At 31.9% G+C, this 72,089-nt stretch overlaps 1 pseudogene; it reads left to right on the top strand.

Moving 5' to 3' along the window:
* Window positions 1-30,491: 30,491 nt before the first annotated feature.
* Window positions 30,492-63,130, top strand: LOC100921235 (annotated as a pseudogene).
* The last annotated feature ends 8,959 nt before the right edge of the window (window positions 63,131-72,089 follow it).

The raw sequence follows: 72,089 nt of genomic DNA, 5'->3' as shown, positions 1-72,089 counted from the left end.
TTTAAGTCCCACTTCCTATTAGTTATAGAATTTTAAGAATACAATGAACCTCAGCAGTCACCTAATCTAACTCACACACCAAAGAATTTAGCATTGTAATATATGCACCAAATAATATTAAATCTCTTCTTACAGAAGATCTCCAAGGAGGGGGAACCCATCAGATTTCAAATTAGTCTTCTTCTTTTAGACAGAAGTAATTATTTGAAATGTTTTTTTTTTTTTCCCTGATATCAAGCCTATATTTAATTCTATGCAACTTTCACCCATTTTTTTTTCTGGCCTTACATTCTGGAGTCAAACAAACCAACCCTAATCCCTCTTCCACATGACAGCATTCAAGCATATACTTCCTTTGAGTCTTTTTTTTTTTTTTTTCTCCAAGATATACATGCCCAGCTACTTCAATCTACCCTTATATGCCATATACATAAGGATTCTGATCACTATCTTCTGGGTACTCTTCAGATTATGCAAGATTTTTGTAAACCATGGTGCCCAGAAGTGAACAAACTCCTCAGGGTGAAGTGCAATGAGTAATTGTGCAAAGTGCAATGTGCAATGGGATCATCACCACTCTAATTCTAGGACTGTACTTCTCTTAATGCAGTTCAAGATTCCATTCACTTTTGAAGTTGTCATATCATAATACTGACTTCCATTGATCTTGTAGTCCACTAAAATACACAGATCTCATTTAGAACAACTGGTATTTGTAGATTCCTATCCGATCTCACGTAGGTGAAGCTCACATATTTTGTACTTGAGGGAAAGACTTTACATTGATCCCTGTTGACCTTAATCTTATTAGATACAAGCCACTGCCCTTGCCTGTCAAGATTCTTTTGGGACCTTGACTCAATCATCCCGTATGCTAGCACTTCCTCTCAGTTTTGTCAGTGGATGATTTTGTAAGCCTTTCAACACTGCCTTTACTAAAGTCATTGATAAAGATGCAAAACAACACAGAGGTTAGGGATAGAATTTGGAAATTTGGAGTTTGGCTAACTAGTTCTCTACCTACTTTTATAGATATCATCTATATTATGAAAGAAAAAATAGAGAAATTATATGCAAAGAATTTGGATACCACCTCTTGCCATGTTGGTTTTGAGCAATTAAAAACTATTCTTTGACGTATACTAGCTGTGTGCATGAGGGCAAGTCATTTACTTTTTCAAGGCTCTAGGAAACCTACTAAGACTATGCATTGAAGAGGAAAAATCAATATGCATTGGTAGGGAGAATTTCCTTACCAAAAGTTCAATGCATAAATAAGCATAAAAAATCACAAATCTGGATATTATTGTGTGTGTGTATATATATATACATATATATGTATATGTGTATTTATATATGCATATTACTTGTATGTAATACATGTGATTTTTAAATTTTTGATTATATATACATACAAATATATGTATTAATATAAGCACACATAAAATATAAACACATGTATATGTTGTTTGTATAGATTTACACAAGTATATGTGGAAATATATATGTTTACACTAAGATTATACTTGATGTTATTAAAACATTATATTATTAATAATGTAAAATTATACCTTATATTATATAGCATACTTTACTATCATAACCATTGTATTTGATTTTGACTACAGTTTCCTCCAAATGTTGACTTTTTTAAAAATTCATATCATCATAACACCCAAAAGTCCACCCCAACCTCTGTCTTTTGTCTCCAACACATGAGACCCTTGAACACTATCCCAGTTTTGCAAAACTCTGAGAGCATAGCATAGCACCTTTTCAAAATCATAGCTCATGAATCTCATAATTGTATATCTTTTATCATCTATGTACATAGGAGTATGCTCTCCTACAAGTTTTCACATCTCAGTGAGGGAGATGCAACATGTAAAAATATAAAAACAAGAAACAAAACAAAACAACAACAAAGAAATATTGTGAGGGAATATAAACAATGACTTACATTTGCTGGAAATATTTGTGTACACAGCACACACATACTTTTAGTTCACCTCTAAAGTTACAGAGCCACCAGTGCCTTGGGTTGATGCAAGAGGGCAAGCTCCTTATTTTCATTAAGCTTGGTTCTTTTGAGGCATAGTTCTCTACTGAACACATCTACAGTTGTATATCTCTGGAATTGTCTTTTTGGATGTCTCTGAAAGCTTTCTTTTTCCTACTATGTACATGAGTACAGCTGATAGGTAGCCTGAAATTGGCAAGAGGACAGATCAGTCAGCCCTTTTAGCCATAATTCCAGGTTATAATTGCCCAGGACTATAACAGTTCCAGAGTTTGGCAAAAGCTGGTTCAATTTGATTCAGGAGTACCAAATGTTAAGTTACAAATTGCAAATCAGGGATTGATTTATTATTTTGCTGATTGTATAGACATAAGCAAGTTATGGAGAAACCATTAATGAAGATTTCCCTCACAAGTACACCGGTATATTTTTCCCCATAGAACTAGTTGTTAAATCTTTACTAACAAACAACTTCATATAGACTTGATAGTTTAGACCTGAGAACTGGTCTAAAGAAGGTGGACAAGTCATTTAGCCAGAGAGTAGAATAACAGATGGACTAACTGATGATATCCAAGAAGAAGGAAAAAAAAAACAGATAGAGGAAAGATTCTGGCATGTTGCATGTAGAAACATTCAAAGCAATATATGGTCAAGAATCAGAGAATGAAAAAGCATAGATGAATTTTAATTTGTATCAGTACAATGCATTACGAATCCATTAATATGTTGAAGGTAATATTGTTACATTAGATGGTAGATTCTCTAGTCATAGTTCTATGATACTATTCTTAAGGTACATTCTAGGTTAAACAAGATATTTAAGAATGGCCAGAAAGTCTAACCTCTATGAAAGACATCACATGGGAAAATGTATTATAGATTAAAAAAAAATAACCTTGAAGAAACTTTTGGAACACAGTCCACTAATACTTCAGAAATTGTACATATAAGCCTCAGCCTGAAAGTCAGGACACCTAACTTGCAGGGTTCTATATATGTTTCTAATTTGTTCTACAACTTTAAGCAAATTGCTTCACTGTTCTGGAATTCATTTTTTTTCTTCATCTGTAAAATGAGACAACTGGGCCAATTGATCTCTGAAGCCCTCTTTCAATTTTGTCACTCTATGATTCATAGGGATATATAATGGGACACTAGACCTCTGCCCCCCTGCCTGTTTCATGAAAAAGATATTCCATTCCTTGATTCTGGATATTATTTCTGACTGTTCAGAAATAATGCTCTCTCTCTAACATGCAAACTTCTGATCTCCCTGGCTTCCTTTAAGTCCCAATTAAAATCTTACCTCCTACAGGGAGCCTTTACCAACCCTCTTAATTCTAGTGCCTCCTCTCTGTTATTCCCCCCCCCCCATTTATTCTGTACATAGCTTGGTATGTTTCTTGTCTCTTTGATTTAATGGAATCTGATTGAGAGCAATTACTTTTTCTTTCCCAATTATTAATTGATTTAATTGAATCAATTGAATATTGAGGGACAATGAAGAAATAAGCCTGTTGTTTGCTATAGTCATTTAAAAGGTATTAAAAGTCTGGGTGAATATGTGTATACACAGGCAATCACAAATACATATACATACAAATATCCATAGTTTGTATGTTGTTGTTGTTATTGTTTTGTTTTAAATATCAGCTTTTATCTTGTGATTTTCCTTTTTCCCCCTAAAAGGTAAGCACAGAGAAAACTCTTGTTAATTGAATGTTTCTTGTATCTAGATTTTTGTTAATTGAGGTTTTACTCTACTACTTTCTCACTGGTTGGATAAAACCCAAGCAGCCCAGGAAGCATGCATTTTTCATACGCATAGGGATATTTATATTAATTTAAAGCATGTTCTATCAATTGAAATTTAATTTAATTCAGATGTAGCTTGCACTATTTGGAAAAAAAAAGAGCAAATTAATACTATAAATAAAATTGCAAGGGGAATATTTGACCTACTTAGGCTCATAGGCTCCAAAAGAGCAAACTTTAAAAGTACAGTGATAACAGTTTTGCATATAAAATGATTGATATGCTAATTACAAATCATTCTTATCTATTCACTAATATAACTTTTTTATTCATTAATGAAGGATATGAATGTGGCAACATCTTTTTTTAAAATCTTGATTCAAGTTACTACATATTCTTGAAGCAATTTACACTGAATTTTTTTTAAATACTTTATCAGTTTTCCTCAAATTATTTCAAATCAGCAAAATTTTATTATACTCTCCTTCCTTATCACTATTAGTCAGTCACTAATACCTACTAAATGCTAAGTACTGTTCTTTTTATTGAGCATTATAAAAAGACACAAACAAACAAAACCAATATAAGATACTACTTATTTTCCAGGAACTCACAATTTAATGGAGGAGACAACATGTTAACAAGGTTATAAAAACAAACTAAATACGAGGTAAATTTGAGACAGTTAAGTGAGGAAGGGCACTGAGATTAATGGGAATTAGGAAAGACTTCCTGTAAATGTTGAGGTTTTAGTGTGATTTCATGGAAGCCAAGAGACAAAGATGAGGGAAGAGACAATTCTAGGAATGGGAAATAGCAAGTGAAAATGTTGGAAGTGAGGAGATGATGTGTCTTCTGTGAGGAACTGTCATGGAAAAGGCAGATTATAAAGAATTTTCAATAACAGGATTTTATATTTGATCCTAGAAGTGATAGATAATGGAATTTTTTAAGTAGAAGGGTAATATGATTAAATCTACACTTTATAAACCTAACAATTTGAAAGTTGAGTAGAATATGAGCTGAAGTGGGGAGAGACTTGTGACAGAGACCAACCAGTAGGTTATTACAATAGTCCAACTAAGAAATAAGGAGAGTTTATACTACTCTGATGGCAGTGTCAGAAGATAAAGAGGATCTTATTTGTAGTACATTATGAATGGAAAATCAACATTCCTTGGCAACAGATTAGATAAGAGGAATAAGAAAGAAATACTTAAATTGTGATTCTGTATAATTAGAGTATGTTGGTACTTTCTACATCAAAGAAAAATTATACAGAAGAAATGGTTTAGGGGAAAAGTTAATTAGTTCAGCTTTGAACATGCTAAGTTTAAGTTTATTGGACATCAAAGTTGAGATGTCCACTTGGTGGTTAGAAATGAGAGAATTGGAGTTCATGAGAGAGGGCATCTATATAGAAATGATAATTGAATCCTTGGGTCACAATAAGATTTCCAAGTGAAATTGCATAGTGGATAAAAAAAAAAAAAGGCCAAATCAAAATCTTCTGGGATATTCACCTTTAGCAAATATGAACCAGATGAAGATCTAGCAAAGGAAACTTTAAAGTGCTCACATGGTTTGAAGGAGAACCAAAAGAGAGTAATCTCATAAAAACACAGAGGCAAGTGTCAAGAAAATGATTAAGCATGTTAAAAGCTTCAGAGAGGTCAAAAGGAGTGAGCACTAAAAAATGCCACTCAATTTGACAATTAAGAGATAATAATTTCTTTTGAATGATGACGTCAGAAGCCAGAATTTAGAGAATTAGGAGAACAAAAGAAAAGAAAGAGAAGGCATCTTTTGAAGATGTATTTATATAGAAGTTTAGATACAAAATAGAGTAGAGAAATGAATAAAACTAGAGAAGATCCATGGGTTAACTGAGGGTTTTTACTCCAATTTTCAGAGGAATATCCTATTAGTATTCTTATTTATATAGTAAATTTACATAGTAAAACACTATGGTAACAGGACTGGTCTTACAAAAAAGCCTTGTGAGGGAGGTAAAATAAACATTCTTTTTGGACAGATAAGGGATTTGAGACCCCAAAAAGAAAGGTCAAGCTGAAAGTTAGTGACACAATTGGTTTAAGAATATAGGTCAAGACTTGTTTATAGTCCCAAGTTCAGTAAAAATTTGATCCCAAACTTAAGTCTAAGCCTTATAACTCAAATTCAGTGTTTTTTCCCTCTATATAATGCAGTTATTCATATTATTGTCTCTACAGAACTCCATTGTCTTATAGGTTTTAAACATTTTGCTGATAATTAGAACCCAAGCTTAAAGGGAGAGATGAAAGTCAAGATTCTGCTCCTTGTCAATAGTGGAGGGAGATTCATGATGTAATATGAGGCTTGAAGCACTAGATAAAATTTTTACTGGAAATCATTTGTAGATTTTTATCATTTGTTATTATTAGCTGTCATTATGAAGGGCTGATTATTAGTTGGCCAGTAAATAAGCATTTTTTTAAGTATCTGCTGTGCAAGCATTATGAAATGCAAAAGGGGATTTAAAGAAGAAAAGGTAAAATAATTCCTGCTCCCCTAAAGAAATTACAATTCAGTGGAGGAGACAACATGCAAAAAAAAAAAAAAAAAAAAAAAAAAAAAAAAAAAAAAAAAAAAAGGAACAAAATGTTACATATATAATAAGTAGAAAATAATGAAGAAAAAGAAGGTACTAGACTTATCAGGGATTGAAAAAAAGGCTTCCAGTGGAAGGTGAGGGTTTAACAGGTACAGAAAGGAAGCCAAGGGAGCCAGGAGGCAAAGATGAGAAGAGGAAACATTCCAGGCATGAAGAACAACCAGAGAAAATTCCTAAAGCTGAGAGATGAAGTGCCTTATTTGGGGGAAGAACAAGGAAACCATACATCCTATATGTAATTATGGAATATACCTAGATTTGAAGGAATATTTTGTCATTTGATCATTCTTTACCTTTTAATCCCCCCACCTCACCATAATGTATTGTGTTTTAAAAGCTCTGAAATCTAGGCCTTTGGCCACATGGAGACTACTTTCCAGAAAAAAAAAAAAAAAAAGTAAAAAATGCTTATTTGAATCTTCCAGGAATAACATTGACTTATTGTATGAAGTAAATAACAATCTATTTCACTTTTAACCCTCTCACATAACCTCTCCTTTAGTTACTCATAATTGTGGTTAGAAGAGGTTATTTTCCCCTGACAAAAATGGGCCATTTTTTTTCCTGTTTTGCAAAATCTGGAACACAGATCATTATAGTGCTTTTGGCAGCTAATTTGAACATCAGCGACTCAACTTTGAGAAGAAGCTTTTTCTGCCCTAAAGAATCTCCACATTTTCAGACTCCAGTAATTGAAAAATCCCCAAACACTCACTCACAGAGGAGATACACATTACTGTAGGAACAGTCTACAAATTGTAAAGTATTCAATTTACATCCCTAGCACCTCAGGGCAGTTGTGAAGAATTTATATCTATGAGAACCTTTGAACTAACAAAAGATAACATTTCACAGTAAAGTCTACTTGCATAAAAGTTTTTAAATCCTCTCTTTCTTTCTGTCTCTCTGTCTCTTTCTGTGTCTCTGTGTGTCTCTCTGTCTCTGTGTGTTTCTCTGTCTCTCTCTCTCTGTCTCTCTGTCTCTGTCTCTCTGTCTCTCTCTCTCGTCCACAGTAACTCTTCTCATTTTTGGGTATCACAGGAAAGGATCCTTATTCACTGGGATGCTTTCTCTGTAACATAAGAGAGAGTTATACAATTAGAAGATGAAAAAAAAAAAAAGAGAGAAAAATAAAATGTGGGAACATTTCATCCATCAAAAATGATACCTGAATTTATGAGATAATTATTCTTAATTCAGTGTCAAGTTACTTGTATAAGTCATTGTTTTAAAATTGTAAAATTGTCATCATCTTTTATCTTTATGGTTATATAGCTAAATTGAGAAGTAAAGATGAACATGTCTGGGGTTCTTATCCAAGCAAATATATATTTTTCAAATGATAAATAAATAGAATTCTTGAAAATATTTAGAAGTGTTTTTAATTAAACATTGTTATATGTAATATCCATCAAACCAAAATCTCAAAAGATTCTGATTAACAAATAAAAACTGTTCGCCTTGTTAATTATAATGTTACCCAATATCCCTTCCCCCAAGAACTTGAAATCAATCTTTTAATTTAAAAAATCTGCTTCTACAGTATTCTGTTTCTCATATCTTCCTCGTCTTGTAAATGAAGCTGTAAGAAATTAGCAACAGATTATACAGGCTTTATATTTTCTGGTTCGGAAATGATCTTTCTCTTCCTCTTCCTTCATCCTTTGATCAAAGATGATTTCTTGTATAGTAATTGCTATTCTGATGACAGCCCTACCTCTTACTGATTTTTATGTTTGGACTGAAAATAGAGAAAGCAAAGGATAACATTTTTTAAAAGCCTTTCCAAACTCTTTGGTTATCATTTTCTATTTAATACTAACTATTATGTGGTAATCCTAATGAAAGTTTTAGAATTGAATCATTAGTTAACATTTTTTTTTCTCTCTGATAGAGGTGGTAGCATATACATGTATAAGAAAATTGATAAATGCTTCTGCTAACTAATAACAAAGGAATCAACAGTCTTATAAAACTGGTTTATTCAGCCCAGAAAATTAGGCAATCCATCATGACCGATTTGTTCACATTTCCCCCTGCAAATAAGTGAGATGAAAACTTTAAAACCAATAAGATAATGCACTTAACAAATTCAGCTGAGAGAGATGGAAAACTAAGATGCCACTGGCATCAGTTAAGGAAAATCTGTCGTGTTTCCAATTATTTCAGGAGATTTTTGTATTTCAATTTGCAGCCAGCCTGCCTGCATATAAATCCCCTCCCCCATTTTTCCCAACCAAATCATCTGATCTTAAATCAGAACAAGCTCATCATATCACACTATGAAAGGCCAAGAGGGGATAAATGACACCAGATGTTATATGAGTTTTCTTTTAGGCTTTCATTTCAGCCTTACTGCATTCCCCATGCTGCTTTTTACTTGTCAGAAACTAAAATGTGCTTTGATAGATAACAACCCTATTTTCTTCACTGACTGGGCTTAGAGAATACCATTAAGTATTGATATTGAGGGTGCTTAACTAGGGAATGCAATCACAGTATCCCCAAAATTAGAAGCCTGGAGTAGCATTTTTTTGTGCCAAGATCTTAAAAGACAGTAAAATGGTTATTTCTTTTATCCTGAAGAAAACCACAGAGATAAAGTGATAGAAGACAGACAGAAGGATATCATCAAGTTGTCCCCCAAAAATGACAAGAGCAAAAACTTATAGTTCTAGATCCTTTGGTAAACTCTGGCACCATCAAAAGAATACAAATATCCCTGGAAAAGGGTTTAGGAATTTGTCTTTGAAATGAAATTCCCATTTCAGTACCAGTCTCCCAAAGTCAAATCAAAACCCACAAATACTCTTTTATCTTGGAGTTAAACATTTATTTAGTTTCTTGCTAAATTAACAGGGTTATATTGAAAGGCTGGAAAACAGTAAAACTGGAGAAAGTTCACATGAATTCAATAATCTCAGCAAATTAGAGATATTCTAGTCCTGGGTACTGAATTGCCAAAAGAGAGAGAAAGGAAAAAAATCATCAGGTAAAGTACCTGAGGAAAGTTTTTGAGGATATATGGGATTTTGAGATTATAGAGATTACATTAATTAGGTGAAAATTAAAGAGGATTCTGAAATCTAGGAAATGAACTTTTTTTTCAACTTTTGAGTTTGATACATATGTAGGAATATAGTTTAAGTGATGTCACACAGCAATAAATATCATCATTTGCCAGTGATGTAGACTGGGAGATTTAGTTCATTTGACTCACTTTTAAATACCATGAAGAATAGCAGATGTTTTAACAAATGTCTCACCTCCTGAGTGTCAATCAAATAATCATCCAGAGTTCTATATACTTCATCAGTATGGCTCCACTGAATATACCCACATCCATCATTGGGGGAAATCCCTTAAATTCCTCCAAATAAAATTCCATGGCCTAAATTTTCATCAAGTTCACTGGAGGAACACCTTGAACTCATCATAGATTCACCTGAACAAACATATCCAAAGAAAATCAAAGAACAGGCAGCCATTTATACTAAATATTAGTCACTCTCCATGTACCAGATGCCATCAAATAAATAAGTTATTTCCAAACAATCTGAACTCTTTCAGTATTGTTTCATCCAAAAACACTTAACATTTTAGAAAGTGTCTTTGTTACTTAGTCCAAATGTTATTTATTATCAAATTATTTTAACATCTACATCTCCATGATAGATGGAAAATACATGGAAAGAGAATTAATTTCTCTGATTTTGCTCCTGGTTCTGAATGATTTCCCCATTGTTGGAATAAATTATATTCTCCTGGCTCTATATTTCACTCAGTCATAAACCAGCTGCATAGACCCAGAAGGAATCAAAACTGAGAGTTCTAGAAACTAATGCAAATGACTTCCCCTCCCCCCAGGAACACAAAAACCCCAGCTCTAATACTTCCATATTACATTGAGATACCAGTTCTTCTTATTCTCATGCCAGTTCTATGGTCACTAAACTTACAATTATATAGAACATACAAATAAATTCCTTAAAGTTTCACAATAGGCTTTTCCATAGGCTAATTCTTGATTTTCTTTCCTGACATTTTTTTTTTTTTTTGGTCTGTTTCAATATGAGTTGCTAAATACAGCTGATGAGAATGGGTGGTTTAGCTAATACAGCGTAATAAAATAATTGAGATGTTCAAATGTAAAAAAGGGGATTGTAGGAACTTTAGATCGAAGTAAAATTGATCACTAAATCCCAGTTTGTCTGAACTATTTCTAAATTGCATTCCCTATGCTTAGTTATTGATTATAATATTAAATACTCATTATGATTTGATGCACTGCATACTCCTTATAGAGATTTATTGTGCAAAGCTCCTTTAAACATAGTTTGATTCTATGCATGTAGAATGTAGTGAAGAATTGATGCAGTATCCAGTTAAAGCATATGCCACTTATAAAGAGGTCACTTACCTGAGAAGCTTAGCTATTCCGAATCTCCTAAATAGATTTCACAAAGCCAATGTATGATAATACACATTTTTATAAAATGCCCTTCAGTTTTTGTTCAGAGGCAATTCATTTTCGTGCCATTGAAAAGTATAAAACGTCATCTAACTAATACAGTAGATTAAATATGAGCATAGTACTAGCCTAACAATTGAAGAAAAAAGAGGACAAAGGCTTCCTGACAAAATAATAATGAAATTGTCAAATGTATATCAATTGATACTTGCATAGTGTTGTACAGCACATTTTTACTATTTGTAAGGAAAAGTCTTGGCTTTGGAGCAAAAGGACTATCTACACCTGGGTTCAAATCTCATTTCTTTAGTTTACTATTCAAATTACATTGGGCAGACCACATCATCTCTTTGTGTCTCTATTTCCTCATCTGAAAAGAATGGGGGAATGGAGGAGAGAATAATTAGTCTCTCTAATCATTTCCCACTATAAATCTATGATCTTTTGATCTTATATATCAACCTGATAATAATGCCACTAAGCAGTCTTGGATTGCTATCACCATTTTACAGGTGATACAGAAAACAAATTTAAGTGAGGTTTAGCTGCCCTAATATCCGTAGCTGAAGGAAGTAAGCCTAAAACTAAGGTCTGGTGTTTGATGTTTGTTCCCCTATGCCATGATATCTTTGGACCTCTGATGTCCTGATATTAAAGGAAGAAAAACAAAAACTACAAAAAAGAAACAAATGAACTCTAAAAATACACTCATCTTGATCCTTCAATGACTAAACTTTACACACTAGAATAACCCTGAAGGAATGACTGTAATGTACCTCTGGACAATAATTGAAATTCATAATTATCATTACACTTTCATCAAGAAAAAAAGTGTAATTATATTTTATATGTTCTGTTTAAGGAGTTAAAAAGTTATATTTTAGAAAAAATTCTATGCAAAGGATTTTCTTTTTAGGTTTTGGTAAGCTTCAACTTTCTATGAAATTTGTGATTTGGAGACCCTTTCTCCTTGAAAATGCAAGATAAATGTAGTGCTTGTTTCATTGAACTAGATAATTCAGGGGAAATCTGTATTCAGGCCTGTGTTACCTGATCCTTATTCTCCACTCTACTTTTCTTGTAGGAATAGTCATGAATTCAATTACAATATTTCCTCAAATTCAGCATTTTGCCAAAGCTTTGAATTTGCATACAATCAAAGATTTAGTAAACTGAGGATTAGGATTTTCCTTCATTCATGCACATCATAAAGAATAAAACTGGGATTTGAAATTAAATCCTAGGACTCCAAATCCAATATGCCTTCCTTTGTTGCAATGGATGAAGAAATCACTGATTTAAGATGAACAGTACCTCAGAGGTCATCTTCATTTTAAAGCTGAGGAAACACAGTCCAGAAGAAATGAAATGAATTAGTGAAAGTTACAGTTATGGGTTAGACACAGGTGAAATTTGAACTCAGATCCTTGAACTAGTGCTCTTACTATGGTGTAATGCTGCCTTTCATAGGTGATTCTGAATTGAAATATGAAATCCATGCTTAGCAGGTATTTTCATATATATGTGTTGTTACTATTGTTGTTTTTGTGTCATTTAAGTCACATTTGATTCCTTATTATATCATATGAGGTTTATTTGGCAGAAATGATAGAGAGGCTTCTCATTCCTTCTCCAGCCCATTTTACAGATGAAGAAACAGAGATAAATAGGAATAAGTGGCTTCTCTAGAGTCACTCAGCTCAAGTGTCTGAAGCAAGATTTGAACTCATAAAGATAGTCTTCCTGATTCTAGGTCCAGAGGTCTATCCATTGTGCTACTCAACTAATTATATTCATATTTTATGAAATCAAAAACCAAGAAAAATCAATAAAAAGTGTTTAAGCCAAGCATGCTTTACTTAACTCATATCTACAATGAGAAAAAAAAAAATGTCACAAGCCACTTTCTGAAAAAGTAAGCCCCAATCTTATAGGTTCTCATTTTTTCCCCATTTTAAAAGGCATTTCATGCCATATTTATAAAATCACATTACTGAAAGCAGCTTGGAAGGGCATTATATAGCACATTGGGAATTCAAGATAATTATCTGTTGTCATCAGAAGAGAAAGGAAGAATTATAAGCTAATCTTCCTGTTATTAAGTCCAAAAAACCATCTATCACAGGGGCATAATTTTACAAGTTAGTCATAGCGACAGTTAAGAGTGGATTTATTGATTATATAGGAGGAATACTTTTAAATAGCTTTGTACCCCATTAGAAATGAGCACTATTATTACAAATGAGAACATCATGTACATCATGGACATAGATTTCCTTAAAATAATCAGAGATTTTCACTGATTTACATATTATGAAGAATGAGAAGGTTAATTCAGAAATATACCATATAAAGGCAGTTAGATTGCACAGTGGATAGAGCGCCAGTCCTGGAAATAGGAAGACCTGAGTTCAAATTTAAACTCAGATACTTGACCCTTAGCTATGTGACTCTGGACAAGTCACTTAATTTTTATTGCTGAGAGACAAAGAGAAAGAGAGAGAGAAAAAGACACACACACACACACACACACACACACAGGGAACCACTGACAAATTCAAGGGTTAATAAATGATTAAAAATAATAAAGATTTATTTAATATGAAATATTGATAAAATATACTCAGTAGCATTTACTATGTGAGCATATGTACATGATTACATATACACACACATACAAATACACTTGCACACACATGCAATATATGCATATTCATATGTAATATACACAATACATGTACATATATACATATATACTCACAAAAGAAACACAGAGGGATGTATATGTATACAGGCAATTGTTTTTGTATATATACAACCAGATGTATACAAATATATACATGCATAAATATTTATGAATATAAATTTTGTTTTCATCTTCTAAGTATATTGTTATTTGATATGTACACATATATGTACATATGCATATATACATACATGTCTCTGTGTCAATATGTATACATTTTCCCCAGGGCAGGGCAAGAGTGAAACAGTTAAGCCAATCCATCCCTTTATTATTTATTAAATCCTTTCATAGAGTGAATAGAAGACATTTTTCAGAAGCCAATTGCATTCTTCTCTACTTTACATCAAACACCTAAATTTGAGTAATTTAAATAATAATGAACATTTGCCCATTAAGTGCTTAGATTTGGTAATATGATAGCAATAGAAGGTTTTACCTGATTTCACTTTTTGGACTTCTAACTTTATTTAATCTTTTCTATTAGACATTATAAGATCCATTTGCCGTATATATTTCAGAATCTGAGTACACGTTTTTAGAGATAGTCTTCACTACAAAGTATTGTTATAAAACTATGCCCTCTGCCCCCAATAATAGCTATGTTATCCTCCTGCAAAATGTAGATTTAATGTGGCTCATTCAACCAAACAGGGCATGCTTAAAGAACAGTATAAGGAATTCTGAGTTTTCCATTGTACAATGTCATAAAAATTTCCTCTTTTTATCTTTTCAGTTGTGTGATGTCCTACCAAGGAAAGGAATTTGAATGCATATTGGCTCAATTCGTCTTTTGTTTTGATATGCAGACTGGCCAAGCAGAACACAATTAATCATTATTGAAATCTTTACAAGAAGTACTATAAGGGCAAAGGAAAATTCAAAATTATTCTTTTTTTTTTTTTTTTTAAATGGAAGCAAAATAAAATATCAATGCTTGCTGGTGACTAGAGAGAGTTTAGCAAAGTATTCAGTTAGAATATTTGTATTTCTGCTATCATTTAGGGAAATCTCATTATGGCTTTAGCCACAGATATATCCCTGGTGTACAAGAAAGAGGCAGTTCAAAAACTACAATTTTCTTTTCTTCAGAATATAGGGTAAGCTATTGCTTTCTGTAGAGAGAGATGCTACACCCCAGTTCCCATCAATAGAATGTAATCTTTTTGGAGGAATACTCACTTTGAATAAAACAGTAATATTGTGATATATGCAGACTACATCTACCAAAGAAAGAAAAAGAATTGCATTTGTAAAACAGATATATGCAGAATTTGTTTATGAAACAATACAATACACCAGAGAAAGTGTTTTCTGTTTCCTGTCTCTCATTATCATTCTCTGTCTCTCTAAGTCTCTCTATTTCTCTGTCTCTTCATTTCTCTGTCTCTGTTTTTCTATGTATCTCTTTATCTGTCTCTCTCTCCCTCCTTCTCTGTCTCTGTCTTTGTCTCTTCCTCTCTTTGTCTCTGTCTCTCTGTCATTCTCTCCACATGTCTCTATATGCCTGAAGGTTTCCCCGTGTTTCTACTGTCAGTCTCTATATCTCTATTTCTTTCTCCTTTTCCCTAATATCAGAGGAGTATGAAGGTTCCATGTCCAATAGATACATAATACAGATAACTTGGAACAAAAGAGGTTCTGATATAGCTCCCAAAAGGCCACGTGTCTCATTCTCCTTTTGCCCACACATCCAATTTGGTCAAACTCCACTAGGACAAAATAAAGTAAGTTTTCTTGTGCTGATATCACAATGATTAAAATATAATAAGCTAATGAGATTACAATAGCTGATTGTGAACAAGACCAGTTTTGTTAATTGGAAGCTCCTGAATGGCAATTTAAGCTGCTGCTGAGTTTTGAAATATAATCAGTTTTACTAATTTTATCTGATTTCTTAATGAAGCTTGCCCTGAGCAATTGTTCTATGTGTTCTTCAGCAAACAGTGTGTGTCATAACTGCTGACATTAATCTTGATTACTTTACTTAAAATAAATAGTTATACTTGGGTGGCTTTCAGAAAATACATCATCCTTGATGTTATGCTAGAAATCAAAGGCCTTTTCTTTTTCTCTATGTTCATTTGTCTATATTTTATTTGCAACATTCTGGCAATGAAAATCTCACTTTGGAGTTGCTTGATCTTTTTGAGAGTCTTAGACTTTTGAAATCAAGCTGGCTCTCTTTCTTCTGTTTTGTCATATGTTTCTTCAAAAAAGAAAAATTGACAGCACTAATGGATAGATGTACAAGAAAGAATGCCGAAGTTGTTTTGTTCATTTAATTTAATTTTTATTTTTGTGGTGTTTTAATATATCTTGAATGGATCATCTGAGCCCTTCAGGGACTCTTAGAGCAAAGCTAGGTTACATTAATAGTTATAAAAAAAACAATTCTTAAAAAGAGACATTTGATACAATTTTAAAAATGAAATTTACATAGGAATATATAAGCCCTTTCATCTCTTTATCTTTTCCATTTATTGCAGTAGTTGGGATCATGTACTTGGATTAGTTAATGCCCAAGCTGAAAACATATGGATTGTTATAAGGACAAATGAGAAGAAAATATAAAATATAATTATAATATCTTTGATGTAGGCATCTTCAAAGTAGCATAAAAATAAGATAGTATTATAAAAACATACTGAAAATTAAAAATAAAATATCCAAAAAATATATACCTGTTTTGCTTTTTATTTCCAAATTATATGCAAAGATAGTTTTCAACATTCATTCTTGCAAAACTTTGAGTTCCAAAATTTTCTCCCTCTTTTCTTTCACCCCTTCCTTCTAGACTGCAAGTAGTCCAACATACATTAAATATGTGCAATCCTTCTGTACTTATCTCCACATTCATCATGCTGCACAAGAAAAATCAGATTAAAAAGAAGGGGAAAGCTAAAGAAAACAAAAAGCAAGCAATAACACAAAAGGTGAAAATACTATAATGTAATTCATTTTGAGTTCCCACAATCTTTTTTCTGGATGCATATGGCTCTCTCCATCACAATTATATTGGGATTGGCCTGAAGCACTTCATTGTTGAAAACAGACATGTCCATCAAAATTGATCGTTGTCTAATTTTGTTGTTGCTATGTACAAAGTTCTCTTCATTATAGTCACTTCACTTAGCTTTAGTTCATGTAAATCTTTCCAGGCCTTTCTGAAATTATCTGGTTGATATTTTCTTATAGAACAATAACATTCCATAACATTCATATACCATAACTTATTCAGTCACTTTCCAACTAATAGGCACATACTCAGTTTCCAGTTCCTTGCCACTACAAAAAGGCTGCTACAAACATTTTTGCACACATGGGAAATGGATCTTATGTGTGAAAGAAGGAGACCTCTGCCTATCATGTAACTTCTTCAGTACTTTGATAGATTCATTACATTACACAAATTGGTTAATAAACATCTATTATATATCAAGCATTGTACTGAGACAAAAAAAAAAAAACTCATTTTTAATGAGTTCACAATCTGACAAGAACTATGACAAGCAAACACATATATCCAAAGAAGCTCTTGTATACACAGAATAAATAGGAAATAATTTCTTTATCCAGCATATTGCTAATGCTTATTCCTTTCAGATTATTTTAATATACTCTGTATGCTGTTTGTATTTACCTAAATGTTTATATATGACCCCATTAAAGAGAGATTCTGGGGTTTTTGCTTGTTATTTTGTATTATTTTATTGCTTTTGAGATATTCTAAGAAGAGATCATTGTCTTTTGTTGTTGTTGTTGTTTTATTATTATAGCTCTTTTTATTAATGAAACATATGCATGGGTAATTTTTCAACACTGACCCTTGCAAAATCTTCTGTTCCAACTTTTCCCCTCCTTCCTTCCATCCCTTCCCCTAGATGGCAGATAATACCATACATGTTAAATATTGTAAAGTATATATTAAATACAATATATGTATACATATTTATACAGATGTCTTGCTGCACAAAAAAAAAATCAGATTTATAAAGAAGGTAAAAATAACCTAGGAAGAAAAATTAAAAATGCAAGGAAACAATAACAGAAAAAGTGCAAATGCTGTGTTGTGGCCCACACTCATTTCCCAGTGTTGTTGTGCTGGGTGTAGCTGGTTCTGTTCATTACTGATCAATTGAAACTTATTTGGATCCTCTCATTGTTGAAGATATCCACTTCCATCAAAATTGATCCTCATATAGTATTGTTGTTGAAGTATGTGATAAGATGTCTTAATCAACCTGTCAAAATGATTCATAATAACACACAGCACACATACACACATACACATACATGCACACAGAGATGGGGGAAGACAGACAGACAGACTGAGAGATAGAGACAGAGAACCAGAGACAGAGACACAGAAACAGAGACCGTGAGAGAGACAAAGAGCAAGACAGAGACAGAAACACACACAGACAAATAGAGAGGAGAGAGAGAGACACAGAGAGAGAGAGAGAGAGAGAGAGAGAGAGAGAGAGAGTTGAAGAACCTCCAGTCATGATTTTCTTCATTGAAAATAACATGAAGATGATTGCAGCAAATCCCAGATTATTGTAGTGAGTGTGAGATTCATGATTGATTAAAGAAAGTAACAATTCATATAGGAAAAAAATTATATGCATAAAGAATTGGCTATGGTATTCAGTGGGATGGAAAATACATTGAATCAATACAATAATACATGCACAATATCTAGGGTAGCTATTATTATAGGATACAGCAGATCAATAAATCCAGTTGGTCAAATAATTTAAAGAAAAACTAACAAAAGAACAAACTAAAAATTCTCAATTAAACATTAAATGATAAATCCTAAAAATTAAAAGTAAGAAATGCAATTTGGAATTATGCCCAAGTTATTAAACTGCCTGTGCAATACTAGGTCTATTTCAAAAGATTTCAAAAGAAAAAAATTCATTTAGAATACAGGAAAAGAACCTATATGTTCTAAATTATTTATTGCAGATCTTTTTGAGTAATTGAAGTATTTATAGAATGATTATTTGTGTGCATATTTGCATGGGTAGCCATTTTTAAGGTGGATGGGGGTGCCTGTAGAGGGCTGGGACTATGCACTGAGATCGGAACTAGTGAGGGCTTGAGACTAACATCTGATTGGACAAAACTCTATGGGCATATGCTGGGAAAATGGTCCTTTCCACTATCCATACTGACTCAATGATTGGTGAATAGAGGATTGTAGGAGGGACTAGGGGGTGGAGTAAAGCTAGCCAGAGACACACTCTTGGCAATAGACGAGGGAAGGTGATAGCAGAGATTCTGCTTCCATCCTGTTCAATCCTGAGTCTGGGGACCAAGAATAAAGATTAAGGACTTTTGCTTACCCTGACTCCAGCTGATTCTGGGATGTCCTGGGTGCTAGCGCAGTCGTTACAGGAGGATATAAAAAAAGAAAAATAAAATAAAGTTACATGGTAACTTTAATGGATATTTAAAAACAATAACACATTTTAAATGATAGATTTGCAATTTTGTGTGCAATCACCTTTTTATCTCTTCTATATTACTGAAATTCTTTTTTATTTCCTAAGTACAGAATAAAGAAAGATTAAAAAAAAGGAAAAAACTAACAAAGCAAAATGAAACAAAGTGAAACAAAATAATCGTAGTCATTACAAATGAATTGTTTTCTGGGATTTAGGAATGCTGGTAGACTATGGCTTGTTTAAAAACAAAATAAAGATAACTCAAAAAGAAGCAGAGATATACTTGGTTCATATTTTAAATGATAGATATCAAGAAGTTTATGAAATGTATGACAGAAAAAAGAAGATGGTCAGATCATATTAAAGAAAGTACATACAAAAAGACAATAAGATCTACACTGATACTTATGAAAGATTATAAAGAAGAGCACTAACTTATTGCTCTGTTCTTCAATATCAATAGTAGAACATGGATACAAGTAGCACAAGACAGAAAAATGTGGATTAAAATATGCTTTACAATTAGGGAATAAATATTTACATTGTTAAAATATGGATCTCTTAAAGAAAGTATTCTGTATAAGGCCCCATGGTAGGTACTAAATTGATAACACCATTGACTTTTCCTTAATTTTACTTTTTTAGAGAAAAGTATTATTGTTGCTATTTTGAAAAAGTTTCATTTAGTTTAATGTTTAAATACAAGACCATATACAAGTTGAAAGAAGGTAGTTTCTAGAGTTCCTGAATATGCAAATCATTTAACAGAATGTAAATGATCTAACAGTAATAAAGTTAGAGTTCAACAGTAAATACTGTGCAGTATTTGACTGATAGTCATCTGACCTAGAGTTGGAAAATACCAGTTCAGAAATAAGTCTAATACAATTCTAGTAATGTAATGCCCAGTGGTCAATGCCATGAATCCTGTCTAAGTATTTTTTTTTAACTAAGAATTCTCAAAAAGAAGATAAAATTTCTCAAATCTGTTTAGGAGTTCATAATTCAAACTTGTTTGATTTTTACCAAACACTTTATGTTGCTTGTCAATATCAATGCCATAAAATAAATCAAATCATCTTAGAATTAAAATATTGGTAGAAATTTGAAAAGCAAAAGATGGTGAGCAAGTTTAAGAATTTATTTTTGGAAAATTTCATCTAGGACCATGTAATAAAATTAAATTACCCAAATTCCCTTCATATCTCCCAATATATATGAGGTAAATATTTTAATCACAATTTATTGTTTAACTAACTGAGTGTTTTTTTCATAAATTATTTCATGATAATTGTTATATATTCTAGTTGTCTATGGGAATATAGATGCCTGTGCATGTAATTTTTATCTACTTTGAGAAGGAAAATGTTCTTAAAGGGAAAAATCATTGGGATTTGAAAAAAAAAGCTGAAAATAATTCTGTTAGGCATTTTAGATTTTATTTCTCTTGCTTGACTATCCTAATCCTTTAAAATGGTTAATCTCAGGTTTTTGATCTCAGACCTCTTTTCTCCTCTCTTGGTGAGTCCATATAAGATTGTAAGATCACAAATCTAGAATTGGAAGGATCCTTAGAAACCATATAGATTAACTCCTAAATTTGCTAGATGAAGAAACTAAGACTAAACTACTGTTAAATGTCCTTGGTCATGCAGCTAGTAAACATCAGAGGTGAGACCTGTACAAAAGTTGTCTGATTCCAAAGTCAGTGTTCTTTCCTCATATTCTTCCACAATTTTTGCTGTCACTTTGATATTTTAGTTAGCATCACCCAAGCTGATTATTTGGGGGAAGATGAGAAGTAATAAGTTTAATATAATGTAATACACACACACACACACACACACACACACACACACACATATATATATATATAGAGAGAGAGTATATATATATATATATATATATAGAGAGAGAGAGAGAGAGAGAGAGAGAGAGAGAAATCCACAAAACAGAAAATAGAAAGTAGTTTCGAATATTTTATGATCTATTTATGTTTTCATGGTAATAATCGTTGAAAGGAAATGGGACAATTTTAGAAAAAGGGTATCAAATCAAAACTTAACTCTTGATAGCATACTTGTGAAACTTTTATCCAACAAAAAACAAATTAATGGAGAAAAATAATCTTATCAGATGAATATCTTTACTTTAAGTAAAAACATTGTATTATAGTTTTAGGCGATAGAAAAATAATCCCCAAGTTCTCCTTAAAAATGTGAGTTGGTAAAGTTGATTTCATTTTGTATTCTAGAAACAATAACAAATATCAATTCCTCAATATTCATTTCATGAAATTTAGTATTTCACCTGAGGTTTTCATAATGTCTACAAACAGATTAACTACATAATTAGTTAAAAAATGAGTGTTCATGTCTATTTTTCAGATCAAAGAAAGTAAATGAATTCTGTGCAGAACATTATAAATCCTCCAACTCACATTAATATAAAGAAAATATTTTATAATTTCAAGGATAAGATAAAAATAGTGTGATAAATAGTCTTTGGAGCAACATGTTTTAGAATAAAAATGAAAGAAGCAAAAGGCTTAAAACATACTTAGAACTTCCAGTTTTCATGGCAAGGAAGTTTGAGGACTAGACTTTTTCTATAGTCCTCAGTACACTATCCAAAATTCCCTCAAAAAGAAATGTGTTCCAGAAGAAAAGCAGTTATCACTGTCTCCACAGCCCAAGATATCATCAAACCTAAAAAAGAACAGCTTCATGAATGAAGAGCAGCGAATGCTAATCTTTATTTGCTTAGTATCTGTGAAGACCAGGTATTTTAAAATCAGCTGGAGTCAGGAATTCAGGTTAGGGGAAAATCGTCAGTCTTTATGCTCAGTGAAGAAAGATCGGAGGTGGAAGAGAATGGGCAATAGCAATGTGGCAGCTGAGTCAAGAAGCTAGCTAGACCAGCAGCCACAAGACCACCAGCCACAAGCATAGAACCCAGGCCAATCTCTCCCAGCCTCTCTTCCTGTCTCTCTGCCTCCACCCACCAAAATCATCATTTCCTATACAACTCATCAGGACTTGCACAGAGTGTGGGCTGGGGCCATTCTTTATCCAAGCATGTATATTAATAGAGTGTAGTCCAATTACTATTTAGCCTCACATGCTTGGGACCTCAGTGTATCAACTCAAGCCTCAGCCCATTACAAGTATCCAATCAACAGGTTCCATTTTCAAGAAGAGTAAGTATGCTGTCAAAATGCTTCTTCACTAGAATCTACTCAAACACTTTCTATGTTGCAATTGTATTTTCTACTACAAAACCTCATTCCTGTCTCCAACAAAACATTCTTCAGCAATAAGAAACAAATCTCATTTTTTCCCACCCTTTTACAGAGGGTGTGGGGTAAAATGGAGATAATATATCTAGAGCTCTCCAAAGCCTAAGGAAGCAGAATATTCTGCAAGGAATAATTGCATTGCAAAAAAATTCAAAGATCTCTTCCAGATAAAGCAAGAGAAAGCAAAAATCTTTCTCTACTAACATAAACACAACAAGTATGAGACAAGTGTCTTATATTTTGTAAATGCTATATTATCTAAACTTACAAAGGAACAACTAAATGAATTGAAAGAAACCTAATGAGTAATTTATGTCATAATAAGTTTTAACGTTGCTTTCAGAATTAAATAAAACTAACAGAATCATAGATAAAAAGGAAAATATGAGTTTCTGTTTTGTTTCTAGTTCTTTAATATGACAGTAAGTTCTATTACAAAGATATGTCTTTGTTTTCTTCCAATAAGTCAAGTAGTTTTTGAATAAAACCATCTATGACAATTTTCTATGTGATGTTAAAAATCTCAGAGTTTAATTTGCCCTTATTATTACTCATTTTTTTTTCATTTAAGTATAAGTAATTTTCAATTCTTCTAAATAGCTATTTCTATACTTTTTCACCAAATCATTATGGAATGGTTCTTAGTCTGATATATTTGTAGCAATATTGAATTTATGGATTTCACACACCTAGCAGATAGCTATCTGCTACAGAGATTATTTCCTAATCAGAATGATACTTTTATATTGTAACCACTGATTTGTTCATGAAAAACCTTTTCAATTTCATATAATCAAATAATTAATTTTATTTTTGTTTTATCTTCTCTCCCTTATTAAATTAAGAATTTTTCCATACTTAGGGGTAAAAAGGTATTTTCATCCGTTTTCTTGGATCTTTTAAAATATGGCCTTTTATATTTAGATCATGTATTGATTTTGAACTTGTAACATTTGGAATAAGATGTTACTAAATTACTTTCTGCCAAACTGATACCCCCTTTTCCTTGAAATTATGGAATAGAGTCGTAGTTTCTAGTCTTGGTTTTTATTGAACAAGCAGATTCTAAATTTTTTTTCTGATTTTTGTATATTTTGTCTGTTCTATTTTTACTTTTTTTTTTAACAACACAAAAAAAGATTTAGTGATTTTGAAATAGTTTGATACATAAAAAAAAAAAGCTATTCACTCATCATCTTTATTCCCTGTTACAAACCATTTTTCCTTTGAAAGTCTAGAAAAGGGGACTTCTGGCCAAGATGGTGGAGAGGACACACACATCTACTAAAGCTCCATGTTTTATCTCAGGATAATTTATTTCGTGACAAGTTCATTAGCACTTGACTGAAAAAAACCCCACAAATAATTACTGAGAAGATATCCTCAAAATTCCCCCATAAAAGGTTTTTGCTCATGAAAAGGGATGGATAGATTGGACACAGACTGCAGGCAGGCAGGGACAGCACAGCAGACAGAGTAAGGCACCGCAGCTCACAGCTGAGCATACCAGAGTGGGGAGGGGTATGATCTCAGCCATTTCTGTGGAGAGAGCTTTAACTGAGTTTTGGCTACTTTGCCCTGGCAGCAAGCCAAAAGACAAGCAGTGAAGCTAAAATCACAGGGGGTGAAGACTATAACCCCAAAAAGCAAGGGTATCTCAGGACCTAGCCACACATGTGCACAGTGTCTCAGCACACTCTCAGAGTCTCAGAGCCCAGATGCAGCACAGCCATTACTTTCCTGATAGTGCCTCGCTACTGCCCCCTAGAGTCTATAGAGGAAGCTCAGTAATACCATCCAGTCTTCCCCCCCCCAAAAAAAAAAAGCAGACTGCATTTTTTTTTGTTTTGTTTGTTAGTTTGTTTTCTTTGATCCTTCTTTGACAAAATGAGCAAAAAATTAAAAAAGACTAATTATCAATAGCTTCTATATGGATAGAGAGCAGACTTTAAACCCTGAGGAGACTAAAAACAGACTGTCTCCAGATGAATCCCCAAAACAGGATATGAGCTGTCCTCAACACATAAGACTCTCATAAAAAAAATTTAAAAAGGCTCTCACAAGAGAGCTAGAAGAAAAATGGGAAAAGGAAAGGGAAGCTTGGCAAGAGAGTCCCACTCATTTAAAGACAGAGTGGATAAAGAAAACAAATCCTTGAAAAACAGAATTAGTGAGTTGGAAAAAAAAAATAGCTCTCTAAAAAGTAAAATTGGCCAAATAGAAAAAAAATTCCATAGAACAAAAGAACACACTTAAAAACTCAACTGGACAATTAGAAAAAATATATAAAAAAGTGAGTGAAGAAAATACTTCATTGAAAATCAGAATCGAAAAAATGGAATTGAATGGCTGGAGGAGACACCAAGAATCAGTCAAGCAAAACCAAAAAAAAAAAAAAAAAAAAAAAAAAAAAATGTCAAATACCTTCTTGGAAAACAACAGACCTGGAAAATAGATCTAGGAGAGACAATCTGAGAATTATTGGACTCCCTGAAAAATATGATGAAAAAAAAAGAGCTTGGACTATTTTCCAGGAAATTATCAAAGAGAACTGGCCAGAAGTTATAGAAACAGAGGGTAAAATAGAAATTGAAAAAATGCATTGATCACCTACTGAAAGGGATCCTAAAATAAAAATACCAAGAAATATAGTGGCCAAATGCCAGAACTATCAGACAAAGGAAAAAATACTGTAAACTACAAGAAAAAATCAATTCAAATATAGAGGAGCCACAATAAGGATTATCCAGGATCTAGCAGCGTCCACATTAAAGGATCAGAGGGCCTGGGATATGATACTCTGAAAGGCTAAATAACTTGGCATGAAGCCAAAAATAACTTAGCCAAAATGAGCATCTTTTTTCCAGGGAAGAAGATGGACATTCAATGAAATAAGTGAATTTCATCTATTTTTGATGAAAAAAACCGGAACTAAACAAAAAGTTTGCTCTACAAATATAGAACTGAAGACAAACAAAAAAAAAGGTAAAAAGAAATCTTGGGAACTATATTTCTGCTATAAAGATATATAAAAAACACATGTATACTTAGTTCTAGAAACTAGAGGTGGAAAGGAAATTGTACCCAGAAAAGGGTAAAGTGGGAGTACTACATCTCATGAAGAGGGAAAGGAAATCTATTATATCTGAGAGTAAGAATGGAGGGGTATGAGCATAGTGTGTATCTTACTGCCATCAGAATTGGCTTAAGGAGAAAAAATATTAGACATATTCAATTTATTGTGAAACTTCTCCCACCTCATTGAAATGTAGAAGGGGAAAAGTGAAAAGGGAAGGAGTAAGGTAAGCAGAAGGGAATGGAAAAATTGTGAGGAAAAGGGATAAAATAGGGGGAGGAACTCTAAGATGGGGGGAACGATAAAGGGAGGGCTTTGAGAAGCAAGTGGTACTCACAAGTTTAATACTGGAGAGGAGGATAAGGGGGAAAGAAAGGAGAAAAGAATAAGCAGGGGTTGACAAGATGGCAAGTAATACAAAATTTGTAATTTTAACCATAAATGTGAATGGGGTAAATGCCCCCAGAAAGAGGAAATGGTTAGCAGACTGGATTAAAAGCCAGAATCCTACAATATGTTGTTTACAGGAAACACACATGAAACAGGGTGATACACACAAAGTAAAGGTAAAAGGTTGGAGTAGAATCTACTATGATTTAGGTGAAGTCAAAAAAATCAGGGGTAGCCATCTTCATCTCAGATAAGCAAAAGCAAAAATTGATCTAATTAAAAGAGATAAGAAAGGGCATTATATCTTGCTAAAAGATAGCATAGGTAATAAAGCAATATCAATATTACACATATATGTATCAAGTGTGTAGCATTTAAATTCTTAAAAAGAGAAATTAAGAGCTGCAAGAAGAAATAGACAGCAAAACTATAATAGTGGGAGATCTCAACCTTGTACTCTCAGAATTAGATAAATCAAACCAAAATTAATAACCAAATTAACAAAAACCATATGATCATCTCAATAGATGCAGAAAAAGGACTTGATAAAATCCAACATCCATTCCTAATAAAAATGCTTGAGAGGATAGGAACAAATTGACTTTTCCTTAAAATAGTCAGGATCATATATTTAAAACCATCAGTAAGCATCAAATGTAATGGGAAAAAAACTGGAACCTTTCCCAGTAAGATCAGGTGTGAAACAAGGTTGCCCCTATCACCATTATTATTCAATATTGTATTAGAAATGCTAGCCTTGGCAATAAGAGTCGAGGAAGAGATTAAAGAAATTAGAGTAGAAAATAAGGAAACCAAACTATGACTCTTTGCAGATGATATGATGCTTTATTTAGAGAACCCCAGAGATGCTACTAAAAACCTATTAGAAATAATTCCTAACTTTAGCAAAGTTGCAAAATCCAAAATAAATCCACATAAATCCTCACCATTTTTATACATCACCAACAAAAACCAACAGCAGGAGATAGAAAGAAAAATTCCATTCAAAATAACTGCCAATACCATAAAATATTTGGGAATTTATCTACCAAAGGAAAGTCAGGAATTATATGAGCAAAATTAAAAAACCCTTTCCACACAAATAAAGTCAGATTTAAAAAATTGGAAAAATATTAAGTGCTCTCAGATAGGCCAAACAAATATAATAAAGAGGCCAGTACTCCCTAAACTAACCTATTTATTTAGTGCCATATAAAGCAGACTTCCAAGAAACTATTTTAATGACCTAGAAAAAATAACAACAAAATTCATATGGAAGAACAAAAGGTCAAGACTTTCAAGGGAACTAATTTAAAAAAAAATCAACTAAAGGTGGCTTAGCTGTACCTGATCTAAAACTATATTATAAAGCAAAAGTCACCAAAACCATTTGGTATTGCCTAAGAAATAGATTAGTTGATCAGTGGAATAGGTTAGGTTCACAAGACAAATAGTCAATAATTATAGCAATCTAGTGTTCGACAAACCCACAGATCCCAATTTTTGGGATAACAATACATTATTTGACAAAAACTGCTGGGAAAACTGGAAATTAGTATGGCAGAAATTAGGTATGGACCCACACTTAACCAAGATACCAAGATAACATCAAACTGGGTCCATGATTTAGGCATAAAGAACAAGATCATAAATAAATTAGAGGAAAATAGGATAGCTTACCTCTCAGACTTGTGGAAGAGGAAGGAATTTGTGACCAAAGAAGAACTAGAGATCATTATTGATCACAAAGTAGAAAATTTTGATTATATCAAATTAAAAAGCCTTTGTACAAACAAAACTAATGCAAACAAAATTAGAAAGGAAGCAACAAATTGGGAAAACATTTTTACCATTAAAGCTTCTGATAAAGGCCTCCTTTCCAAAATATATAGAGAATTGACTCTAATTTATAAGAAATCTAACCATTCTCCAATTAATAAATGGTCAAAGGATATAAACAGACATTTTTCAGTTGATAAAATTGAAACTATTTCCACTCATATGAAAGAGTGTTCCAAATCACTATTAATCAGACGAATGCAAATTAAGACACTCTGAGATACCACTACACACCTGTCAGATTGGCTAAGATGACAGGAAAAAATAATGATGAATGTTGGAGGGGATGTGGGAAAACTGGGACATGGATGAAATTGTTAGTGGAGTTATGAATGAATCCAACCATTCTGGAGAGCAATTTGAAATTATGCCCCCAAAGTTATCAAACTGTGTATATCCTTTGATCCAGCAGTGCTACTACTGGGCTTATATCCCAAAGAAATACTAAAGAAGGGAAAGGGACCTGTATGTGCCAAAATGTTTGCGGCAGCCCTTTTTGTACTGGCTAGAAACTGAAAAATGAATGAATACCCATCAATTGGAGAATGGCTGGGTAAATTGTGGTATATGAATGTTATGGAATATTATTGTTCTGTAAGAAATGACCAGCAGGATGAATAGAGAGAGGCTTGGAGAGACTTACATGAATTGATGCTAAGTGAAATGAGCAGAACCAGGACATCATTATATACTTCAACAACAATATTGTATGGGGATATATTCTGATGGAAGTGGATTTCTTTGACAAAGAAAAGCTCTAATTCAGTTCCATTTGATCAGTGATGGATAGAATCAACTACACCCAGAGAAGGAAAACTGGGAAAAGAGAGTAAACTATTTGCATTTTTGTTTTTCTTCCTGGGTTATTTTTACCTTTTGAATCCATTTTTTTCCTCTGCAACAAGAGAGCTGTTCGGTTCTGCACACTTATATTGTATCTAGGGTATACTGTAACATATTTAATATGTATAAGACTGATTGCCATCTAGGGGAGAGGGTGAGGGAGGGAAGGGAAAAGTTAGAACAGAAGTGAGTGTAAGGGATAATGTTGTAAAAAATTACCCAGGCATATGCTCTGTCAATAAAAAAAATTATAAAAAAAAAAGTCTAGAAAATTTATTTCTCCAGTTTAATTTGTTATTTTGCTCAGTTCTATATTTCTTTTTTCCCTTCATTTTTTATTATAATAAGTTTTTTATTATTAAACTGGTAAAATAGTATCAATTTTATTACACTGATATGATACAATAATGAATAAGAAGTGTTTCCTCCACCTATTTTTGTTTTAGGTCTATTAGTTGAAAAAAAATAGACTCTATAAAAGGATTCTTAGGATGATTAGGGTTAACATGATGTTGAAAATGGAAAATAGAGATGAAGAACTGCTTAAATCCTATTTTTCCTGTTTTCTCTGTAAATGAGAATAATTTTTATTTGAAAATAACAGAATAAAAATGACTAATAGAAATTAATGTATGAAACAAATATAAAAGAAAAGTGAGTAACAGAGGAGTACTAGGCTTCTTTTGATAAATTTACATCATATGGTCCAAGTGACATATATCTTTCATCCTGAATGATTAAGAAATATGGTTGTTTAGCCAGGGTGTTTTTTTTTTGGGGGGGGAAGTTATTTTTTTTAGATTTTTTTAAAATCTTGGAAAATACAAGCAGAATGGTAAAACTTTGGCAGAGAATTCTAAATTCTAAAGGCAATAAGGGAAGTTCTGCAAGCTTGTAGCTAATGGTTTTAACTTTGATTCCTGAGAATATTTTAGAACAAATGATCAGAGATGTGTGGTGAATATCTGTAGAGGGAAATAGTGATTATTATGATTTATTATGACTTGATCAAGAATAGATCATGCTAGATTAACCTAATTTTCTCTTTTAAAAGTATTATAAGACTAGTAAAGAGACTGTTGTTAATGTACTTAATCTAAAGTTTAGTTAATCATTTGATAAAATATCTTATATCTTTATTGTGGAGAAGGTGGGGAGACACCAAATAATACAATCAGATGGCTTCAGAATTTGTTAAATAGCTAGACTCAAAGAGTAGTTAATGATACACTACTGATATAGCAGGAGGTATATAGTGGAAAAATTCTATGGATCCATAATTAACATTAAAAAAATTAACAACGATTTGTATAAAGATAAATATAAGATTCTCATGAAATTTGTACATGATAGATATGGGCAGGATCACCCTCCCAGTGATCTCAGATCGGAAAGGATTTTGACAATCTAGAGCATTGGGTTGAATCTAACAAAATAAAATTCAGTAGAGATAAATATGTCTTGTACTTGGGTGCAAAAATAAATTTCACAAGAAAAATGGGATAAATTATTAGAAAGATGTCTTTAAATGTTATGTTCATGGGAGGATTCTGTAAAGAAGAAGTGGATCAGCCAATTTCAAACTCTCCATATTTCTCCAACAAACAGAACAAATTTATGCCTCAGTGTTAGCATATACTGATTAAAAACACAGAAAACCTGGCACAGAACAGGGATTTCCCACCCCTCCCAATAACTCTAGTAGTCCCAAAGAAAGTTTCCAGGCTAAGGATTAACCATTGTAAAATTCTAACACCTTCAGACTAGTTTCACAGAAACACCAAGTGGGGACCCTAAGTGTGAGCTGGGTTTGGCTAAAGCTTAATCAGGAAAAACAGAGATTTTCACCTCCAGTACTGTATAAGGGGTCCAGGTCTGAATTGAGAAACTGAGGGAAACTCAGATGGTTAGAAAATACCAAACCCAGCTGTGCTGCAGAGAATGGGGCCCCGGGCAAGAGGGAACCCACACAACCAGAGTGCAGACCCTGGGGCAGACACTCAGCTGCAGATACTTGCAGGTAGGTAGAGCCTTTGGTTTGGGGATCAATCCAGGCCAGAGGGAAGAGCTGAAGTGAAACTGGAGGCACCATTCCTGCCCCCCCCCCCCCCACCACCACCACCACAGGATTAGAGGTATTTAAATTAAAATCTCTTATTTAAAAAAAAAAAATTAACAGGCAAATAAGAAAGAAAGCAACTAGACAAATTTAACTATGGGACTGGGGAAGACAAGGACTCATCTTCAGAGGAGGACACTGAAGAATTAAAAGCTTTTACTTCAAAATGGCTCCCTGTCCAAAAAGAATTAATAGAACTCAAAAAAAAAAAAAAGAGAGAGAGAATTTAAAAATCAAATGAGAGACATCTAGGAAAAACTTTAAAAAAGAATAAGAACCATTCAAGACAAAGAAGATGAAGGAAAAAAGTTAACTAACTATAAAAAGAGATAGAGTTTTTTTTCTTTTTCTTTTAAAAAAAATTATGGCTTTTTATTTACAAGATATATGCATGAGTAATTTTTCAGCATTGGCAAGAGTAAAATCCTTTGTTCCAATTTTTTCCTTCCTTCTCCCTCACCCTCTCCCCCAGATGGCAGGTTGACCAATACATGTTAAAGATGTTAAGTCAAATACAATATATGTATATATGTTCATACAAGTATTTTGCTGTACAAAAAGAATTGGACTTTGAAATAGTGTACGATAAACCTGAGAAAAAAATTAAAAATGCAGGTGGACAAAAAATAGAGAGACTGGGAATTCTATGTAGTGGTTCATAGACATCTCCCAGAGTTCTTTTGTTGGGTGTAACTGGTTCAATTCATCATTGCTCTATTGTAACTGATTTGGTTCATTTCATTGACAAAGAGGGCCGTACCCATCAGAATTGATATGGCCCCACGGTCTGCACTCTGGTTGTGTGGGTTCCCTCTTGCCCAGGGCCCCATTCTCTGCAGCACAGAGGTTGTTAATCAAATGTTGATTTTAAAAAGACTGGAAAGTTACCCTGGAAAAAAGAATACTCAAGGAAGATATGATAGCTATTACAAGTAGTTGAAGACCTATCTTATGGGGGGGAGGGAGGAGGACAGGAGAGACTGATTTTATTTGTGAAATTTGGCTCTAAAAGGCAAAATTAGAAGTCATAGAAGTCACAAAAAATCAAAGTTAGACTTAATAAATGGAAATATAGTTCTAACAATTCAAACTATCTAAAAATATTAAGTTGTTTTGGGATGGTGTGGCCTCTACTTAACTTGAGGGTGTTTGAGAAAAGTCTGTATACCATTTGCTAGGCACATTATAGTGGAGGTATTTGGACCAGTCCACCTTGAACTAGATGGCCATTGAGATCCATTTCAAGGTAAGGATCAAATGATTCTAAAAAGATGACCATTGTTTGTGGGACTCCTGTTATCTATTTAACCTTACTTAAATAGACTAACTCATAGAAGCTTTGGATACTTTTACTGTGATTTTAAGAAAATATGGAAAATTTTGGGACAGGTACTGAATGGTTAATTTTGAAGAGATCTGCATAAGACAAAAAAAAAAAAAAGAAAACAAATAGAACTTTCTTGAAGAGACTTGTACAGTTGAAGAAAAACCTTTCAGAAAAACTTGTTTCAGTTATCTACTTGTAGAAACAATATTCTATTACACTATGAAGAAAGAGGAACAATTGATTGACATTTCAACTAATCTCTTTGGGTTGTTTTTGCTTGTTCATTTTAAGATACAGTAATGTACATTGCTTCTTTGAGATGGATATTTAAGTTATATTGTGAGTTAGCTGGAATCTGAAAGGACTGAACATAGGAAATTGGTGCAAGAACCATCTAGGAAAATAACTTATGAACATGTGTAGAAACTCAATTTTAAAACTCTAAGCACAATTAGTAACTATAGGAGGAAATATATGAAAACTTGTTTAATTTTGTGCCTCATTAAAGTATAAGATAAATATATAAGGTATAAAATAAAAATGAGGCACAAAACTTGTTTATATCCAACAGTATATTTATATATCTAACTGATCTGAATTACCTTCTCCTCCAAAAGATTTATTGAATTACAAAATGTAATTTTGAATTTGTTTTACTGCCTACTAAATGCCAGAAGGAGTTTCTCAAAAACCCACATATTTTTCTATCCATTGCTCAATTAGAAATAATGCAATATTATATTTCTAATTTCATTTAGTGAGAACTTCTTTTCAATCTAGCAGAGAGAAGCTCCAGATGATAAAATATATTTTTGAACTCAGCTATCTTGAACCAATATATCAAAATAGTTAGTAAAAAGAACTATGTAAATTATTTTGAAACATGTATGAAATACACACTAGTCTCAGTTAAGGGATTTCCATTGTAGGCCTAGTTCTGCCATTGCCAATTTGTTTGATTTTGAATAAAACATAATACATTTTGAGTTTTCATTTCCTCTATTATACATTTAAAATCCAGATAATTTAAACAGGAATTAGAATACAGAATAGTTGGACTTCTTTACAATTCTAGTATTCTATGACCCTTTGATTTTGCTTTATTTTGGTATCATCAATATAGCACCTGGAACATAGTAAGTAATTAATGTTTGTTGATTGACTTCATATGAAAATCTTATTCTAGTTCCTGATCAAACTTTCTTTGAAGATTATGTGAAGATAGTACAGTCATTCAAATTGTTTTATTTTAAGATTTGTTAATGTAGTTCTCATAGATTGACGCAATCTTGGACAAAAGGCAGAAAGTTAATATGTATATGCTGATTTGCTCATTGATCACTAAGCAAAACTTGAAGCTGGTAACTTTACTTAAACTTTGGTATGGATGGTAATAGAGAAATATCTCTGAGATCCAGATCAGAATTTGATTCAAACTTGATTCAAGTGTGATCCTGGATCACTGGATTACACTATTTTTTTTATAGGGAATAATAATAGAGACTTGACTTGTGATCTCATTGATTTAGAAAAATCCTAAGAAACTCCCTTGACAAAATGCATGTTGTTTAGAGTACTGATATTTTGAACAACATGGTCAGAATTGTACTGTCAGTATGTTTTAGAGAAAGACTTGAACTCAATCGGAAAACTAAGGTAGAGTGCCAGACCTGAAGTCAGTGTGTGACATTAGGCAAATCATCTTATCTATGTTTACCTGAATTTCCTCATCTATCAAATGGATTTATAATAGCACTTATTTGCAAAGATTGTAATGTACATCCAAAGAGATGATAATTGTACATTCTTAAAAGTATCTGGCACATAGTAGGTACTATATAAAAACTAGTTGTTATTAATTGATTGATTGATTACTACTGTATTCCTAGCATTGCCCTGATTTCCACCTTCCCCTCAAATGACTACAAAGTTTTCCCATATTATCTTGGACTAGGGAACTGTGAGAGAAAAAGATAAAAAGAGGAAGCAGCAGAGTGGTAGGCTAGAACATCTAGGTCTTGCACTATTAGCAAGGTTTACTTTTATTGAGTTGAAGAGACCATGAAATCTCACACCTTTACAAACAATTTGAAATTATTTTAGGCTCTTTGAGGAAGTAATACTAAGATGACCAATGAGGGTTAGCCTGTTACCTGCTTTCCTTAAGAAATTGAAAGAGGGAGACAGCTAGGTAGCACAATGGATAGAGTACCAGCCCTGAAGTCAGGAGGACCTAAGTTCAAATCTGGTCTCAGACACTTAACACTTCCAAGCTGTGTGACCCTGGGCAAGTCACTTAAGCCCAATTGCCTCAGCAAAAAAAAAAAAAAAAAAAAAAAAAAAAAAAAAAAAAAAAAAAAAAAGAAAGAGAAGCCAAGAAGGCAACCTTCTATCTGTTACCCTAAAGGTCTGACAACGTCTTGTTTCTTAGAAAAGTCAAAGGTAGTGTTTCAATCAATCATTTTTTTTTGAATACATTGATGTTAGGATTCTTACAAGGTGCTAAGACATTGGAATTGATAGAGACAATAATTATCTAATTTAGCATGGTTCAGTATGATTGATCTGATCTTACGATGAGATGTTATGGGCCAGAACTTGAAACAAGGTACTAAGTGGAATTGAGGTGACAATGGTTAAATCTAGTTTAGCATTGATTTAATCCTACAAAAAATAATGGATTCCTAGTGATATAATGATTGGTGTATACTCAGTGTGGGATACATAAGGAGGAGCTGTCAGGGCCAGAAAGGACAAGCCTACTAAAGGACAATCCCACAAGAGGACAAGCCCACTAGAAACCAAGCTCACTAGAAGCCAACCCCACTAGAAGATCTTGGGGCCTTAGCCAGGATTCAGTGAAGGAGATTCACAAACCAGAGAAGGCAGCTTAAGCTCTTGGAACCAAGGAGAGAGATAGGCCTCTATTAAAGCTAACCGGGCCCCAGGAAAAGAGACAAGACTTGGAAAGAGAAAATAAAGGATTTGGATTTTAATCCCTGGCTGCACTTGTAATTATTGAACTGAAAGGAAGGCTGCCTCCAGAAGCCCCCCGAGAAACCTGCTCCCAAAGAAGATTACACTTTAGAGAAGAACATTACACATTGAGTCTCTTAACATGTTTCAAGAGGAAAACACAATTGTTAATGAAACAATATTTTTGTTTAAGGTGAGAGTTTGATGACAACAAATACACAAAGAGTTTGTGACTCACTTTAAGTACAGGGAAAATCCATAGGGTCTTTCAAGGCCATTTTTGTCTATCTATAAGCAGAGGCTACATTGATGTAAGGAATGTAAATTTAAATAGGTGAAAAGAGTCCACTTCCTGAATGCTGACATCTCTTTCTTGCTCTACTATTTTTCCTGACTTCTTAAGCATTTTTCTTTTAATAGTTTTTTATCTAAAACCAATAAAAATATTAAAAATGGCATGGGGAGAGATGATGCTACATACAGCTCATACCTCAATTGTATGTCTACATACAACTAAAGAATTTTTTCTCTGCTTTTATCTCACATTGGAGAGGAGAAAATAGGAGAAAGCAAACAATTTCAATTAGGTTTTGGATTGTTGTATATTTTTTTTAAGAATGACATGTATATTTTAGGTGTTTTATTTTTTTCTTCATTTTACCTTCAAAGTACAATTATTTGTATCCTAGAATATTGGCTAATTATTGATTTGAAATTAAATTTTTGTACAGGGCTGATGCATGGTTCAATTTTCATTTTTTGATATCTTTATTTTTTTTTTTAACATGGCTGTTGTTGATAAGTAGTGGGATTGTAAAGTTTGCTGAAGAAAGAAATGGCAAACCAATCAAGCGTCTCTCCCAAGGAAACACCAAATGAGGTCACAAAGAATTAGGCAGAATTGAAAGACAACTGAAAAACTGAATGTGAAATTGTTCTTATTTATGTAGTGTCATATCTAGTTTTGTATGCTACATATGTTCATGAAATATAATAAAAATTATGCAGATTTTTGTGACAAGGCTTCCAAAACTAAATGTCATTTAAAATGTTTTATAGTGTATTTTCAGAGTTATAATTCTATATTCTTTCATATACATATGCATATACATACATCTACATATGTGTGTATGTGTATAAGTACTCATGTGTGTGTGTGTATCTGGATAAGTATATTCTGCACTCCAACACTTATTATCTATATGTGTGTCTATACATGTATATATATGTAATATATATACACACACATATATATATGTGTGTGTGTGTTTACATATATGTGTGTGTGTGTATATATATCCCAAAGAGTTATATTTGACTTCTCCCTCTCATTTGTATTCTGCCTTTCCTTTCCCAGTTCCTGAAATACTTACCTCCTAGTAACCAAATTCGTGATTTCTTACTTGGTAATGTAATGCTTATTTGTCCACTAATTTCTATTGCTATTCTCATCAACAAATTTCAGACCTATGTTACCTCTTTTGTGCACTCTAGTAATAAATGTCTAATTGGTTTCCTATCTTTACAATCAAGTCTGTACAATGCAAGATTTCCCAAAAGTTTTAATAGTTCACCCAAAGAGCAACAAATTGACTGAAGTCAGAAACAGAGCAGATCAAAATTTCTGAGTCAATCAGTAGTGGGACTGGCTCATGGGTAATTGATATAAAATGAAAGAAAAGAAAGAAATTAAAGAAACAAGGAAGGTAAGAAGGAAGGAAGGAGGGAAGGAAGGAAGGAGAAAAGGGAGGGAGGGAGAAGGAAAAGCAAGACAAGGCAAATAGAAAAAAGAAGAAAGGGGAGAGAAAGAGAGAGACAGACAGACAGAGACACAGAGAGACCAAGAGAGAGAGAGAGAGAGAGACGCACATATAGAGACAGAGACAGAGACACACACATACACAGAGAGAGAGAGAGAGACAGACAGACAGACAGACAGAAAGAGACAGACAGACAGAGAGACAAAAAAAGAACAGAGAAGAGGTGGAAGGAGAAAAGGATGGATAGGAGAGAAAGAGCAATAGACATTTAGACAGGCAGAGAGACAGAGAGAAAATGTTACATCCATCATTAATTAATCTTTACCTATTTATCTCTATGATCAAGCTCCTAGCTAGAGAATAATGCTAAATAAAAATTGAATGGCTTTTTTTTTTTACTAACTCTTTCATCTCTTGTTTTTTTGACCAAAAATAGTATAAAAAAGCCTCATTCTTCATTCTGTTTCATACTTTGTAAATGAAAATTGCTCAATTGCCTTTGTTTATTAACCAATTAGGACTAAATGGACTAAAATAGGAATATTGTCATTTTTTGTAAACATGAGACTTCTTATTTGATCCATAACATGTGCTATATCATCTTTTTTTTCCCGAGTTAGTAAGGAATTCCCATAATTTAGCTGCACAAATATTCTTTGATTTTTAAAAATAGATGTTTAGCTGAATGGATAATGATCTAACTCTTAATAGGACTTCCATAGGATATAATGTATGTATAAACTGATATTCATATGTTTTTAATTTTATTGTCATTGGAATAAATCAAAGAGTGAATGGAGTACACATTCAGGTATATAAATCTAACTTTCCTCTAGGAAAGTAGAATTGGATAGAAATAAGAAAAGTAATGAAACTAGTGGAAGGTAGGACAGATTAAAAGTGGTTGTTAGAAGGATAGGAGGGAAGAGGAAGGACAGGAAAGAGAGAGACAGACAGAAAACCAGACATACAGATAGAGACAGAGACAAACAAACTGACAAAGAAACAAGACAATAGAGACAAAGACACAGAAAAGAGACAAAAAGATATATAGAAAGACAGAGTGACATAGAGAAAGGCAGAGAAACAGAGATAAAAAGAGAGAGAAAAATAGGATGGAGAAAAATAAAAAGTTTATAACTGTGAATGGGAATGGCATATACTCATCAGAACACTGGAGCAAATAGCAGAATGGACTAAACACAGAATCCAGGGACTTCCAACTAAGATGGCAGAGTAAAGCAAGGAAGCTGTATTTTGTACATCTTGCTAAAATGTACCATAAACAATGAAGTACTGATGTCACTAAATATGTATGCATCAAGTAATCCAGTTACAGGAAGGAATAGACAACAATATTATACTTCAACCTTCTCCTATCAGAATCAGACAAATCTAACTCCAATATAAACAAGAAAGAAACTGGGGAGGTAACCTAGATATGATAAACTCTGGAGAAATTTGAATAGGGACAGAAAGGAATATACTTATTTTTTGGTACCTTCACATGACACCTTCAAAAAGAAATCAACCATGTATTAGGCCATAAAAGTCCTCACAATCAATACAGAAAGACAGAAATAGTAAACGCTTTCTTTTCAGACCACAGTGCAATAAAAAATATATTCAATAAAGGGTCAGGGAAAGATAGAGTAAAAACCAATTGGAAATTTAAAAATCTAATTCTAAATAATAGTGGAACAAACAACAAATCACAGAAACAAACCATAATTTCATCCAAGAGAATGACAATCATGAGACAACATATCAAAACCTACGGAATGCAGCCAAAGCAGTCCTTAAGAGAAATTTTATATCTCTAAATTGCTGCATGAATAAAATAGAGAAAAAGGAGATCAATGATATGGGTATGCAACCAAAAAAGCTTGTATTGCAGCAAGTCTGACAATCTAATCAAAATGGATTAATATTTACAAAAATATAAATTTCCCAGGTTAACATGATGAAATAAATTACTTAAATAATCCCATTTTAGAAAAAGAAATTGAACAAGACATAAATTAACTCCCTAAGAAAAAGATCACCAGGGCCAGATGGATTCACAAGTGAATTCTACCAGACATTTAAAAACAATTAATTACAATATTATGTAAACTGTTTAGAAAAATAAGTAAAGAAATATTACCAAACCCCTTATATGACACAAATTCGATATTGATAACTAAACCAGAAAAAGCCAAAACAGAGAAAGAAAATTACAAACTATTCTCCCTCATGAATATTCATGCAAAAATTTAAAATAAAAGATCAGCAACTTATCTGCAAGATAATATGCCATGATGGAGTGAGATTTATACTAGGAATGCAGGGCTGGTTCAATATCAGGAAAACTATGACCATAATAGATCATATCAATAACAAAATCAACAGAAATCATATGATATTCTTGGGAACATAGGGTAAAGTTAATTTTCCTTAAAACAATAAGCAGTTTCTACTTAAAATCTAAAATAAGCATTATTTTTAATTTAGAGAAGCTGGATACTTTCTCAATAAGATCAGGCATGAAAAAAGGATGCCCATTATCCCCACTTTTATTCAACATTGTCCTAGAAATGTTGGCTTTAGCACTAAGAAAAGAAAAAAAATAAATTAGAATAGGCAATGGGGAAATAAAACTATCTCTTTGCAGATAATATATTGATATACTTAGAGAATCTTAGAAATCATTCAAAAACCTACTAGAAAACATAATTGAAGAATACAAAATAAAGATATACAAATCATCAATATTTTTATATATTACTGACAAAGCCCATCAGCAAGAGATAGGAAGAGGAATTCCATTTAAAATAGCTGTAAACAAAATAAAATGTTCATAGGTCTCCTGCCAAGATAAACTCAAGAATATATGACACAATTACAAAACACTTCTCACACACAATTACAAAACACTTCTCACACACATAAAGTCAAATCTAAACAATTGGAAAAAATACCAGTTGCTCATGGGTAGGCCGATCATAAAATAAAATGACAACCCTGACCTAGGTTGGTCTAATTATTAAATGTTATATCAATCAAACTGACAAAAAATATTTTGTAGAAATAAAAAAATAATAACAAAATTTATCTGGAAGAAAAAAAGGTCAAGAATATCAAGAGAATTCATTAAAAAAATACAAAAGATGGTGGCTTAGCAGTACTAAACATAAAACTATATTATAAAGCAGCAGTTATCAAAACCATTTGTTACTGACTAAGCAATAGAATAGTGAAACAATGGAATAGATTAAATACACATGACACAATAATCAAGGCCTATAGTAATCTAGTATTTGACAACTCCCCGAACTCTATCTTCAGAAATAAAAACTCACTTTTTCACACACAAAAACTTTAAAAAAATGTTAGAAACTTGGCATAGAACTACATCTCACACCCCTTATCAAAGCAAGATCAAAATGGATACATGATTTCAGCATAAATAATGATACCATACAAGAACTAGGAGAGCAAGGGATAATTTACCTATCAGATCTTTAGAGAAGGGAGGAATTTATATCCAAAGAATAACTAGGGAATAATATGGAAGACAAAATGGACAACTTTGATTACATTAAATCAAAAAGGTTCTGCACAACCAAAACTAACAAAGATTAAAAGGGAAGTACAAAGCTGAGAAAAAAAAATCTTTACAGCCAATGTTTCAGATAAAGACCTAATTTCTAAAATATGTAAAGAACTGAGTAAAATTTATAAGAATACAAGTCATTTCCCAATTAATAAATGGTCAAAGGATATGAACAGATAGTTCTTCTCAAATTACAAAATTAAAACCATCTATAGTCATATAAAAATACTTCAAATCATTATTGGCTAGAAAAATGTAAATTAAAACAACTCTGAGGTACTATCTCATACCTCTCAGATTGACTAAAATGTCAGGAAAAGATAATGATAAATGTTGTAGGGGATGTGGGAAAACTGATCCAGCCATTTGCCAAGCAGTTTAGAACTACAGCTAAAGGACTATGAAACTATGTATCCCCTTTGTCCCAGCACTGACATTACTGGGTTTGTATCCCAAGGACATTACAAAGGAGAAAAAAAGGACCCATGTGTGAAAAATGTTTGTAGCAGCTTTTTTTGTGGTAGAAAAGAATTAGAAAATGAATATATACCTATCAGTTGGAGAGTGTCTCAACAAGTTGTGGTATATGAAGTTAATGGAAGATTATTGTTCTAGAAAAAAAGATGAACAAGCTGATCTTAGAAAGGCCTGGAAAGATTTATATGAATTGATGCCAACTGAAACAAGGAGAACCAGAAATATATTGTACACAGTAACAATAAGAATGTGTGATGATCAACTATGAAAGATTTGGTTCTTCTCAGTGGTTCAATGATCCAAAACAAGCCAATAGATTCTGGACATAAAATACCATTTCAATACAGAACAAGGACTATAGAGATTGAATGCAAATCAACACATGCTATGTTCACTTCTTTATCTGTTTTATTTTATTTCATCTCTCCCTTTGTAATTTATATCCCAACATAATTCATAAAGCAAGGTGTATTAAAAATAAATAAATAAATAAGTTTTAAAAAACGAAATGCAACAACATGTTGCTTACAAAAAAAAAAAAAAACAACACATTTGAAACAAAAAGTAATAACAAGGGCTAGAGCAGAATCTATTACTCTTCTGCTACTGTAAAAAATCAGCCATCATGATCTCATATAAAATACAAACTAATGCAAACAAAATTAGAAAGGAAGCAACAAACTGGGAAAACATTTTTACCATTAAAGGTTCTGATAAAGGCCTCATTTCCAAAGAGAATTGACTCTAATTTATAAGAAATCTAAGCATTCTCCAATTAATAAATGGTCAAAGGATATGAACAGACAATTTTCAGATGATAAAATTGAAACTATTTCCACTCATATGAAAGTGTGTTCCAAATCACTATTGATCAGAGAAATGCAAATTAAGACAATTCTGAGATACCACTACACACCTGTCAGATTGGCTAAGATGACAGGAAAAAGTAATGATGATTGTTGGAGGGGATGCGGGAAAACTGGGACACTGATACATTGTTGGTGGAATTGTGAACACATCCAGCCATTCTGGAGAGCAATCGGGAATTATGCCCAAAAAGTTATCAAACTGTGCATACTATGACATATTCAACATATATAGGACTGCGTGCCATCTAGGGGAGGGAGTGAAGGGTGGGAGGGAAAAATCGGAACAGAAGTTAGTGCACGAATAATGTTGTAAAAAAATTACCCTGGCTTGGGTTCTGTCAATAAAAAGTTATTATAATAAAAAAATAAATTAATAAAAAGAAAAAGAAAAATGAAAAACAAGTTACCAATATAAAAAATGAAAAAAGGAATATTTACCATCAATGAAAACAATTATCAGTACCTATTAGTGTATAATTGAATGTTAACAAACCTGACAATTTAAGTGAAATAGATAATTATTTACAAAAATATAAATTGACCTGGTTAATAGAAGTAGAATACTTAAATAAACTTATTTATGAAAAAGATATTTTTAAAATTATATAAAATATCAGGATGAGGTGCATTCACAAGCGAATCTATCAAAAATTTAAATATTAATTAATTCCAATATTAAAAAAAAACTTTTTGGAAGAATAGACACAAAGTATCACACAATTCCTTTAAAAAATTCACAAATTTGGTATTTATCCCTAAACCATAAAAAGCAAAAAAAAAAAACCATACTATAAACCAATATATTTTCATGAATATTGATATAAATTTTTTAAACATTATAGTAGGGAGAATATTATAGTAATTGTCACAGTGATTTTACATTATAATCAGGTGAGATTTATATAAGGATTTCAGATCTTGTTTAATATTAGGAAAACTAAACATAAGTTACCATGTTGAAAAAAAGAAACAAAATTATAATTATATTAATAAATGCATAAAAAGATTTTGACAAAATGCAACACAGAAAGCATAATAAATGGAATTTTCTTAAAGTAATAAGTCTTAGCTACCTAATATCATCAGTAAATATTATCAGTATTGGCCAGCCTATGATAATTCATGGAGATAGGAAGTCAAATGTCATGTACATAAAATGACCACTTTGACTGAAATACAGAGATTCGTGTGGAAACATGGATTAGAATCGCATTGTGAAGAACAATAAATGACAAACAAGGGGTCCAATTTCCCTAAAAGCAATAGAAAAATCACAGAAGCAGCCTTTAAAGGTCTTGGGTCTTGCTGTAAACACTATTGAATAACGTTAGACTTTTGGAAAGACATTGAAAAATATGGGACACTTTACAGAAAGCACACTTAATATTCAATGGCTTTCATGTACTTTCATGTTAAAGAATTAAAGAATGTATTAAAAAAAAGTATTATCACTATTGGGGATAAACTAGAAACCTTTTCACAAAGCACATAAATGAGGCAAGGATGCACATTGTCACCACTTTTACTTGACAACTGCTAGCTATAATAATAATAACAGAAGAAAAAGAATTTGAAGGACTTAGTATAGGCAATCAAAAAACAAAAGTTATTTTTTGCAGATGATATGATGACATACCTAAAGAATTCTGAAGAATCAACTAAAAACAGTTGAGATAACAACTTCAGCAAATTTTCAAGATAAAAAACAGACTAACATAAATCATTAGTATTATATATTGCCAAAAAAAGATAAATTTCATTTAAAATAATTTCATTTAATATTAAATATTTTGGAATCTACCAACTAAAACAAACTCAGGAAATACATGAAGACAAGGTAAAAAAATAACAAGAGAATCAATAAACAAAAATATAAAGGTGAACTAGCAATACACAGATTTCAAAGCATATTACAATATAGTATTTGTCAAAACATTCTGGCATTAGTTAGGAAATAGAGTAACAGATCAGTGGAATAGATTAGGAACACAAAACACAGTTGTAAATGACCACTATTGTTTTATTGTTTTATGAACCCAAAGATCCAAGGTTTTGGGATAAGAACTCACTATTTCATGAAAATATCTGGGAAAACTGGAAAGCAACTTGTCAGAAATTATTTATAAATCAGCATTCTATAATGTATGTCAAGATAAGGTTTAAAAAGTTATATGATTTATGTCAAAATAGTGATATCACAAATTAAAGATATATGGAGATTTAATTTTTTAGAATTATGGAGAAGGGCATAATTCATGAGCAAACAAAAGATAGAGAGCATTAAAGAATAGAAGATGAATAATTTTAATTATGTGAAATTAAAAAGGTTTGCACATACAAAAACAAAGCAGATGCAGAAAAGATTAGAAAGAAGAAAACATTTTAGAAAAAGTTTTTCTAGTAAAGACCTCATTAAAAAATAGAACTATATCAACTTTACTAATATGTGAATCATTGCTTAGTTGATAAATTGTCAAAGGATATGAACAGCTAGTTTTCAGAAGAAATTAAAAGTATCGATAATCATATGAAAAATGTTCTAAATAATTATGGATCAGAGAAATTAAAATTAATTCCCAATAAAAATTAAAACAACACCTTTCTAATAACATTGACTAAAGAGGATATGGGAAAAATAGCTGACTAAAGTGTATTGGTCACTTCACTAAAGTGAAGGTGTGAACTGATTCAATCATTCTGGAGAATATTTTACAACTATGAGGAAGGGGATATAAAACTGATCACACCCTTTGACCCAGTAATTCCTTTATTTCATTTATATCCCCAATATTTCAAAGAAAAAAGGATCTATTATATACAAATGTCCAAAAATAAATATAGCAGCTCTTTTTGTTGGGACAAAGAAATGAAAATTGAGAGAATTCTCATCAAACAGTGATGGCCGAATAAGTTGTACTATATGATTGTGATGGAATACTATTGTGGTATAAAAATGGAGAGCTGGTAGTTTCAGAAAACCTGGAAAATCATATGAACTGATGCAAAATGAAATGAGCACAACCAGGAGACCATTCAGTAACATAATATTGTGAGGATTATTAAGTATAAATGACTCGGCTATTCTGAACAATACAATGATCCAAGGCAAGTCTGAAGGATTTATGATAAAAAAAATGCTATCCATCTCCAGGCAAAGATGAATTGAATTGACTATGAATGTAAATCAAAGCAGACTATTTTTTCTTATCTTCTTGTTCTTCTACTTCTTTTTTTGCAACATAAGTTTTGCATGACTTCACATTATAATATATATTAAATTGCTGTCTTCTCAGAGTGAGGATTAGGGAAGGAGGTAGAAAGAAAATTTGGAAAAGAAAATGTTTGAACTCTTTTAAGCATAAATTTGAGAAAAACAAAATAATATATTCTCTTTTAAAAGGAAATGAAAAACAAAACACAAACCAATAAACATCTTCTCCCTCATTATTTTCAAGTATATAGAGTATAAATATATGAGATTTTTGGGAGGATTTTTACATTTACTTTTCTTATGTACTTTGTCAGTGAGATGCATATCCAATTCGGAGCTCCTCAAGAATGTGATTTGTTATTTGAACATGTATGCCCTAGTGAATCAGACAAAATGAAGGTGTTCCTAGTAAAGCAATGATTATTGTATATGCTTTTTTTTCAAATAGTGTGGCACCAGGCCTCTTTTTTGTCTTTGTGGCTCTTGAGAACATTTTCCCACTTTAATCCAGTCAGTCTCATGTATTTTATTTTCATTTAGCCTACATACATACTTTATAAAGACAATAAACATGATAAAAGAGTTATTAAAACAAAATTAATCTCATTTATTAAAATAAGGCCTACAAGGAAATAATAAAGAGGATGTTTATGAAAACATAATAACAATTACATTGTTTATATAATGTGTTCTTAAGCAGGAAAAAAAAAGGATCATTTTAGAGGAACAAATAGGAAGAAATAGTCCAACTGTGTCGTGAAAAATGGAAATTAGAAAAACTATAAAGAAGAATTTCTGGGCATATTTGAACAAAATAACAAATTTTGAAAATAACTTTCTTTTCCTTTTCCTTTTCCTTTTCCTTTTCTTTTTCCTTTCCTTTTTCCTTTTCCTTTTCATTTCCCTTTCCCTTTCCTTTCTTTTTTAAATCTTGGTACCCTACTCTATAGTGAATGACTTTGACTTCCCTGAAGCTTATCACCTATAAGTTATCCTCCAGGTGATCAGTTTACTTATTCATAGCAAGCATGAAAATGTCTGTATAAAGAAGGGAAGGGTTGCCCTCTGCATAGGAAAAGGACAACTCCTCAAGCATAAAAACTGTAGCTACCAAAAATATCAAAATATCAATGCAGATTGCCTTATCATCAACAGTAGAGATAAATTAATTGGTCTTACTAACCTCAATAAATCTTGTTTATGTAGCAACACATAGACTAGAAATTTCCTTTTTTGGTGCAGTTTTCCACTGCTTGATAAAAATCTCCAACTTGGGTATCTTGGATATCATTAGCTTTTGCTTTTCTTCAGAGCAAAACTCAATATTTCTTCCTTAAAATCTGAATCCACATCTATCTGCATATGCTTCCCCAATCTTACCAATTCTAATAAAGGAATGGATGTTGATTAAGTGCTTTCTATGTACCAAGAACTACAAATATTTGATTCTCACTACACACCTACAAAGTAGGTAACTTTTACTATCTCCACTTTATAGTTGGGGAAACTGATGCAGATAAAACATGTACTTTACCTAAAGCCACAAAGATAATAAGTTTCTAAGGTAGAATTTGAACTGTGGAATGTTTGTCTGACTACAGCCCCGGAACTCTACTGAGCCACCTACTTAACCTTTGTATCTCTTTGATATAATCCCTGTGATTCTCCTAATTCAGAGACACAAGCTAACTTTTTTCTGTCTTTTAATATCTCTTAATTGGAATATTTCAATAGCCTTCAAACTGATCTCCTTTTCTTTAGTTTTCCCCTCTTCAGTTTATCTTTTGCTCTGTAATAGCATTTCTGTTCAAAAACCTTCAGGGACTCTTCATAGCCTCAATATCTGTTAAAACACAAACTTCTTAACCTGACAATTCCATTCCTCTCCTATCTGATCAGCCTGTTTTCCCCCATAAACTATAGCTTGCAGTCAAAATAAACTACTAAACCTTGGATCTCATCTTTCCTTTTTTAAAAAAAAATTTGCATTTCCACATGCTCTCTCCTTTAACTGATATGCATTTCCTTACATTTCTGCCTATCAGATGTCTTCCCTCTTCTTCAAAGGTCCTTAAATGATACTATTAAGCATGAAATATTATATCAATATCATATTTTTGTATGTCTTCTATGCCTACTAATCTATACACTCTTAAGAAACCCGTATTTGATTCAATTTCTTATACAAAACAGACACATAATATTGATTTAATTGATTTTTAATTTATATATCTCCCTATGCTATTCTCTTCTCACTGTTTCCTTCCCTTTAAAAGGAGTGGTATGTAAACAATGCATATTGTATTTATGCATTTATGTATGTATATGTGTAATATAAATATGTATATTTATATATGTATATTGCATTTATGAATTATAACTCCCTTTTTCTTATCCCTATTATTTTCCCTTTTTTCAGACTGATATCTTTTGGGTTTATTTCACTTGATTTTCTGCAAGTAAATTTTCACACAGAAAGTGATCCCTTATAACAATGAATTTATATAAAGAAGGCGGAGGGAAGCACCATAGCAAATCTGTCACATCAACCAAGTCTAATAGTATATACACTACTTTATAATAATAACATCCCTTCCCTTTTACAAAAAATCCTACATTCTCATCTCTCTTCTTTAGAGCTATGCTCAGTCTTAACAATTACACAACATTCAGTTTCAATTTGTTAGTAGTATTTTTTTTTCATTTACACTGTTTTAGTTATATTTACTGTGGGATTTTTCCTCATTCTGTTCACTTCATTTGACATAAATTTCTGTTAATATCTTCATCAATTCTTTATATTTATAATTTCTTTCAATGCAGTATATTCCAGTCTATTCATGAACCAAAATTTTCATAGTTATTTCCAAATCAATGGACATCTGAATAAATTACTAAAAGTGAGAAATGAACTAATTGAGGCAGAGGATTATAAGAGATTGAACTAGATAATATTTAAGGTCCCTTTCACCTCTTAAAAGAGTAATAATTTTCAGAATGTTCATTATTTTTCTAGGATGTCATTATCCTGGTTGAAATTGCTGTTTTGAGGTCTTTCATAATCAAAACCTAATGTATATCTCTAAGTCTTCACCAAAATATTTATTCTTTTTTTTTAACGGTTGTTTATATTATGATTTTCTTTTTATATATATATTTATTTATTTAATAGCCTTTTATTTACAGGTTATATGCATGGATAACTTTACAGCATTAACAACTGCCAAACCTCTTGTTCCAATTTTCACCTCTTAACCCCCCACCCCCTTCCCCAGATGGCAGGATGACCAGTAGATGTTAAATATATTAAAATATAAATTAGATACACAATAAGTAAGTATACATGACCAAAACGTTATTTTGCTGTACAAAAAGAATCAGACTCTGAAATATTGTACAATTAGCTTGTGAAGGAAATCAAAAAATGCAGGTGGGCATAAATATAGGGATTGGAAATTCAATGTAATGGTTTTTAGTCATCTCCCAGAGTTCTTTCTCTGGGCATAGCTGGTTCAGTCCATTACTGCTCCATTGGAAATGATTTGGTTGATCTCATTGCTGAGGATGGCCAGGTCCATCAGAACTGGTCATCATATAGTATTGTTGTTGAAGTATATAATGATCTCCTGGTCCTGCTCATTTCACTCAGCATCAGTTCGTGTAAGTCTCTCCAGGCCTTTCTGAAATCATCCTGTTGGTCATTTCTTACAGAACAGTAATATTCCATAATATTCATATACCACAATTTATTCAGCCATTCTCCAACTGATGGGCATCCATTCAGTTTCCAGTTTCTAGCCACTACAAAAAGGGCTGCCACAAACATTCGTGCACATACAGGTCCCTTTCCCTTCTTTATAATCTCTTTGGGATATAAGCCCAGTAGTAACACTGCTGGATCAAAGGGTATGCACAGTTTGATAACTTTTTGAGCATAGTTCCAAACTACTCTCCAGAATGGTTGGATTCGTTCACAACTCCACCAACAATGCTTCAATGTCCCAGTTTTCCCGCATCCCCTCCAACAATCATCATTATTTTTTCCTGTCATCTTAGCCAATCTGACAGGTGTGTAGTGGTATCTTAGAGTTGTCTTAATTTGCACAAAATATTTATTCTTACAAATCCTTTATTCAAAAAAAAAAATATATATATATATAGCTCACCTCCTTCAGATAGTTCATATCCTTTGCCATGTAATTGTTACTGCTCAAATCATTCTTCCTATGGCAGAAATTACATTAGCATTGTAGTTTTGTATTTATGAAACTGCTGATTAACTTCTATCAACATATCTATCTGTCTATCCACTAGATTGTGAGCTACATGAGGATAAGAACCAGTATTATGTAAATAGTACATCTTTTATAATATCTAATACAGTATTTTTATTTATATTGATATACAGTCAAAGCTAAGTAAATAATAAATGAATCATTAAACTGACCTGCAATCTTAGTATTCCTTCCTATAATGCAGATTTCTACCTAAACATAGTTATCCATTATGTACTTTGCCCCCATCGTCCTATATATTTAGCAAAGAGAATTCACCCCATGTGCTAGAAGTTTGAGTCTAGGTAATGTGACCTTTGAAATAAAGAAAATTATAAAATAGCCCTCAAACTTGTGAAACATTTTTTCATCTTACATAAAGACAGTGACAGACAGATGGGAAATGGAGCAAAGCATCCTAAAAAAATCATTATTTTAGATTATCAACATTAACATTAACAATAGAATAAAAATGAATGAATAAAATGTCCTTGAACTAACTTTTCCTATGATCAAATTATTCATTAAATATAAGTAGCTATATGTTAAGATTTAGTCAATGTTTCTTCTGTAGTTGTTGCACAGAACAATAATAGAACATTTTATATTATCTGGGAGTCACTTAACTTTTTCTTTAGTATTTAGATTTTATTTAGATGCTATGTCATTTGGTGCATTTATTTTAAATATTGATCTTGTTTCATTGTCTGTGGTGCTTTTAAACATAGTTCACTTGTTTTTTTCTTTTAACTTTTTTTTTTCGCGTTTTTCCCTTGTTTGATATTGTGATTCCTAATCTTGCTTTTTTAAATTCAGTTGAAACATATTATGATTTGCTTCGATTATACTTTTATATTAAATCTGTAATGTTTTAATTTTTTTATAAGCCATGCATTGTCAGATTCTGTAAATCCAACTAACATTCTCTTCCATTTTACATATAAGTTTATCCCATTGTCCTTCACAGGTTATTTTTTAAGTATTCCTGTATGTCTTATGCTCTTCTTAATCTGTGTCCTTCCCTTAAAAAAAAAGATTGGCTTGTAAAGAATATACACTGCATTTATGATCTATAACTGATACAATCTACTCCTTTCCCCCATTATTTTCTCTTCTTTCAGACATTCATCATAGATTCTTTTTGTTTTTCCAATCTTTTAAAATTCTTCACACACCACAAAAATATTATGATCAATACATTCATGAGTCTGTCCACACTTTCATTTTTTCTTCTTTCTTCTCCCAAATCCTATTTCCTTAATACACTGAATATATTTCTTCACCCTCTTTTAGTTTGTGTTTTATTTTCTTTTGACAGCTTTGAATGAAAATAAAATTCATAAGATGCTTTTCCCTACATTTCTTTCCTCTTTCTGTCTTCTACTTGTGCTCCTGAATTGTGAGAAATGGTAAGTTTTCTTCCCCTTCTTTTTTTCTCTCCTTATTCTTTCTTCCTTAAAATCATCAAAACAATAAAAATCATTCCTAGGATCCTTTTCTTATTTAATTCTTTCTATAGCCTTTGCTGACATGGGTTCTTGAGGATAACATTTTTTTTCTCTTTCTCTTAAAATATGAGAAATACATTCTTCTATAACTCCTTCCAAATGCTCAACACATTTGCCTTTTTAAAATATTTTGATTGATTCCTGTATTTATATTTGAATGTTTCTACTCAGGTCTGGTCTTTTAATCAAGGATGTTGAAGGACTTTATTTCAATTATGCAAAATGCATTTGCTAAGTGTATCTTATATAGTTTTATTGTAAATACTTTGAGTGCAAAAAAAGGAGGGGACCACCCCTTACTTCCTATTGCTTTATTATATTGCTCATATAGTATAAACAAATGGTTTGTAAGCACTTGGAAATAGAAGTTGTGGTCAGTATAAGCCAATATAAGTTCATCAAGAATGTATCTTGCCAGACTAACTTCATTATTTTTTTTTAGATAGGATTTCTAGACTAGTTGGTCTGATAGTTTTTATAAGATACTTGGATTTTAGTAAGTCAATTGAACACAGCTTACATTAAATTCCACTTCAGTACAGTGAGTATAGAGTAGAAGTGACACTAGTTGCACAAAATCTATACCAGTGAAGTGCAATATTTGGCAACTCCTACCATTGGGTAAATAGCTGCCTTCCATAGACCATTGGTCTGTAAAGTGATCTATTTTTCCCCCTCACAATTTAATTTAACAAATATTTACTAAATATCTGCATCCAAGAATTTGCAGAACGTTTTAGATTTGCATAAATGAATTTGCACAAGCAAATGAGATATCCCTAAAGTACTGCTGTACATCTGATAAGATCTTTTATGATATATTTTGAATGAGATGGAAAGATTTGGGCATAGAGGTTATAAATAAGTGCTTTCAGAATGGTGGGAAATGGGTTAATAGACTAAAGGTATAATAGATTTTCAAGAGATTCTTATTAAATAAATGAATGAATGAGTGAATGAATGAATGAACTTTATAGATTTATGGAAACTTAGGAACAAAGGGGAGTTTACAGATCTTCTCATTGAACTTCTTCATTTTAGAAATGATAGAACTGAAGAATAAAGAAGGGCAAATAATTGTCCATGTCTATATTATTGGACTAGGTTTCATCTTTCTTTGTGAATGCAGTGTGTGTGTGTGTGTGTGTGTGTGTGTGTGTATGTGTGTGTGTGTATGATAGTTTTTATAAGACTTTATTTGTTACCATAATGTTTGATCTAAAGATTTAAATACATGACAATTTAGATTCAGATACCTTTTAAATAATCAGCACTTAAAAGAAAATCAATTAAGATATCCCAATGCTATGATTTTTAAGTACATAATTTATTAAGAAGGAACACACATTAGTGTTTAATATGTGTTGAGCACTTTGTTAAACACTTTACAAATATTAACTCATTTGATCATTAATAACATGAAAGATTGTATGGCATAGTGAATGAGAGAGCTGGTCTCAGAGACAAGATATGTATTCATATGCTTTCTTTCACACATATACTAATGACAGGACTCAACATCGCATGCATCCCTTTAAGCCTGAAGGTGCCAATTTATATTAGCAAAGTTTTTTTCCTCATCAAAAGATTCTTAGACTAAAAAACAAATCATAGTTCTAAACACAAACAAATAAATACAAATATTGGTCATAAAGTGACTAAGTGGCAATGGCACAACTGTTAGTATTGTTTTCTTAAAAATGTCCATTATTGATTTGCTGTTTAAGACTTCCAGGAAACATTCTTAGGATGGTCTACAAGACTCAACTTTCTTTCACTTGTTCTGTCACTCTCAATAATTCAATATGCTTACTCTTGATCATTCTTTATAAAGGGAACTATTGGTTTGTACAGGTTCATATCACATAACATCTCATCACCTGCCTAATGTGGCCCTTTGCTAAATGATAAATCAAGTATGCTTAAAGTGAAGCAGATTGAATACTTCTCTGTTTCAAATGCAAGACTGAAATTGGATGACAACAAATAATGTGCATAGAAGAAATGGGCCAAAACTTACGAAAATAATACAATCATAAAAATACTCTCCAGTTCTTTGAAAAAACAGTGATGTGAAGCTAAGGTTGGCAGCATTTTTTTCCCCAACTCAAGCAATGGTTAGTATACACCTGAATATTAAAAAGGACAGCCCTAAGTAGGCCATATTCTCAATTTTTTCCCTCCATTTAGCACACCAGATGTTTTGGCTTTTCATTTGCTGAAGAACACATTAGGTTCCCATATGCCCTTTTACAATAACATAGCTTTTTTTTAAAAGAATTCATTCCTAAGTGGCAGTTGGCCACAAAAAAAGACAGACATGTGCTGGAATTTGGACTGCCTGTTGCTATGGTTACTCCTGTCATTAAAGAGTTGATGAATTTATGTTTGTGAAGCACTTCATCATCATTTTTACTTAGTTTCTCCTACTAGGCCAATTTTGGAGAGAAGTTGCTTTTATTAGCTTCCTTTTATAAGCAATAGGGTAGTTGTAGAAATTCAATGATTTCTCTTTGTTCACTCAGCACATTAGGAAGAATGCTACAATTAGAACATATGGTCAATATTTCTTATCTTCAGGTGCATTCATTTTAGAAAACTTAGGGGCATCCTCAGGCAACATAGAGCTAAGGTCTTTCTCTTTGTTCAGTTGTAGATAATCATTCAGTTTTGTCCAACTCTTCCTGACCCCATTTGGGGTTTTCTTGATAGATATTGGAGTTGTTTTCCATTTCTTTTTGAAGTTCATAATTGAGGAAATGGAGGCAAATAGTGTTAAGTGACTTGTGCACATTCACACAGCTAGTAAACTAAGACTGTATTTGAACATTATTATTCTTGAGTCCAGGCCTGGCATTCCATCCATTGCTTCACCTAGCTACTGAAACCTAAAGAAGATTCAGTCCAAGTGCTTCTGGTAAAAGAGCCATTTGTTGTCCTATACTAGGTAGAAAACTTCCAGGTCTATACCTCCCTGAGAAATGAAGGAATAGTTGTAATAGTGAATTTCTCTCATCACATAAATACTTGAATAATTACAATATCATAGGGATATGCTCATCTTGTTGTCTCCCATTAAAATCCAAAGCTCTTTGAAGCAGACACTTTATTTTTGTCCCATTCCCTGGAATAGAGTAACTATCTAACAAGTATTTGCTGGCCGACTTACTGACTAACCACTCAGACTATAGCTCTTGGGAATTCTTGTTATCTTTGGTATAAACTCTTCAGGAACTTCAATATGCTTTAATTATATTAAAACTGCCTCAATTTCATAGATTTAGATTTGGAAGAAACAGAAGAGTTAATCTAGTCTAAGAACTTCATTTAACAGGAAATTTTAGATAAAATTTAGGCTTAAAGAAGATTAACTTACCCAGTATCACACATACTATAAGTAGCAAAACTACATATACAATGCACATTCTCTGACCCCAAAACTAGTGTGCTCTCTGTTTACCAGTCTCCCTCCCTGATATGTATCCATAACCACTAGCAATGCAGGAATTTTCCAGAAGCTAGAAAGGAAGAAGCATGGTACCATGGACAAACTCTTAGTTGAACACTTGTGTTCCAATGTCACCCTAATATTATTACATATTTAATCCAAAACAAGGTACTGACTTCTTCTTGCCCTCAATTTCTCCATCTATAAATTGAAAGTGCAAGATAATATGATCCCTGAAATTTCTTTGTGCTTTAGAATTATGATCTTAAGATCTTTGAGATCTTAGCTCAATCCTCTTATTTCATAATTTATTAGTTGATAAATATTTATTCAATCTCTGTCTATGCATTATGTTAGATACTGGTGATACAATGAAAAAAATACAACTTTTCCTGACTTTAAGGAGGTTTCATTCAATTAGGGGAAACAATATGTACATATGTGAGGAAAACATGAAAAATGGGAAAAATTAAAAATGGAAATTAATAGAAAATTAAAAATAGAAAATGAAAAGTTAGGATTGAGAGAGAAGACATTAAAAGCTGGAAAGAAAAGAGAAGGAAATCAGAAGATTATTCATGAGAGGATAAAACTTTGGGTGAGTTTTAAAAGAATTAAGGGATTCCATGAGAAAAAGGAATAGGGAATTAATTCCAAGACTTGAGGACAGCTAATGTGAAGTGGTGACTGTATGAGAAGAACATTAAAACAAACCCGTTTGGCAGTACTTCTAGAGTGCAGAGAGGGACATTTATAATAAGGCTGGAAAGGTAGGCTGGGGCAAGGTTGTGAAGGGTTTGTAAAAGCCAAACAGAAGAATTTATGTTTTATCCTAAAGGCAATAAGGAGCTGCTTGAGTTAGGAAGTGGTTTTATGGCTGATATAGAAATAGAAAAACATAGCAGTTGTATTAAATGTTTTAACGTTAAGTAGAGTGGTGATACAATCAGGACTGTGTTTAAGGAAAATAACTCTGGTTGCTATGCAGAGGATGTATTATAGAGGGAATGGACTTTATTCAGACAAATCAGAAAGCTTTTGCAATAATCAAGTTAGGGGGGAAATAAGACCTGACCTAAGAAGAAACTTTGAGAATAGAGAGAAGGAGACTGGTGTGACTAATGCTGGAGAGACTGACACTATAGAATTTGGCAATTGAATGGATATGATAGAATAAGTGAGAAATAAAGGAGTTTATTGAAGTTTCAAACCTGTAATCTTGAAAGGACAGACATGCTTTCAATGGAAACAGAGAAATTCAAAATATGGTTTTTTTTTTCAGGAAAAGACAGTGAGTTCTGCTTGAGATAGGTAGAGTTTGAGATATTGGAGAGATCGAATTTGAAATATACAACAGGAAATTATTCTGAATTGCTTCTCAGGAGAGCAATCCATTCTGGCTAGAGAGATTTCTAATTATCATCTTTATAGAAATGATAAGTTAACATTTGGCAGTAGTTGATGAGGTCATCAAGTGAGAAAGCACAGAAAAGAAAAAAAAAAAAAAAAAAAAAAAAAAAAAAAGAAGAAAACCTGAAATAAAGTGTTGGTGTGTAGGTCATGAAAAATGATCCAGCAAAGGAGACCAAGAAGTACAGGAAACCATTTACAAAAGACCAGAAAAAAGAAATTCACAAAATCCAGAGAAATTCATAACCTGGAAGCCAGGACATTCAACTGTATCAAATGCTGTCATGATATCAAGAAAGATAAAAACTGATCCATCAAATTTAGCATTTAAGAGATAATTGGTAACTTGGGAGGGACAAGTTTCTGTTGAGTGAGGAGACTGAAAGTCAATTTAAAATCTTTTAAATTGTAATCTTTTAAAATCTTTTAAAAAGTAAATAAGTGGAGTGAAAATGAAGGTGACTTTCTGCTAGTTTTGTTAGAAGAAAAATGAGGAGGATGACTAGCAGGTATGGTAGGAATGAATGAAGGATTTTGCATAATAGGGAAATATTTGGATATGATTATAAACATAGAAGAGGAAAAAAACTAGAAGAGGAGATAATTAATATTAGAAAAAAGGGGAAGATTATAGAAAATTAATTATTTATATTAATCATATAATTATTAATATTTATATTAATTAATTATAGAAAATTAATATGCTTTTGCCAATATCATCAGTGACTAGAACTGTCCAAGAATAGAGTTGATACTAAAAGATTTTGACATGTGGAAGGGGAGAGAAAAAAGAGTTACAGTGAACAAAATAGTGAACAAAAAATGCCATGATAATTTTTGTGGTCATTGTCATCATCATCATCATCATCATCATCATCATCATCATCATCATTTATGGAGAAGATTTGAAGTTATGTCCTTGGTGTCATACTAGAATTTTAATATCCAAAGACTAAAAAAATGTCTGAACAAGTAATGTCCTAGGTTTTTGTAAGTGACTTGTTTTAATTAAATCTACAATTGAGTTACAATTAATTGATGCAGGAAAAACTAAACACATCAAAGGCTCAGGAATATGACCAATGTAGCATTAAAAAATTAAATAGATATATATTTTATCAATCACATATAGGACTCATTTCCTTATGATCATTCTGTGAGGAGAAAGATTTTTTTTTTCCATTGTAAGAATAAAGTTTACATTCCTACATGTGACGATAACACTTATAACTCCTAAGAACTTTATCATAATTAGGCAGTTAGAAGCAGTATACTTAGACAGAGATTGTGAGTTGATTTTGATGGGATAATATCTAAAAAATATCTAAAAAAATAGAGTTAAAAAGAAAATGTATTATGGAAAAGGGAAAGAGGAAAAGGAGAAGTTGAATGGGGATTATCTCAAATAAAAGAGTTTTTACAATGAAGTGTGGCAACTTTGGGGTGGGAAAGCACTTGAACCTTATTTTCATTTGAAACATTCATATCAAATGATTCATATCTAAAAAAAATCAAATCAAGTCTTCATTGTATATTTATAGAAAAGAAAATTTTATGACATTTTATTTTAAAAATATAATCCAAAATGAAAAAATAAAGATGTGAATAAAGAAGGAAGTAGCATTTATTGCTGACCATAAGTAATTATATTTTGTAGAAAAAAATCATTTTTTGGTAGGTATACAAGGCTAGTTTTGAAGTCTCTGCAGTTCTCCAAAGTGATTTGTTGGCAATTGAAAGTTGAATTCCAAAATTTCTGGCAAATTTGCTGTTACTATCTAGGCTTAAAGAGTAAAAACTATATAAGGATGTTCATTTAAAGGACATGGAAGAAATTAAACCCTAATGTTTCTCAGCTTCTTAGTATTTTTTATATATACATACATATATGCTTACCTATCTGTACGTATATCTGCATATATACATAGATATATACTTACATGTGCTTATATATAATTTTATTTCTACCATTACATGTAAAAACAATTTCCAAAAAATTTCTCTTTTAAAATTTTGAATTTCAAATTTTCTCCCTGATTATATTTTCTCCACCCCACTTCCCCCCCATCCTCCTCATTGAGAAGACAAACAACTTGATAAATAGCATAGATGTACAATGAGGGGAAATATACATTTCCATGTTAATCATTTTATGCAAGAAAATACAGAATAAAAAAGCAAGAAAATGAAGAAATATAGATATAGATATAGATTGATTTTTGATTGATTGTGTGTATATATATATATATATATATATATATCAACATTCAGAGTCCATAAAGTATTTTTACTGAAATGGGATAACATTTTCATCATAATGTCTTCAGAATTATTTTAGATCATTGTATTGCTGAGGATAGCTAAATTATTCATAGCTGATTATTATATTGTTATTAGTATTTAGCAAAGCTTCTTGAACCATGGATCATGATCCCATATAGTGTCATATAACTGAATGAGGAGTTAAGAAAATTTGGCAACAGTATAAGGTATAAATATTCTGCCAAGATTCAATTTTATATGTAAAAATAAGCACATCCATCCCATGCAAATTTGCTGTCCTCTTTAATAAATGAGAAAATTCTATCTATATCAAAAAATTATTTTAAAATGAATTTTCTTATCATTTATTATTAATAAATGTTTGATTTGTATACTAATTTTACATATCTATATACCCTAGGTCATGTAAAAATATCTTAGGTAAAACAGGGGTCACTAGTGGAAAAGATTTAAGAAGTCCTATTATATATAATGTTCTGGTTCTGCTCACTTCACTTTGCATCAGTTCATGTAAGTGGTCTTTTTTTTTTTTTTTTCTGAGAGCATCCCATTCATAGTTTCTTATAGCACAAAAATATTCTATCACATTAGTGTACCACAACAGGTTCAGCCACTTCTCAATAACTAAGTATCCCTCCCAATTTCCAATTCATTGCCACCAAAAATAATTAATGTAAGTATTTATATACCTATTGGTCCTTTTCCTTTTTTAAAACATCCCATTTGGATATAAACTGAATAATGGTATTGTTATGTGCAAGTCTATCCATGGTTTTAAAGCAGTTTGAGCATAGCTTCACATTGCTCTCAATAATGTTGAATCAGTTCACAATTTCATTGACAATGCATTATCATTTCAATTTTTCCCTCACTGCCTTCAATTGTTGTCCTTTTTCTTTTCTGCTATATTTGCCAGTATGAGAGGTTGGGCTGGGGAATAATTATCTCATAGTTGCCATAATTTGTATTTTATAATCAATAATTATTTTAAAAAAATGTTTCCCCATAATTACATATAGTTTTGATTTCTTCTTCTGAAAATTGCCTGATCATATCATTTGACCAATTTGCCAACAAGGGAATGGATCTTATTTTTAAAAAGTTGAATCAGTTCTCTGTGTATTTGAGAAATTAAGTCTTTATCAGAGATATTTGTCATAGTTTTTTTCCACACTTATTTTCACTATGTTTTGTCTCTCCATCTTACTACTTTTTTATCCAATTTTATCTTTCCTTTCACTCTCTCCACCCTTAAAAATATTTTGCTTCTGATTACCACTTCCAACAATTTATCCTCCATTCTAGCTGCATCTCATCTTGTATTATCCCCTTATTTTTCTATTTTCCAGGATAGTAAGATCAACTGATGGTATTATTCCCTAATTAAACCAATTCTACTATGGGTAAGGTCCAAATGTGGCCCCCTTTAACTACCCACATCTTTTCCTCCATTATAAATTTTTTGTGTGTCTCTGTTATGTAAAATAATTTACCTCATTGTATTTTCCCTTTTCCTCCAAATGAATTTTACATTCTTTCCCTTAAATTAAATTAATTTTTTTATATTTCATCCTTAATAAATGATCAATTTTTGTATATTTTCCATGAACCTCCGAGGAAAAAGTAAACTCCTTTCTGTCTCCATTCAATTTTCTCCAAAGATCTAATATACCTAACTTTTCTAACATTCTGTTTACCTCCTTAACTTCTTTCTTATTTATTTTGTCATTCAATTTATCTAGTTCTGAGAGAGCAAGGTTGAGCTCCCCCACTAGTATAGTTTTGTTATTTATTTCTTTTTGCATCTTTCTTAACTTTTCCTCGGGGAATTTGGATGCTATACCACTTGGTGCATATAGTTTAGTATTAATATTGCTTCCTTATTTATGGTACCCTTTAGTAAAATATAGTTTCCTTCCTTATCTCTTTTAATTAGATCTATCTTTGATTTTACTTGATCTGAAATCAGAATTGTTACCACTGTTTTGTTGTTGTTGTTGTTGTTGTTGTTGTTGTTTTTTTTGTTTTTTTTTTTTTTACTTCGCCTGAAGCATAATAGTTTCTGCTCCAGCCCTTTACCTTCACTCTGTATGTATCACTATGCTTTAAATGTATTTCTTGTAAATAACATATTGTAGGATTCTGGCTTTTAATCCCATCTACTATTTGCTTCTGTTTTATGGTAAAGCTCATCCCCTTCACATTCAAAGTTAAAATAAGTAATTCTGTACTTCCTTCTATCTTATTTAACCTAAATTATGTTTTTCTCTTTCATTTCCCCCTTTCCTCCTCCCTAGTATTTTACTTTTGATGACCACTTCCCTCAAACAGCCTTCCTTCTTTCAAGCCCCTCCCCCCTTTTACACCTTTCCCCTAATACTTCTGTTTTTCCTTCTATTAATCTTTCCCTTTCTTTTCTCCTTTTCCCTCCCACTTTCCTATAAGGTGAGACAAGTTTCTCTGTGAAACCAAGTATGTCTGATATTCTCTCTTAGAGCCAAATGTAATGAGTAAGATTAACACAATGCTCACCCACCTCTGTTCTTTTCCTCAATTATAATAGGTCTTCTTTGCCTCTTTGTGAGATGTATTTTCCTTATTTTACTCTTCTTTTTCCATTATGATTCCTTTTCCACCTCTAATTTCTTTTTCATATTATCATAATAAAATCAAATTATATCTGAATTCTCTAAGTATATTCATAACATAAATATAGTTCTCAAGAGTCCTTTCCTTTTTTATCTTTTTATGTTTCTCTTAAGTTCTGTGTTTAGAGAGCAATTTTTTTGTTCAGTTCTGGTCTTTTCATTAGAAATAGGTGAAATTCACCTATATCATTGAAGGTTTATCCTCTTCCCTGAAAGATAATGCTCATTTTAGATGGTTAGTTTTTTTCTTGGCTGTAATCCCAATTCCTTTGCTTTTTGGAATATCAGATTCCAGGCCCTTTGATCCTTTATGTTGGAAGCTGCCAGGTCCTGGGTAATCCTAATTGTGGCTCCTCAGTATTTAACTTGTTTCTTTCTGGTTGCTTGCAATATCTTTTCTTTGGTGCAATAGTTATGAAATTTAGCCATGATATTCCTGGGGGTTTTAATTTTAGAGTCTCTTTCAGGAGTTAATCAGTAAATTCTTTTAATGACTATTTTACCTTCTGATTCTAAGATATCATGGCAGTTTTCCTTTATGATTTCCTGTAAGATAATGTCTAGGTTCTTTTTTTAATCATGGCTTTTAGGAAGTCCAATAATCCTTAGATTGTCTCTCTTAGATTTATTTTTGAAGTCAGTTTTTTTTTTTTTTCTCTAGGAGGTATTTCATATTTTCTTCTATTTTTCTTTTTGTTTTGTTTTTGGTTGACTAATGTTTGAAGTTTTAATGAGTCATTCACTTCCATTTGTTCAATTCTAATTTTTAGTGTATTATTTTCTTTAATTACCTTTTTAAACTCCTTTTGTATTTGGTCAATTGAATTGTTTTGTTCATTGTATTTTTTCCATTTCCCAAATTTTGTTTTGCAATGAGTTGGTATCTTGTTCATAACTATTTTAAAGGGCATTATATGCTTTTTCCATTCCTTCTTGCAAAGATCTCATTTCCTTTCTCCATTTTTTTTTTCTAATTCTCTTTAAGCTCTTTTATGCAATCTTCCAAGAAAGTCTTGTGAAATGGGGACCAGTTTATATCTCTCTTTAGGACTTCATCTGGAGTTGTTTGTCTTTAGGAACCTCAGGATTTGAGGCCTGTTCTCTCTCTCCATAACATCTGTCTATGGTGAGAGTTATTTTATTTATTTATTTTTTGTTTATCTTTTTTTAAAGGTTGAGTTCTGTTCTTAATGGAAAGGAGCATCAGCTGATTTAGTTTGCAGTGGGGAAGTTCTGCTGATTGACTTCTGGTGTTGAGTAATTATGGCTAGGTCCTGTGTTCTTCCAGGACTCAGTGGTTTACAATTTGCCTTTCTGTAGGAAATCTCCCAAACCATCTGCTTACAACCAGGACAGAGTAGCCTAAGAGGCTAACAGAAGATTCTCAGATCTGTGGAAGCTGCAACTTTCAAATATATGCATTTTTTTTATAATTTCTTGAAATATGTTATTTAGACTTTTCCTTTTTTGTTTTAAAAATCATTGCTTTCAGATAGTTTAGTGAATCTTAAAGTATCTCTTTTCAATCTATTTTCTACGGTTAGTTGCTTAACCAATGCCAGAATTCATTATTTTCTACTTTTTTTCATCCTTTTGATTTTGTTTGCTTGTTGATGTCATATGGAGTGATTGACTTCTAATCACTCAATTCTAATTTTTAAAGAATTATTGTTGTGCATTTCCTTTTTTTGGGGGGGGGGCTAATTTTACTTTTCAAGGAATTCTTTTCTTCAGTGTTTTATTTTTTTAATTTTTTTGGTATATTTTTCCCATGTGGCCAATTTTGCTTTTATTCTTGACTTCAGTGGATTTTTCTGCTTCCTTTACCAGTAGGTTTTTTAAATATATTATTTTCTTCAGTATTGTTTTAGGGGCAGGGATTCTTTTACCAATGTGTTGACTCCTTTATTAATGATTTTCTTACATCACTCTTGTTTGTTTTCCCATTTCCCCCTCTATCTCTCTTATTTGATTTTTAAAATCATTTTTTTTTGTTCTTCCATGGCCTGAATACAAGCTTTGAATATACAGTTTTGAATTTGTTGTCTTCTAAATTTGTGTTTGATCTTCATATGACCATAGTAACTTTCTATATCCAGGTTCTTTTTGTTGTGATTTGTGTTTGTTTATTTTTCAACCTATTTCTTGACTTTTTATCTTTATGTTATATTGGTTTCTGACCTGGAAGTAGAGGGTTGCTGTCTCATATTTCAAGTTTTTTGTGTACCTGTATCATCAATTCACCACATCCAGGAGGCATTCCCTATTTCTTCTCCTGACTCACCTCTGTTTGATCTCATGAAGGAATAAATTGGCCAAGAAGTTTTCAAAGACACTGGCAAGATAGTAGTGAAGTCCCACATGGACATTCATGGATCAGCATTACCCTCATCAGCCACAATGTGAAATTACTCAAGAAAGTGTGTGCTGACCTAATTAGAGGAGCCAAAGAAGAGAACATGAAAGTGAATAGACCCGTTTAAATGTCAGCTAAGATGCTTCAAATCACTAGAGAAACTCCCTGTGGTGAAAGTTCAAAGATTTGCCATCAGTTTCAGATGATAATCCCCAAACACTTTATTGATTTGCATAGTCCTTCTGAAATTGTTAAACAGATGATGTCTATCAGCATGCAACCAGGTGTAGAAGTTGAAGTTACCATTGCAGATGCCTAATGATTCAACAATTTTAATAAATTGACTACAGCTATTAAAAAAAAAAAAGTTTTTGGAGAGGAAGTTAGGAGACCTCAGACAAATCCCTGTCCTTTTTTCTGCCATTTTGGTTTTACCTCCAGTGTCCAAATTTCAATTCAGGAATGCAATATCAAATTTATTAATCAAACTCTTGGAGGTTTACTAGATTTCACTAATGGCTGAGGTCTATGTGATGACTGACTACATACATTCTTTCATTCATACTCACTTATTCACACTCACTTATTTTTCAGCTTTTAGCTGAGTCTTATAACTGAATAATTCATAGAATAAGAAAATAAGATAGTAAGAAAGGAAAGTAGAATCCATTTACTTCATAGAATATGAAATATATATATATATTTATTTATCTGAATCCTTCCTGAATGAAGAACTTTGTACTTCACAAGACAATCCAATCTTTTTTCACATGAATGTTAGAAAAAAAATTGTTATTACTGAGCCAAAAGATATTTCCATGAAACATTTACTTTTTACTTCTCATTTCTCTATTGAATCTATCCTAAATGCTAAATGATAAAACAAAACAAAACAACAACAACAACATCAAAAAATGAAATTTAAGAGTCAAGACACTGAATCTTTTATTTCTATCTCAGACACTTACTAGCCATGTAATTACAGTAGAATCACTTATCTCTCAGAGTCTCTTTTTTTCTTGAATAATAGGATAATTGCAATACTGGCCTCACCTAGCTTATATGATTATTGTGACAAAAGTGCTTTGCTGTTTTAAGTAATACATCCATTTTATTATGATCATCTATTTTTTTTTAAAAGCCATATTGTTACTCCCTTGGAAATGAGGAAACTGAGGACCAGAGTTAAATGTATTTTGACAAAGTCCTACACATAATTAATTGATAGTAGAATTGGGATTTAAATATGGATTCCTTTTTCAATTCTCCTTAGACTAAACTCAGATGAATTTGTGATTTAGGGATTTATAGTATCCATGAAGCTAAGAAAGTCTAGCCCTTTAGCAAACTGCACTAATTATTATTATTTCACATTTAAAGTAGACCATTCATTTTTTAAATGAACTTCAAGATTTTTTTCATTATTCAGAAACCCATTTTATGAGGTATCAAATGTTAATTTATGATTACATTTATCTCTCTAGTAGGTAAATTGAGGCAGAAAGACTAAATAGGTTACATATATGCAAAATGAACTTTTCAAAATGACATTTATTAAGCATATCCTATATTCAAGAAATTGTATTAAGTGTTGAGGGAACAGAACAGGAAAACATGCTTTGTGAATCCTAAAAGTTTATAATATAATAAGCAAAACTGATAGTTATAAAGCAAAATCTATTCAGAAGTCTATATCCTTCTGAATGTTGTGAAAACTTCATTCATCCTTCTTCCATATTCCTTGATCAAATTAAATTTAATTATGAATATGAATCACTTGGAGGCTACCAGTCCGCTACTCTCCTTTCAACTAGAAAAATTCAGCAAAGAAAGATCTGTCTCCTAAGTCTTTGCAATACATATGTATCCCCATACACACACACACACACACACACACACAGAGGCACACAGACACACACATATATGTAATGTTCAAGCTAGCTTTCTGGAGGTTCTCCAGAAGGGCCTAGTTTTCAGCAAGATAGACATCATGAGAATGGACAAGAATACAGTTCAAAGTCTTTATTTTCTCTTACATAGTCTGTCTGTCTTAGTCTGACCTAGTCTCAGTCTGAGCCATTTCCTCCAGCAGTCTGACAGTCTCAACCAGTCTCCCCCTGAGTCCAACTTTGTCCCCAGTTTAAATACCTTATTATAATTACATCATTACAGCATACTGAATATGTGTGAACTAGAGAACCATGACATTACGATACTAAGTACTAAGCATGTATGAGAACTAGAGAGCCATCATCTCATCAATTCCAATGTGTTAATACCTTGTTTCAAGTATACTTCTCCAGAGTTCTGGCTCTTTATTATTTATTATTTATTATATTTGCAGGTGCATACATATGCATATATATTTATATGTATGAATGTTTATTCAAACATCTCTTCTGAAGAAACATAGATGAGATTGTATTTCTATAAGACCTGTCATGGGGATTTGCTGACTAGCTACATACTCATTTATCTCTGCCTTGATTTCAACCACCTTCTGGAGTTGAATCAGTTGTATTATGGGCACCCAATAGATTTTTTGCTATATATCAAACATTGAATAAATTCTTGTGGATTAATCAGTTAGACTGACATAATTTCATTTATCCTACTCCAATGTTTATATACATATGGATGCAAAGATATATGTATTTGTATATATGTAATATACACACAGACACAGACACACACACGAATGTATATGTATGTGGGTTTCTGTAAAAATATGATATTTGGGTGAGTGGTAAATGGAGTAGATAATGAAGGTCAGGAAAATTAAGAATTTGATTTATTGTGATTTGCTTAGGATATCAAAGTATTCTTTTCCATCCTAAACATGACTACTACTAGGCTCCTACTACTACTACTATTAGTAGTAGTACTTTGCTACTAGAACATTGCTTTTATTATTCCCTCTAAATCCTTAAGAAAAAAAAAAGGGTAGTGAGTGGGGAAGCATGCTATGCTTTTGAACATTTTGCTGTGGCATTGTTCAACTGTGATTAAATCATGAACACCAAAATGTTATTATATGATACCAATCTGGGTCTTGGCTGATGAGTTGAATTATTTTCCTTGTTCAATTAGTCTGAAATTTTCTAATCCAAGATTAGTTAATTAATCTTTCTAGACTTTCAGTCCAAAACATAACTAATTCCTCTCTTAGAAATCAAGATATCATAAAACTATAGATAGACCCATGAGGCAGACCCAAAATGAATCCTTGGGCCAAGAACTGATTTCTTTGCATATCTCACAGTTGTTTATGAAATCTGTTCCAGCAAATTGGGCTACTGTGTAATTATTTTGATGTTCAATTAAATTTATTCTCTTAAGAAAACAGACATACATTCTTTCTTGAGTTTCTGATTTCTTGGTTTTCTTATCAAAGCACTTTTTTTTTCATATATTGACACATATTAAAAAAAAATCTTCCCAATTTCATGATACATGCAGAAAGTAATTCTATATAAGGCAGGTTTAAAAAATCAATGGGCATGAAAGTCCATTCAAATATTTCAATCATTTCATAGACTTAAGGAGAAACATTTTCTTAATTGTTACTTTTCCTGTACTAAGTAGTTTTACTTAGACAAAGTATATTTCAGCCCTGTCTCCCCAAAAAATAACAAATAAAATCTGATAACTTTGCACTTATATTTGGCTGCTTACAATGCACAATTGAGCAATATGCGGGTCTTTTATTTTAATAAATGTACTTTTTGCTTTCTTATACTTGGCAATAATATAGATTAAATGCTCCTTTAAAGATATCTTTGACACATTGGAGTTGAATTGAACAGCGAATGGGGTATTTTGTCTCTAACCACCTTTCTTTTCAAAATTAGTTATCATTAGTTGACCTTATTATATTCCCTATGTTCTGAGGTGAAATAATTCCTGTTTTTATAGCACAATACAATATACTCTGGAAATTGGGTAGAAAGGAGGAAAAGGAGGGAAAAAGAAAAAAAAAAAAACTTTTTAAGTTCTATTTCCATGTTCTATATTTGGTGAGTTATCAGAAATTTATTTTATCAATCAGAAAATAGGAGATACTGATTTTAAATAGATGTATATACACACAAATGCATATGTGTTTATATATATTTATATACATATATATATATGTACACATGTAGGTATTTGTTAATATATAAATGGTGTATATGTGTGAATGCATCTATCTACCATAAATGGTATTAAGTATATACATATTTTCTAAATTATTTCATAAAAATATGTCAACAAATCACCATTAGCCATGACTCTCCCTGAAGCTAGAGACTATAGAATATTTACCATCCCATGTCCAGAAAAATGAGGTGGACTTCTCAGTCAGAAACTCTTTTGTTTCCATTTATAGCAGTGAGATTGATTTTTATCCTGTACTTGGTTTATTTAACTGATTTCAGTAACTGCTATAGATGTGGGAGTTGAAATCATTACCAAGGTTGCTGTCATTTGGAATTTTACGTCCTTCATTTTGTTTCACTCTGTATGCCTGTCACATCAACTTAACAGTGAGCAGCATACTAGCCAGTACCTCTGGCATACTGTATATTAATAGAATATTGATATAGCACAAATACTGTTGTGGGATTCATCATTTGGTAAATCCTCTACCGTCTGCAGTTTTACAGAGCCATTTAATTAGCAATTTTACAGCCTTCTATTCTCTCATTAAATTAATTAATAATTAAGTTCAAATATAGGCATCTTTAATGTCATAATTATATTTCAGTTTTATGGTCACTGGAGTTTAGCTCATTAGGGTAGGTACTCATAAACCATAGCTCTGTTTAGGGGCTGAGGCATTTCTACACAGGTAGACTACTCCCATTTGGTATTTTCATTTCTCTTTTTCTCAAGTAGAACTATCTTTTTTTTTTTTTTTTTTCTGTGAGCTCAGACTCTGTTCTCCATGCATGTTTTTATGTGTGCATATATCTTCTAAATTTTACTAAATGTAAAGCATATGACATGCTATTATAAGATTTAGATTTCCTGACCTCTTTGGACTGGCCTTATTACATTGGCCTACTATATCTCAGTGCTTTTTGGTTGAGTAAAGTGGTGACTCATATCTTAAGCCTTAGCATTGAGTTCAAAGTACTCATGAATTTTGCTGCCCCCTAAAAATAAAGTGTGTAAAAGCATATAGTCTCTAATAGTACTTCACACAGTATGGTAGGTCTGCACGTTGTTTTATATGGAGTGGGTTTATTTCACTCATTATCACTGATTAAACTAGCTTAGTTGAAGAGGCAAAACAAAATTTGGCTTTGAAATTGTTCTTATTCAATTTTGTTCTCCTTTACATAACCCAGGACAGTGCTAATTATCTCTTTAGTGGAGCTCATATTTCTAATGTAATTCATATGTAAATTCTAATTTCATTCATATGGGAATGTTTGTGTTCTTTACATAGACTTCCTAAAGAGCACAAACACTGAATTAAAACAGTTTGGAAATAAAAACTTTATGTTACTTAAAAAACAAAACAAACAAACAAAAAAAAACTGGATTTGCTTTGTTTTACTTTGTTGTTTCTTTAACAGATTCTAATTTAGAAAGCTTAAGGTTTCTAGTATTATTTAGAAGAGATCCATATTTACCCTGTTATGGACTTTTCTATATAACCTTGAAAGTGCTAATTGGAGATTTACACACAAGTCATAAGGTCTCCTTTCTAACTATCTCTTCTAAATCTCTTGGAAAGTATTTTTTTTTTTAAGTTTTAAGACCTCTCATGAACATATTAATAAACTCTCTGCACTCATTAAGGATAAATATCATTAACCACATTTAGCAACTATTAAGATATCAGAAACAGTATGGAAACTGAATTAAAAATAAGTGATTTTTACATTGAACATTGGCTGAATTTATGAGTTCTTGTTGCAAAACTGAAAACGCCTTCAAAATCAGAGCATTATAGAATCTCATTATTGGAAGGAGTCTCAAAAGCCACATAACCTATACCTCAAATTCAAAAATAAATGTCTACTTATTCAAAATACTTCCCATTTCATATCCTCAATTTAAGAAAAAAATAAACTTTGTTATGTGCCTATCTAGTTCCTTATATAATGAGTTTTCAAGGCAAGGGACAGAAGTATAGATAAAAAAAGTCTTGGGCCTCTATCTTGTGCCTCAATTCAATACTAGACTGCTAATACATAGCATTCATGAAGAGATAACTCAAATGTGACATAAAAGCTTTAAGATAATATTGTGCGTGTATTCAGTACCTATGTGTGTGTGTGTGTGTGCACATATAAAAATTGAAATAAAATAATCTTTGAATGTAATCTAAGTAGAAAAGTAATATAAATCATTCTGATTTCTAAAAGATAATTTTTCTTAGCTTCTAGCATTTTTCCTATACTACTATTTGCATTTGGTATTGGAAAGTGAATCCAATATACACACAAATGCATATATTCATGCATAATATATAATATAGCTGTATATAGCTATGTTATCTACCTAAATACAAAACACTCAAATCAGTACCTATAACTATCACTTTGGTTTCCTAATGGTATATCTCATGTCAATCTCAAAATGCTCCTGCTATATATGAACTGAATATATGCAGGCTGTTTTTTATTTGTTTGTTCATTAACTTTTATTTTCTTTTCCTATTATTACAATATTATTTCTATTCAAGATCCCTAGTTCAGATAGTATTTGCAAACTCATGGCTTAAAGCCTTCAGAGAAGAAGAAAAATATCTATGCATAAGACTTGGAATCAATTAACAATAATTGTCAAAAATCACAAAGTTTTTTTTTCCAGTTCTTCTAAGAAGTAGGCCTGGTTCCATAAATTTAAAAAAAAAAATGCTTTTTGGAAAGCATTTGAAACATAGACCAAAAAAGTCATGATAGTTTAGATATAAAATGTGTCATACATCAGCCCTTATCATTCTGAAGTTCCCATCAGCTTTGCACTGCAGTCAAAAGAGACCTTCTAAATGATGACTCTAGTATGACTGACTTTGTAATATCTAGGACATAATTACACTTGCATTAAATATGCACACACTCTCACACACATCATGTCAACGTAAGAGCTGTCCAAAAGTATTTTCAATAATTGATTTGCCATTTAATTGAACAGCATGACTGACTAACATAGCTCATTACTTTACTCATTAGTTAATTATCGAAGAAAGTAGGACAAGTCAATAAAACGGAAGGCTGTAAATTCCAATACTAATTAGCACCATTTCCTCAGAGACATATTTAAGGGCAGATTGGCTACTCAAATGTCCTAGAACCTTGTAGATGAAGGGAAAGGGTAGATACACCATAAATCTAGATTACAGCCAAGGGAAACTAGTAGACAAGTAAACTAGAGATAGGTTACTGGCACGTGTTCTAGTTGAATGGAAACATGGGACTGTGCAACTCAGGAAAAAATATTTTTAATATAAAGGAATCCTCATTAGTTAAATATACTTTAAAATCCACCTACACAATAAACTTTTTTTTTTTCCTGGCCCTTGTGTATTTTGCTTTTAGTATTTTTTAATATTAGTAATGAGTATAAAATGAATGTAAAATATGTAAATGAATTAAAAAAAACTGAATTTTCCTTTCAGATGGATTTCATCTTCCATTCTTATCTATATGGGTTAGAAATACAAAATATTTGTTATTTATATCTTGCAGAAAAGAAAAAAAGTAATTATTTTATACTTAATTAGATCCTTATTCTCATCTAATTATGAATTATTGATGCATCAAAATAATGCAAGGAGAGTATTTGTGTACCTATATAATTATATAGCTGTGTACATTTTAGCAATCCAAGAGGACTTTAATCACATGCTCACATAAAGAAGCAGCTGTCACATATAGAGGCTGTTATCACAAAAGTTTACATTTGAAAGAAAAAAAAGTTTTTTTTTTCATCCTATAAGTTTCTCTTACATAATAATTTACTCAAAAAACACTGTTACTACCCTTGTCTACTCAGTGAACAATTTCCCACTGCTGGATGGATGTGTTTAAAGAAAATACATTCTTGCAAGAGTGTTTTTTTTTTATTTTTAAAGCTTTTTATTTTCAAATCATAAGCACAAATATTTCAGCAACATTGACCCTTGCATAGGCTTGTTTCAGATTTTCTCCTCCTTTCTCCCCCCCACTCCCTCCCCTAGATGATAAGCAATCCAATATATTTTAAACATGTTAAAATATGCTAAATTTAATATGTATAAACATATTTATACAATTTTCTTTCTGCACAAGAAAAATCAGATAAAAAAAGGAAGTAAATGAGTAAGAAAACAAAATGCAAGCAAAAAACAATAAAAAGAGTGAGAATGTTATGTTGTGATTCACATTCATTTCCCACAGTCCCCTCTATGGATGTAGATGGCTCTCTTCATTACAACTGGCATCCATCATCTCATTATTGGAAAGAGTCACATTCAATAAAATTGATCATCATATAATATTGATGTTGCCATGTACAATGATCTTCTGGTTATGTTCAATTCACTTAGCATCAGTTCATAAAATTCTCTCCAGGCCTTTCTAAAATCATCCTCCTGATCACTTATTATTATCACTTATCACTTATTAGAACAACAGTATTCCATAATATTCATATACCATAATTTATTCAGCCATTCTCCAACTGATGGGCATCCACTCAGTTTCCAGTTTCTTGGAAAGAGTTTTATGGGAGAAATTTCTAAATTGTATGAAAGTAAAGACTTTTTTTGCCAGTGTTTTTATTTCTACAGATTAGCATATTTTTCATTCAATAAACTCTTAAAGATCTGTTGACTAACTGAATAAACCACCACTAAGTTTTCCTCTAGCTGCAAGATTCTATGATCTTGATTGCGCTAAAATATGGTTGTATGCTATCATGCAACCAAAATTTAATCTAGGAAAAACTAGAATATATCATTTCTTCCATCCCCTTTCACTCAAAAGAGTATATCTTCTGAAAGTCTCATATTTGCATATATGCATATTTTCACAATACACCTATAGCTTATATAATCAATAAATGTCTATTTATCATCTATCTTTATAAATCTATTATCTATCACCTTTTTATCTACATATACATCAAGTACATATCATACACACAGATATACATATAACTTATGTTGTCCTGATCACCTGATTTAGCGCTCTCTCTCTCTCTCTCTCTCTTTCTATTTCTCTCTCTCTCTCATATATATATATATATATATATATACACATACATATATCAGTTAGGAAATAACAGAATTAAGGTTAAAG

The sequence above is a fragment of the Sarcophilus harrisii genome, chromosome 1, assembly GCF_902635505.1.
Source record: "Sarcophilus harrisii chromosome 1, mSarHar1.11, whole genome shotgun sequence".
In the NCBI taxonomy this organism is placed as follows: domain Eukaryota; kingdom Metazoa; phylum Chordata; class Mammalia; order Dasyuromorphia; family Dasyuridae; genus Sarcophilus; species Sarcophilus harrisii.
This window is presented reverse-complemented; position numbering and strand designations above follow the sequence as displayed.